Genomic DNA, 72,089 nt, shown 5'->3' with positions numbered 1-72,089 from the left:
TTCATTTAGAAAGTACTCTGCAGTCCCTTTCTGAAGGACTGTGCTGTTTGAAGATAAGGCTTCTGTCTCTTACTGAGGATAGGTGCTAAAATGCATAATCAGCTTTTGTTGTTTAATGTTTATACTGCCATAGAAGCCAGAAGCTTTTATTAACTTGTCATGACATGTGTACTAGGCCTTCACAAACACGTGTGGACAGAAGAGTTTGCTAACTTTCTACATGGAAAGTCACCATATAAAAGTCCGGTGAGAAAACTTGAATACAGGGTCTTATAGTGACATTTCCATTAATACATGCCTTGCTAGTACTGAAAACCCTTTGTACACTTTTGTACAGGTCATTGCAGAGGTGCACGTTTAGGGAAGGGCCCGTAAGGGGATAATGCAGTTGTCTAAACTTGTAATATTAGTCACTGACATTGATTTTTCTGGTTACTATTATAAAAAAATAAAAAATAAAAAAAAAAATCAAAACCTGTTTGCAAGTAGAAAAGGCAGTGTGTGAGATTAAGATAAAATGTTTGCAGAATTTGGTACATAGGAAACTTTACATCAATCTTTGACAGTGCCAATACTTTTAGCACTAAATATGGACAGCATAAGTCAAATGGAAGTATCTAACACCTTTCTAAATCCAAACAGAGTAAAGGACTTCTAAGGAATGCTTACTTGAAAGAAATTGAGAACAAGACAGCAACTTATCAAATATTTGTATGTAATAGCTTCACAGCTGTAATTACTTTAATGTCCAGGAAGACTGATATATATGACTAATTTGCTTTTGAGAAACAGAAATCAAATGTTGTTTACTGTTCCAATAAAATGTGTAAAACACTGTGACGCTTTTTCTTTCAATTTTTCATAACTTGTTTCAAATAATATGAAATAAAGAAATAGACAGGTCAGCTTTCCCCCACTTTGGATTTTTTTCAAGAACAGGACTACTACTTAGGAACTACTAGCCACAGCTCGGGCACACAATTTTACTTTTCCCAGTGTTATTCTGAATATGTGGTTCTCTTCTAATTTCTCATCAATATATGCTCCATTTGCACTTAAAGCCTTTCTCTGTATTTCCGCATTTAGATTCTTACAGATGTCTGAAAATCATTACTGGCAAATGCAAGTAGAAGTTTATTCACCTAATCCCCTGGGAAGTAATGGGTTTTGAAGCCTTTTTGAAAATTTGGGTTAAGATGCTCTTGAAAATGTTATTTGTCTTATTTATGTTAAAGTGCAGTTTAATACTGTGTTTCATGAATATCAATTGTATTTAATTAAATAGTAAAAGAAAATAGTTATAATAAGCAGTGACATGTGGCTGAGGAAAAATATTGTAAGCATTAAATCCTGCAAAAAAATGCAAATAATAATTAGCAATAGCAAAAGGAAGTAAATAACTGCACAATGCTTAAATGAATCTTCTCTAAAGAGTACTCAGTAAAAATGCTGGATAAATATAAAGCTTATTAAATTTTAGTGAAAAGTGGAACTACAATATGATGCTTGATATAACACAATATTAAGCTTATTATATTTATACATTCATGTTTTCTTTCTTGTGCATTCTGTGCTTTTTAAAAAATAAAAAATAAAAAAGAATATCTTTTAAATTCGTAGTTCTGATTCACAGTGTTTGCTTCATCTGGATTTATACCATCTGAGAAAGCAATCTAGAATTTCCTCAGCAATCAGTGATTTCCTTGTTCAGCCATGTCCAAACATTTCTACTTGCAGTCACAGAGACACATTATTTCTCTTATAATTTATTCCTCATGTAATTTAAGGCAGGTTTGCCTTAAATTCATTAAATTGCATGTGCTTGCTATTTGTCTTTTCTATTAGGGCTGTAGATGCCTCTAGCTTACACGAAATGTATGAAGCCTGATGAATTATGGATATTAAAACTAATGCAGATTCTTGTTTAACTGGTCTTAAATACTGATATATTTTACTAAAAAGCAAGACTATGTTCTTTACAATTTGCAGAGTTATCTGAGAAGACTTTTTTTTTTTTTTTTTTTTGAGAAGCTCTATATTTCTCTGTAAATAGTTTTTTTCTCTTGAAATTCACTGTGGTGCCTCTGGAATCTCTACCCTGATACTGCCAATTTTATACATTCCATCTCATGTTGCCATCAGCCAGTTGTATTTCCTCACTTACTTTGCTCCTGTGTTGACACACATCATTCTACCACAATTAACTTACAAATGTCCTTTGTAGAAATGAGAAAGCATAATTTCTTCACTTATTGAACTCCACTAAAGAAAAAAGATAATTGGTCTTTTTTTTTTTTTTTTTTTTTTTCTGACAACATTAAGACACACTGTGTCAGTGAAAGCTGTATTTTCCATTAAGTGAAATGAAATGCCTTTAGCTTTGGCACGTGCTGATTTTCCCCGTTGTTTTGCTTACTCCCTAAGTGAATGCCTGAAACATTTTAGTAAAATTCTCATGTTTCAAAAAACCAGTCATGTTCCAATAGATCTGCCTATCTTACGTCAAGGCAAGAGGCAGTCATAAGCTGTATTCTCCAGGTGTGTCACCTGTGTTGCAGCAGTCCATGATCTACTCCTAGATGAAGCAAATGTTTCATCAGATGGGCACCATTTCCTGTAGTTTTATTGAAAATCAATAGTCATTAATATAAATCCATTGTATAATGAAATTTTGAAAGTTATTAGTATAAAACAAGGTGTCAAGTAACCTTGCTTTAGCGTTGCTAATAATAACAGGGTTCCAGCAATGAGTGAAAATTATGGGCCTCATTTTCCTGCAAATGTGGCCAAGAAAAGAAGAAAGCTTGCAGAATCCATTTTTCTATGGCATGGTGTAATATATGTTTAGATGTGGCAATACAGTCTGGGAGGGGTGTTTCAGTCTCTCTGTGCTCCTGAATTATTGTTCTGATTGTATAATTGCAGCTAAAGAAAAGATGTACAGTCTGGGGGGCTTTTTTTTTTTTCATAGAAACAGGTGTAAAACCTTCTTTAGCTTGTAGAAAAGAGGAAAGAGATGTCTTGTCAGAAAGTAATTTCTCAGAAGGTAGCTGAAACAGTGAGTGGTGCAAATAGAAAGGAACGGTTTACATAACATATTTGAAGCAACATGTATTCAGTCTAATTGCTGGTTGTAATATTGCAGTATGAGATACCTGATATTTGTTTATTGTGTTTTACCACAACACTGGAATGCTTCAGTGAGACCTTCCTACTTCTCCTGAACTAAAACACTATGAGAGATGACTCTTCAGTATGGGGATTTACACTCAAAAATTCCCTTCAGAGTGAAGCACTTAAGCCATACCTTAAAATGCACACTGATGGCTCACTTCTCTTAAAAAGTCAGTAATGATATAAGAAGAAATCCCCCCTTTTTGCGTAGTAGCTCAGTGCTTAGTTGTGACTACATGATTCATATTAGTCATACTAACATTCATTCTTCAAAAAAATTTATGAACTCCTGCTGTCACTAAAAATGGTGATTTTATTTTTTCTTGTGGAAAATATGTTTTTCTGGATTCTGAGAATGTAGCCATGTAAATAGTGGTCAGATTTGATATTTCTGATATTTATTAGATGTAGCTGTCTTTCTATCTCCTTAATCTTTCACACACACTTGCACAGTTGTGTTTTTTCCCTTCCCACATCTCCAGAGCACCAACTGTCTCTGACAGCTGTCACAATTGCCTGTGACAAGTTCAATCAAGGCACTTGAATGAGAAGGCTATCAACTTCTAATCTTAAAAACTTTTTATCTATTAAGCAGATCCAATATTTTAGCTCTCAGTCAATCCATATTTTATTCACTATTCACTACTTAATCTCTCTACAAATAAATGCTTGCTACTAAACCCTAGATTTTAGAAACATATTTTGTGTTTTCCTCTACAGGACCATTGCAAACTTGCCAATACTCTTCATTGGCAAAGTACTGGCAACAGGAGCTAGCAAATTATTCCAACTCATTTAGTTCCATAGTCTTGTGGTCACTAAATATTCACCATGATCCCTGACATGTATAGGATTTCTAGCTTCCAAAGCTTAGTGAGACTAATGATTACTTATTTTCCAAGATGAATTATGCATTAATTATGGTAGAATCAAGCTGCTCAGAACAAAAGAAGTTATCAGGCCCAAGAACTCTTCCCTGATTAATAAGGCACAGCAAGTGATAGCTCATATTTTAACAAACAGGTGTAATGTGATTTAAATAACATGAACTCGGAAGCATTTACTGAAGTTTAACAGGCAAAAACAAAACAGCAAAAAAAAAAAAAAAACAACCAAACAAACAAAAAAAAATACACCCTGTAGTTTTGATAGTGCATGGAAATATTTCACAGCAATTCTTTCGGGCAAGTTCTACACCAAATGCTTCACAACTTGCTTTTCTGTGACTTACGTGAATAAAATTGGAGATGAAGAATTAAAATCCTTTGAAGGGCAAAAAGGATTTGTTTTCATGTGAGATTTGAAAAGAATGAGAGAGAAGGAGAAGTTCACAAACATATGCTAATAAAATGGGAGGGGTTAAACTGTTTTCTATGAGGTCACCTGGTCATAAATTTCTAGGAATTCCTGGCATTTTCTGTATTGCAGACCATTCTGTGAAAGTTGATGCACAAAGGGAAACATCATGAGTTCCCTGAAAGGAAAGTATTAATCATTGAACAATGTGGGTTAAAAGGATGAGATAACTCAGGCCAATAACAGTGATTACAATGAGGGACAAGTCTGGAGCCGCCAACAGAGCTGTTTGAGTGCCAAGACACCAGACGCTGCTGCTAAAAAATACGTATGAAAAATTGTTATCCAAAATTGATATCTGAGCTTCTTTTCTGCATTCCACAGAAGAGAAAAGAAAAACAACAGAGTAAGGTATTATCTTCACTATCAAGAGCTTAACAGATCTATTTTTTGTAATACTGACTGTTGGGGTAAATGGGAAGAAACACCTCATCCTATGCAATTCTGAGACTTGAGAGATTCAATAGCAAATAATTTTACTTGATACTAAAAAACCTTTCCTTCTCCGAGTTCTTTCTATTCCTGTTAAAAAAAAAATAAATTAAAAAAAAAAAAAAAAAGGCTTTTCTCAGTTTCCGGAAGAAAATGCTGTTTCTATCTGTACATCTAGTTAACATGGAATTAGAGACTTTTTTTCTTTTGAGTCTTCAGAGTTTTGCAAGTGTGTGTAACACATGACACAGAATTTCTATAATATAAGCACTTGGCTTTGTTTTCTCACATCTGAATGTTCAGGGCAGAAAGCTGAAATTTTCCTGCTATTATCCACAAAAGGGTTTTTACTAACATAGTTCTCACAGCTTGGTGTGGTGTTTTGCTGTGAAACAATGAGATTGCTAGACCTGATTACACTGATGCCTACTTAGGAAAGACATAAACCAGGCACAAATTTAAAAAGGTTCAAGCACATCCTCGGGTCCTGATTCAAGTCCACTGAATGCAGTGCGAATATTTATTCTGGGCTCTGCTCCATGTCATCAGACTAAGGGTTCTCATCTGTTAGCCTTGAACATTTGGATGGAAAGAAATGAGGTGAACAACGCAATTGCCGTGCCTCAAGAGAGCTAAAAGCAGAGAGTAAGAGTTAGGATTCCTACTGTGTTGGTGGACAGCTACCTGGCTGCTTGCACTGCTCCAAGCTAGAGGTCAGGGGTCCCTGAAATGAACACAGGAAAAGGGGCAATTCTATATAGAATCATAGAATAGTTAGGGTTGGAAAGGACCTCAAGATCATCTAGTTCCAACCCCCCTGCCATGCGCAGGGACACCTCACACTAAACCATGCCACCCAAGGCTTTGTCCAACCTGGCCTTGAATGTGATACAATGCAGCACTGTGTGAGAAGTCTCCATAATAGCAGTAATTCAGCAGAGAGAGTGAAAGTCTGCTGTGATCCCAGACTTTTACTTTCAGACAGCCAGAATAAACTGTCACACTTAGCTCTCCTTAAAGCCCAGGAAGCTCCCTTATGCCAGGCAGAAGGGAGCAGAATGCATGGTGGGTGTTAATGTACAGAGCACAAACCAGTGTACAGGGCCTGAAGAGGCATTTAGATATCCACAGTCTCTTTGTGACTGCAGCTCAACATTCTTTTGTTCTGAATCCCAGCTAAGAAAACAGAACACCCCCCTAAGCACTGGATGTGTTTCCCTTTTAATCATTTTTTAATGCAACATAAAACCACATATTCTCAATCTACATTTCTATTGTTTGAGACATACATTAGTCCCTTTATCAGCATTTGCAAACAAAAAGCATGAAAAAGGTAGAAAACGCATTTGGCTTCTGTCTGTGTTTCAAGCTGCAGATGATGCAGTGATTGGGAGGAAAGCATGCATAAATACCTTCTGAATATATGTCAGGATAAAGAATGTTATCACATATTTAGAGGTTACATTTCTTATGTAGATTTGGATAACTTTAATGAAGGCATCTGCCTTTCTTGCCTGCTTTGCAGCCCAGTCACCAGCCAGTGCATTAACAAAACTATTAGCAGTGTCAATGTAAGTATGATACAGAAGCAAACCTATTTCATGACACTTCAGCAATACACAATACAACCAAATGAAAATAAAAGAAAAAAAAGAAATCTAGTTAGGACACATTGCAATCAAAACACCTATCCTCATTTAGCATGCAAGAGTTAGGGAAGCAAAATACTACTTGATTGTATTGGTGTCTGTCTCTGTAAAAACTGGAGCAAAACTATAGCACTCACTCCCTCCCATCCAAATTTCAACTAATTGCTTATAATTCACATTTCAGCTATTTCCAGGAAAGATGACTTTTTCAGAAAAAAAAAAAAAAAAGCTCTGGTGTTTTGAAACAGAATGAACAGATTAAGAACTTGACATTTTATGCAAAATACTGAGCCTTCACCAATTGACACAAACACAGCTTTAAAGTGCAAACTACAACTAGTTCTTTTGACTTTTGCCCAGGTGGAGGCAAACAAGAAAGGTGCATGTGGTTCTAAGGCGACTGATTTTTAAATACATGTATAAAATTTTAAATTGGATTAATCCCTGTTATGCAAGGTAGTAGAAACACTTCAATTTTCTACCACAGGGAGAATTCAACCATCCAGCTGTGGGGATCTTGGGAGAATTACAGTGAAACATTTTCATGAAAATATATGCAAAATTTGTCTTCTTCAAATCCTTCCACAACTGTTTTGGCTGCTTTTAAATGCATGAGCAGTACCAAGGAAATGCATGAAACTTAAAACTAAAGAAATATTTGTGCCAGGTAATCACCTCAGTATGATCACTTACATACTTACTAGCAAATCTTTTGCAGGAATGTTTCCAATGAGCTTTCTTTGAAACTGCTTTCAATCATTTCCTTGGCAAATCCCTGTGTTATTGTATGAAAATGCTTATCAGACAAGCATCACATATAATAATTTATGGTGGCCTTCAAAACTAGATTACAGTTCTGTCCTGGGTTCAGCAGTAGCAGTCATTTTTCTCCTTCTTAGTAGCTAGTGCAGTGCTGTGTTTTGATTTTTTGGCCTGAGAACAGCGCTGATAACGCCAATGTTTTCAGTTGCTGCTCAAATATTTGGTCTGGCCAAGGACTTTCTGAGCCTCATGCTCTGCCAGGGAGGAGGGGAGGCTGGGAGGAAGCAGAGACAGGACACCTGACCCAAACTAGTCAAAGAGGTATTCCATACCACAGCACATCATGCCCAGGATGTAGCTGGGAATTACCCGGAAGGGCTGGGGGACTACAGGGTTGGATGAGGTATCAGTCGGTGCTCGGCTCGGGGGAGTGGGGTGAGTTATTGGTTGGCTTGTGTTGAGGTGTTGTATTCTTTCCTCTTGTTACTTCCTTTATCGTTATTATTATTGGTGGTAGCAGTAGTGATTTGTGTTACACCTTAGTTACTAAACTGTTCTTATCTCAACCTGTGGGAGTTGCATTATTTTCAATTCTCCTCTCCATCCCTCCAGGTGTAGGGGGAGGGCAAGAAGGAGGGGAACGAGTGGACAAGCTTTGTGGTTGGGTTTAAACCATGACAAGTTCCAAACTTTGATCATTTAGACAGCACTTTCGCCCACTGAGTCTGTTTCATCACTGCATTACTGTCATACATCATTGTGTGTTTTATTTTTGTTTTAATTTTCTAAACAAAGAATCATAGAATCACAGTTTGGGTTGGGGTGGACCTTAAAGCTTACCCAGTTCCAATCCCTTGCCATGAGCAGGGACACCTTCCACCAGACCATGTTGCTCTAGATATTTAAACATTGTTTAAACATGTTGTTTTGAGATATTTAAACACAATTACTTCAAATGTAATGACTGATTAGAAATTACTTCTTCTAGGTTTATTAGCCATTTTCCTAGTTAAATTATATATTGGGCAAAACAGAACAAAACCCAACAAAAAGCGATTCTGAAATTAAAAATGAAATTAAAAAGGAACAGTGCAATACCTGAATAGACTTTACAACCACTATGGCCTGCAGTCTGAAACGTGCTGTGCAATTCAAAACAACCTAAATGTTGTTGTCTCTCTGATAATTGTGGTCTTTGTGATTACACAAAATAGCATGCATATCAAACAGACACTGTATTTTCAGTAGCACAAATAAGAAGATACAAGGCCAATGGCAATAGTAAACAAATTTTTTTAATTACAGCACTAAATCTATATTAATACCACTTAAAACCTTGACATGCACTGAAGTGTTGCATAGGTCCTGTGCTGATCCTCTGCAAACAGGTGATCTTTTTATTCAGACCTCTGCTTACTACCCACTGAAACTTTTTCAAACAAATAAACAACTAAATAATTTATTTCTTTTTTTGCCTTCTATGGTAGGAGTGAGCTATAATCTAATCCTAGTTCTTTATATGAATACACACATTTCTGCTTGCTATTCCTGACAATAAGCATTAAAAAAACACAGAGCAAAACAGCCCCCAGGTATGGTGTGAACCAACAGCTCAGCCTCTCTGTTCCTGGGCTCTGGGTTTTATGTACATCTTTGCAGGGCTGATTTGCACAATATGGTGTGAGAGTTTTCAATTCTTTCCAATATCTATAAGTAATATACAACACTAGCAATAATATTTTTAGACCTCCAATCTAACCAACAAATTCATAGCCTAAGATTTTTTTTCCCATTATGACTGGTTTAGCATCTCTAAAGCAGGTCTTGCAGGTTTATTTTGGATAGCTGCCATTTCCACAAAGTCTGTGAAGTTTTTACAACACAAAGCATCACACTGTGTATATAGCATGGTTATCTGAGCACTCTGAATGTACGATTTCACAAATACAGGGAAAATGTTTGAAACCTTAATTTGGAAAAAAAAAAAAAAAGGTTTACTTGAAGAATTTAATTGTCTTGATATTGATACCCACAGCAGGACACAGCAGATAAAAGGTTTCTCTTAGAAAAATAGCTAGTCCAGGTTTCACACTGTAGGGGAATGAAGCTTTAGAGACTGGCACATGATGACACCTGACAGATGCTTATGTTTTTGTTTCCATTTCACATTTCTCCTCAGTTCATTGAGCAAAGGTATTGTAAGTCTTTTAAGCAGACAGCTGAGGAACTAGTAACAGCAGCTTGTTATCAACCTAGAAGAGCTATTGACAACTTGGCCACCTGGAAGGACTACTATAATTTTAGTACCCAGAAAGGTGTATTTTTTTGGCGGTGATGGAAGAGAGAAGGAAGAGAAAATAAAGCGTTTTCAAAATCCACAGCAAGAGTTACCAGATGGGTAAAGATAAAAGAAATTAAAACCTCTTGTCAAGAAGCCTGTTCTATAAGAGACATTCGCTTGCTCTATCTAGGACACTAGGACACTTTAATGCTGAAACATATTAGACGTACTTATGTTAGAGGGTGTGTTTCTGCGAAACCATCCATGTCATCAAACTACATGGTCATACAAAACATTGCACCTGCCAGGCTTTTTGAGTTTCAGTCTTGTTTTTAATAGGATAAAGTTGATTTGTGACACTTTATTCAATGAAACTTCAAAAAATTACATATTTTGCTAGATAATTAAGCATCATTGAGAATCTCTAAAAGAATGGTCATCCAAGATCATGCAAAACTGAGAAGATACAATTCCATTTTAAATGTGGTAGATCTTCAAGATAGTATTATAAATAGTGATAGTCACACAGTTTAATTAATCATGTTATTGTTACTCAGTAATTGAGAAGGCACTATCAAATTTACAATCAGACATTCAAAATAGCTGGTCCAAAGGATTAAAACTATTGCACTATGCTATAAATTAACAATGCACAGTACTGGTATCATGAATGTGACTAGTAGCAGCAGAAAGCGCCAGTGATGGACAGGCAGGTACCTACTAAGCAATCTCTGTTCTTCTGCATAAGTAGGAAATGCACTCTGATCACAAAAATATCTAAGGTTTTAATATGTCATGCAGTCTAAATTCTTACTGGACATTCAGCTAACAAAAATAGACCAGAAGAGTACTAGAATAATGGCTTGCATTTCTTTAGGCATATGCCCTATTAGACTTCTAATGTTGTAGATCAAGCTGATGAACGTAAAGTGGTGAATAGTACTCAAGGATATATGACTCCCTGGAAAGGATTCATTACTTGACTAGCTCATTTATCTGGAAAGTTTTGGGGACATCAAAACATGAAAATACATGGGCTTCGGATAACTGGTAACATTACTGGGTTAGTGACTCATGGCAGGAGACTTAGACCAGATTAAAACTGAAACAGGGAAAAAAAAAAAGTATTGCACAGACTTTTTATGTATTTAGTTAGTAGATCAATCCTCTGTGTGCTCCAATTCAGATACCTTTTATGTTTAGGATGCTCTGTTGTCAGAAATATCACATCGGAGCCCGCATACAGGCCCTATCTGTGCATGTGAAGGTATAGTCATAGAATCATGGAACGGGTTGTGTTGAAAGAGACCTTTAAAGATCATCTTGTCCTATCCCACCTGCCATGGGCAAGGACATATTTCATTAGATCAGACTGCTCTCTCTGAACCTGATCTTGAACACTTTCAGGGATAGGGCAGCTACAACTTCTAAGGGTAACCTGTTCCAGTGTCTCACCACCCTCATTGTAAAAAATATATTCATTCTATAGAATCATAGAATAGTTAGGGTTGGAAAAGACCTCAAGATCATCTAGTTCCAACCCCCCTGCCATGGCCAGGGATACCCCACACTAAACCATCTCACCCAAGGCTTTGTCCAACCTGGCCTTGAACACTGCCAGGGAAGGAGCATTCACAGCCTCCCTGGGCAACCTATTCCAGTGCCTCACCACCCTAACAGGAAAAAACTTCCTCCTTATATCCAGTCTAAACTTCCCCTGTTTAAGTTTGAACTCATTACCTCTTGTCCTGTCACTATAGTCCCTGATGAAGAGTTCCTCCCCAGCATCCCTATAAGCCCCCTTCAGATACTGGAAGGCTGCTATGAGGTCTCCACGCAGCCTTCTCTTCTCCAGGTTCAACAGCCCCAACTTCCTCAGCCTGTCTTCATACGGGAGGTGCTCCAGTCCCCTGATCATCCTTGTGGCCCTCCTCTGGACTTGTTCCAGCAGTTCCATGTCCTTTTTATGTTGAGGACACCAGAACCCTACACCATACGCCAGGTGAGGTCTCCTGAGAGCAGAGTAATGGGGCAGGATCACCTCCTTCGACCTGCTGGTCACGCTCCGTTTGATGCAGCCCAGGATACATCCAATCTAAATTCAATTTCTTTTAGTCATAAAACCATTGATCCATGTCTTCTCACTACAGGAACTGCAAAAAGTCTCTCTCTCTCCATCTTTCTTATAAATCTCCTTTATATATTAAAAGGCTGCAATAAGGTCTCCCCAGAGCCTTCTCTTCTCCAGGCTGAGCACTCAAACCTCTCTCAGCCTTTCTTCATAGGAGAGGTGTTCCAGACCTCTGACCATTTCCAAGGCCCTCCTCTAGGCCCACTCCAACAGTTCCATGTCTTTCTTGTACTGGGAACCCCAGAGCTGGATGCAGTACACCAGGTGGTATCTCCTGATTGCAGAGCAAAGGAGAAGAATCACCTCCCTTGACCTGCTAGTCATGCTTATGCAGCCCAGTATAGAGGTGGCTTTCTGTGCTGTGAGTGTACATTGCTAGCTGATGTCCAGTTTTTCATCCACAAGCATTCCCAAGTTCTTCTCTGCAGGGAACTTCTTGATCAATTCGTTCCCCAGCCTATATTGATATTGGGGATTGCCCTGACACAGGTGCAGGACCTTGCAGTTGGCCTTCATGAGGTTCACATGGGCCTACTTCTCAAGACTGTCAAGGTCCTTCTGGATGGTATCCCTTCGTTAAAAGTAAATCAACTACACCACTCAGCTTGGAGTCATCTGCAAACTTGCTGAGGGCGAACTCAATCTCACTATGTTGTTGATGAAAACACTAAATAGCATTCTCCCCAGTACAGACCCCTGAGGAACACCACTTGCTGCTGGCTTCCACTTGGACATTGAACTTTTTGTACATTGTACCTTTTTGGACACGGCTATCCAGCCAGTTCCTTATCCAGCTAACAGTCCCTCCATCAAACCCATAAACAATATAGAAGTAAGAGTGTTGTGAGTGACTGTATATTAAAGACCTTAGAGAAATTTATGTAGATGACATTCATAGGTCCACTGATGTAGTCACTTAATCATAGAAGGCCAGTAGATTAGTCAGGAAACATAAATGTCTCAGGTGATCCACAACAGCCAACAGCAGGAAATGCAGAGTTAATTTGGTCAAAAAAAAAAATCAACACTGGGGAGCAAGATCTGACTGCCTATGTACAAATCAGCACCGTGTTTACCTCAGGAAGTGTTTAGAACTTAATTCCCTTCTGAAGTCAAATGTTTATGTCTGGCTTTTATCCAGAAACACTTCTGGCAGCAACAGGCACACTAACCAATGCTTAACAGCTGCACCATTTCATCTTTGCCATTTCTTCTTTTGCAGAAGAGAATCTGAAGCCGCAGCTTTGTCTCTACATCCCACTCCACTCTCCCTTTGCTTTCTGCATCAGAGTATGACAGAGACTCTTACTGTGTGATGGGTAGGACAACAACCTTGGTGACCTGCATTGGAATCTGGAGTCACACCAAGCTGCCCTTTTGCATGGGGCATTGAGCAAGTGTCCTAGTTTCAGCTGGAAGAGAACTATTTTTCTTCCTAGCAGCTGGCACAGTGCTGTGGTTTAGCTTTACTTTGAGAACAATGCTGATACTACACTGATGTTTTAGATGTTCCTAAGTAGCACTTACCCTGACCAAGGACTTTTCAGTCTCTCAATGGTCTGTCAGTGAGGAAGGGCACAAGAAGTCAGGAGGGAGCAGAGTCAGGACACCTGGCTCAAACTAGCCACAGGGGTATTCCATACCACAGCACATCATGCCCAGGATGCAAACTGAGGGTACCTGGACAGAAAGGACCAACTGCTGCTCAGGGATGGGCTGTGTATCAGTCAGTGTGTGATGAGCAATTGTATTCTTTATCACTACTGTTTTCTGAGCTTTCATTGCTCCTTTTTTTGTTGTTCCTTATTATTATTATCAATATTGTTGTTATTATTTGTATTATATTTTAGTTAATTTCTATTATTAAACTGTTCTTATCTCAACCCACAGGTTTTGCATGCTTCCAGTTCTCCTCCCCATCCCACTGCTGGGACCAGGGTGGGGAATGAGAGAGCAGCTGCATTGTACTTAGTTGTTGGCTGGGTTTAAACCATGAGAGAAAACCATGGAGAAAGAGACCTCCTGGATCTTTTTTTAGACATTTTCTGCATAAGGGAAGAGATACCTGAGTTTCACTGCCTGATAAAACAAGGATTGAGTCACTGAGCATTATATGGGCAGGAAAACAAACCACTGTCACTCTTGACAATAGCAATGAGTAAAACATTTCTAGGTCCTCTTTCACTGTCAAGAAACTTCACTCTAGGTGTTATGCATTGACACTGGAAACAGCTGAAATAACAAACCTGAAACTCTCTCCCTCCTGTTCCTTCAGGTGTTTATTTTGAGCCTTCTACTTCCATTTTTTCACCCCCTAGCTGAACTGATAGAACAAACTACACGGATTGTGAGTCTAAGTGGTGTGGGAAGACTGAAATCTCACATGAGAGCTTTATCTGGGGGAACACCCCTCCAGTGGGTGGCATTTCTAAATAACTGTTAGTAAATAGGGTCTTAAATCCCTTTATGCATATCTGCAACCATGTCTGCAATGTATCATTCACTCTCTAATTCTGTTTTTTACTCTGTTTTAATATTCAGGCACCTTAATGTTCTTCTTATTTAATTTCCTGTTATCTGTCAGTGAAGAGGACACTCTAAGAATGAGCATGGCTGTGAAAAGTCTTGGGGAAAAGCACAAGAAGTGAATAATTCTTTTAAAGCACAAAAAAAAAAAAAAAAAAAGGCTGCTCTTCTGTGTCCAGACTGAAGGAAATGTATTTGATGCACTTTGTGAGTTCTGTGCAGGAACAAAGGTTAGCATAACTAAAGATTATGCACATCATTCAATTCAACTTAATTGACTTCTCACATGGCTCACATTCTGTTAAGTTAGTAAATTAACAAAGTTTTCAAATAACTGCTGCACTCTGTTTTCCAGAGCAAAGCATTGGCACACAACCCATAAAAGGCAGGAAAGATGCCTCCTGCATAGATTTGTCTGTTTCAGAAATGAGATACTATTCAGTATCTAACTGAGATAGTATAGCTATTCTATTACTGCTGTAATATTTTTCCCCCAAGGAGATGGCCTGCTTAATCCTTGAGTTTAGATTGATGCTGCTATGTTTCTGTACATGAGGAAAGCCTAATACATACATACTTTTCAGCGTATCTGTAAGACTATATCCAAGTATATCCAAGATATATATATATATATATATATCCAAGTATATATATATCCAAGATATATATATATATCCACAGCTTGCAATGCATGGTGCTGTTGAAAGATTTCAATGTAGTCCTATAGGGTTATGCTCACTTAAGCAAACAGGAGTGCATTTGCAGAGAAAAAAGAAAAAAAAAGAAAAAAAAAAGGACAAAAAAAAAAAAAAAAAAGGACACTGAGACACCACTGTCCATACTACATGTATCTCAAGGATTTACCTCAGACTAGCTCCACTCTGGTCTCAAGGACTGAATGGCCATCAGTGGTTGGAGCCCAACAGCTGCATTCCTGAATGCATCTTCTGTTTTGTTTTCACCTTTAGTAAACGAAAGCATGCTTAACAGGGACAGGTAGGAGTTCTTTAAAAAGTGAGCTCCTGCTAAGAGCAAGATTGTACAGAGAAATGAAAGGCTCTAAAACAAACCATTAAGAGTTTGTTGTCATCCCCTTCTAATCATTTGATCTGCTTCAAAAGCTTGTCTAAGCCTTGTTATTCTTTATTTACGTGACAGGACTGAGGCATGTCATATAAATATACACTCTCTTGCTAGTCCAAATTAAAAACCACTAAAATTGAAACGAACAAAAAAGTCTTTGCACCTTAAGGAAAATAATTTTTGTCCTGTCATAAAAGTATCTAAGAAATACTATTGGGGCTTAAATTTTAATTTTTAAATCTTTTAAATTTCTATATATGTAAGATAGTTCTAATAGGTAAAAATAGTTTCCATAGAAAGCACCTTTGTGGTAAGTACTTTACTACCAGTAAAATGCATGAATACACTTCTATTTCTTGTTGTTGTTGTTCTTAGAGGAAGTAATATGTCAAATTGTATGCACTGACTGTGTAAAATGCTGCACAAAACCCAGCTGGCAGTATTCCTTTGCTCTTACTTCTGTCATAGGGAACTGATCCCTGATTTGCTTCTTTCAGGCAGTTTCTAGCTGCAGTTTCTATGAGTGTTCTTTAAATGAATGACAAATATTCAATTCTCTGTAGAATAAGGTTCAAAACAGGACAATTTTGGAAAGCAGCAGACCTTACCCAGAAAATATTTTTTTTTATCAAAACAATCCAAACCGTGATCCTACAGTTTTATCCAAGGTAGGTGTCTCAGAGAGCCAGCTTGCACCTCTGATGCATCAGACCATGGGATCAGAAATGCAGAATCTAAGACTGGATCTAAGATTGGAGAAAGAGATATACATGGTGCATGGCTGCAGTACCAGTAATATGATAAGCCCCACTGGTACTGCTCAGGTATTTCACAATTTTGACACTGCTGATACTACTTGTAGAGCTGATAAGAAAAATCAACACAAGTGAATCACTGTGTTTGTAGGTGTTTCTGTATCACAAGATATAGATCTTAATTTTGGTTTGGGCCCAGGAAGATATCATTTCAGCAAATAATTCAGTGTCCACATGTATTAAAGAAAAAAAATAAAAAGCTCCCCCCCCTCCCGTTTTTCTTTGAATGCTGCTTAAAATCCATTAGCCTTTGCTCTTGTTTAGACTTTCCCTTTAATGAATTTTCAGTCTATACATTCTTTATAGTTACCTCAAGCAAGACAAAATGAGAATGTTTAACACACTCGTTTGTGCAATGAAACGAATAATCTGTGGAAGGTGCCATATGATTAAGTTAGGTTTGTTGCAGATGTAGGATTTTCCATTTGATTGCTGTTCACATATTGCTATGTGTATAGGGTCCTACTGTATTTTGGGGATATATCTTCTCGATGTACTATAAATGCCCTCAGAGATTGAAAAAGAAAACCAGCCAGAATGATTTTTGAGAAAACTGTTCCTTTCGAAGCACAGAAGTCAACACTTTTTGGTTGTTTGGTTTTTTGTTTGTTTTTGGTTTTTTTTTTTTTTTTGGGGGGGGGTAGGGTAGTGTGTTCAATAATTTGTCATTTTAATATGGTTTTTCAGGTATAAGAAACCTCTTCTTTCGGTCATGTACATGTACTGGATCCTAACATGTTATATACTATTCATTGTTCTTGATGTGAGGAGCATAAAGGTTACTGAAATAAATTATCTTTTAATGAAGCATATAATCACAAGAAGAAATGCTGTAATAGCCTTTATACTAATAATTTTCTTCACAATCTTCGTAAAAGGTTGCAAATAAAACACTGATAATAATCTAAACATTAATTTTGTAATTTTTAATAGTGTTTAATTCTTCATTTTCCTTATCATATAGAATAAATGAAAATACATTTTTCAGATGTAAAGTTGTTTTTACTGTTTCAATTCAGTCACCGAAACTGAGCCTATTTATTTGAAACAAATAAAGGAAAACCCAAACAATAAATTGAAGCAATATTTTTAGCAAATGTAGCATCTCTATATGTGAAGGATGATCCACCTGATAATTTATATTATGGTAGTCTTCATGCTTAAGTAACATAAATGAAGCACATTATGACTTTTAAACAATTTAATTATAAAACTTAAATAGGGGTAGTTTAGATTGGAGATAATGGAGATAAGGAGGAAATTCTTTCCTGTTAGGGTGGTGAGGCACTGGAATGGGTTGCCCAGGGAGGTTGTGAGTGCTCCATCCCTGGCGGTGTTCAAGGCCAGGTTGGATGAAGCCTTGTGTGGGATGGTTTAGTGTGAGGTGTCCCTGGTCATGGCAGTGGGGTTGGAACTAGATGATCTTGAGGTCCTTTCCAACCCTAACTGTTCTATGATTTTATGATATTCTCCTTCTAATGCAGTACATGCAAGTGCAGGTCTAGAATTACACAAAGTGGATTAACACCTGACAAGTTAGTGTCTTTGAAAGTTTAGCCCATAATTGGAAACACGCATTTTACATTCCCAGGAAAAAGTAAGGCCCTTATTTCATAATAATGATTTTTTGATATTATTATTTCACTAATTATTCTATTCTTTAGTTCCTTACTAGAAGGTAAAGAAATTGATTTCAACCTGAACTGAAGTTTACGCATCATGAAAACTGGATTTTCTTGTTATGTTTGCTTCCAGCCTTTAACAAGACATTCAAGCATGTGCTTTAAACACAGGCATAGTTGCATTAAATAGTTCTGAAAAGCTGAGCAGTAAGAAGAGATCTCAGTTCTAAGATTTCTTTATGCTTTTACAAGAATAAGTAGATGTTCTTGTAACAAAATCTGAGTTCCAGGTTTCTTGCTGTTTCCAGCAAATGTTCTTCCTATTCACAGATAATCTGTTTGCAGATGGCACCAAGCTGTGTGGTGCAGTCAACACACTGGGGGGAAGAGATGCCATCCAGGGGGAACTTCACAGGCTGGAGAGGTGGACCCATTCAAACCTCATGAAGTTCAATAAAGCCAAGGCCACTAACCCAAGGTCCTGCACCTGGGTCAGTGCAATCGCAAACAAAAATACAGGTTGGGTAGAGAATGGATTGGGAGTAGGCCTTAGGAAGACTTGGAGGTGTTGGTTGACAAAAAGCTCAGCATGAGCCATCAGTGTGTGCATTTAGCCCAGAAACTAACTATATACTGGACTGAATCAAAAGGCGTGTGATCAGAAGGTCGAGCGAGCAGGTTCTGCTCCTCTGCTCTCCTCTGTGAGACCCCTCCTGCAAACTTGTGTCCAGCTCTGGAGCAACAACACAAGAGGGACATGAAGCTGTTGGAGCAAGTCCAGAGGAGGCTGTGGAGATGACCAGAGGGCTGGAGCAGCTCTGCTCTGGAGACAGGCTGAGAGAGCTGGGCTGGTTCAGCCTGGGGAAGAGAAGGCTCCTTAAGGGGAGACCTTAGAGCAGCTCCAGTACTTAAAGGGGCTACAGGAAACCTGGAGAGGGCTTTGGACAAGGGCGTGTTCAGACAGGACAAGGTGAATGGCTTTAGCCTGACAGAGGGGGGACTGAGATGAGCTCTTAGGCAGAAGTTCTTCCCTGTGAGGGCGGTGAGGCCCTGGCACAGGCTGCCCAGAGAAACTGTGGCTGTCCCACTCCTGGCAGTGCTCAAGGCCAGGCTGGACTGGGCTTGGAGCAACCTGGTCTAGTGAAAGGTGTCCTTAGCCATGGCTTGGAACTAGATGATCTTGAAGGTCCCTTCCAACCCAAACCAGTCTGTGATTCTATGATTTTCAGTAAGTTTCGTTTATATGAATAAATGATGCTTCCTAAGACCAGTAAAATAACATGTAGTACTTTACCTAAAATGAAATGACCAGACTAATATGTTGAACTTCTGATAGAGTAGCATAAACCATAAAGCTAAACAAAACACACAAAAGTGACTGGGAAAGAACGTGTTTCTCAGCAATGTCTTGTGTATATGGAATGGATGACGGTTTAGACAGCTTTTTGGACTGCCTTATAAAGTATATCTGAGATGATGGGAACTGACTCCAACAGTTTATTTTAGAAACTTTTCTGTGTAATCTTGCTCTTAGAAGGAGAAAATTTTCTAGTTCTCTTAGGGAAAAGATTCTTCTACCACCATATTACTTAATTATATTGATTATATCAATAACATTTTATAGAGATTACGCTGTGCACGAGCAAACAGCATAAGTCTTTTGCCAAGTTACTACATCCATTAAAAACAGACTTTTTGTTCCGCTCTGTAAAAATAAATCTAGGTTAAAAAAAACCCAAGTGTTAATAAACTAAAATGTAAAAGTTATAAAAAATAATATTTAAAATAAAATGCAAAAAATAATTGTAAAATCTATCTTGTTATGCTGCTTTCCTTTTAAATTCCCTGTGTTAATTTTCTTTTGCCTTTTCGGTCAAGTTCATATTTCTTGTTTCTGTCTAGATATAGCCTATTTCCAAACAGACAGGAAATTCAACCTGCCTTATAATTTGAATTTATCAAAGCAATTCTGCTCTTAAGTTTGGCATTTAGTAAAGAACTCATATTTATGCAAAACAATTCTTACCAGCTTCACTCATTCTGATTCTATGGCTGCCAATTTTTCTGCTATGTTTTGGAGCTTGAATAACTGTCAGTAACAGATTTTATTAAGTTCCTTTTAGTGTTTTTAGCAAACACAAACCAAACCAAACCTCTTTCTCTCAAACTGCTAGAGAAAATATAAATACAACACATCACACATTTTTATAGCAGTTGTGAAGAACAGACTTCAACCATTTTTTTTCTGCTTAGCCACATTAAATTAGCTTCCTTTTCTTCAGTCACTTGTACAGGGGATATGCTGTAACTCAATGTAATGTAATTTAATTTGCTACTTAAACTCTATTTAAACTCCATTTCAGGATATATTAATTTATTTCATGCAAATTGACTTCTGAAGTGCGCTTCTGTCATAAAAAGGTGGATGACTGTGTTGTAGGCTTTGTTTGTCAATTTAAATTGAGCTAGACACTTCAATAAAAACTTTTATTTTCCCATTAAAGACAGGAGTGATGGAAGGTGCAAAGTGATTCTGTCTGGTTTCAGAATTGAGACAAAGAGCTAAGCACAGAGAATAAATCTAGGAAATTAATATTTAATCATTTATATCATTAATCAATAAGTATGTATTGGGTTTTAAAACAAAAATCTTGCTCTCAAGAGAAATTGGCTAAATCTTATCTTTTAAAGTTATGGTTCATTTGTACATCCTTGCAGTAAAACTTAGATATTGTAAACCATAATCACATTATATTAGACAACATAAAAAGTTATAAGGGGCAGGTACGTATTGAAACCAAATTAAGTCAAAATCATTGGCTCATAAACATCCATGATTAATTAGATTTATGCAACTATAAAACTAGCAGGAATTATTCAGCAAATTATTAAAGGAAAACATCTGAAGACTAGCTTACAGGAAAAATAAAACCAAAACCAAACACACTCAAGTTCCTTTCTGTTTGCTCATATTCATTATGTAGCAGTAGAAACTGTGTTATGTTCCAGAAGTTCAGCCTAGGGTTTTGAGGTTTTTTTAGTAGCACGTTAATAAAATAAGGCAGAAACAATGAACACATTAATATCAGTATAGTCTAAATTAGCAGAAGCAGAATGAATGTATTGTATTGCTGTAAACAAACTGGGGATTAAAGAGCCAGAGGAGACGTGTTTTTAGACCTAAGCACTGCTGCAGAAGCTTTATCGTACTTTCACACCTGCAGCCATGGTGCCTTATGCTGTAAGCCCCCCAAAAAAGACCTATACTGAGCTTTAGGAACAAAATTGGCACTGGATCACCAGACAGATCGTTCAGGCTGAAAGAGGCCTCAAGACACCTCTAGCAAAGTCCCTGACGCCAGCAGGGTCAGCTTCGCATGCAGTGTTGGACCAGAGGAGTAACTACAAATTCTTGCTTCCTCCAAGCAGGGCCAGTTCCTCTCAAACCGGTGCTCTGTGAGGATGTTAGTTCATGGCAGCAATAGCCAATGTCAGCCAATGTTTGCAGAAAATGTCCAAAGAGCAGAGCTCTACCACTTGCCTTGCTGGGATGGTGTTAGGACTTTCAATGGTACTTAGTCTATGCTGTAAATTAAGCAGTGCCAAGTAGTACTCAGGTACTAAAATTCAACAAGCTATTCTGTCACAACATTAAAAAGATCACAGGCAATTTTAGGGGACCAGAAACTCTTCCCTAGAAAATTCTCAGACCCAGTTTAGGAGTTAGAAAGGACTTTAAGCTGATTCCAACAGATAACTCGCTGTCCTGTTTAGTAGGTAAAATATGTTTAGGTGTAAGGATGCAGGCTGTGCAATGCTAAAGTGCCAGCAAGCAAGCAAGGTTGTGCTCATTAGCCATGTTTGCAAAAGAAAATTAGTCTTCTGAATCATTGCCATTAATATGAAAAATCAAAGTGTAAGTGAAGGCTTGTATCTTTACCAGAACTTGGTTTTCCCCTTCTGTTCTTCAGTGTACCTGCTAGGTCTGACTACTTTTCTTTTACTTTCTGCCATTTGCTGTATAAACTGGTCCCATGAGAATGAAGATGAAAGTCATTATCATTTTCCAGTAATCAATTATAAATACTTTTAACTAGAATTTCATCTACTAACAATTCCTTCAACACTGTTTGGTTGTTTTTCCACAAAAACATATAAACAGAGAGTGAAATAGAAGATACTAAAAGCATTTTAAGAAAAAGCATCACCAACTACAGTAGCAAAACTGCATTAAAAGCATCACCAACTACAGTAGCGAAACTGCATTACTGTTGTTAATAACAATATTGTTATAATGTTCTAAATGGTCAAACTATTAAGCATTGGTTAAATGGTCCAAGACATACTAAATGGATTTAATACAACTAAAGTTAGTATAACTAGAGCCCATATAAAAGACCATTTAAATAAGATGAGAGATTTCTTTGGAAACCAGTGAGCTCTCAATATAAATAAGAAAACAGAGAAAAGTACCTTTACCTATGTGAACACTTCTGGCATCTGCATCTCCTCATGAAGTATAAATACCAAGAAAGTTAGAAAAAAGAAAAAAAAAAGAATTTCAAATTAAGAAAATTGTATTTAAAAAAATGTGGGGGACAATAAATTCAGTCTACTCAGTTTCTCTAAAAAAGAGGAGTATAGGGGTGCTGGGGATGGACTATTCAGTAGGGACTGTAGTGACAGGACAAGGGGTAACGGGTTAAAACTTAAACAGGGGAAGTTTAGATTGGATATAAGGAAGAAATTCTTTCCTGTTAGGGTGGTGAGGCACTGGAATGGGTTGCCCAGGGAGCTTGTGAGTGCTCCATCCCTGGCAGTGTTCAAGGCCAGGTTGGACAAAACCTTGGGTGAGATGGTTTAGTGTGAGGTATCCCTGCCCATGGCAGGGGGGTTGGAACCTGATGATCTTAAGGTCTTTTCCAACCCTAACTATTCTGTGATTCTATGATTCTATAAGTATGTCAGACATGGAAAAGACCATTGATTCAGTGGAGCTTTTCAGTCTTTCAGAGATAATCATAGTAAGATGAAGTGGTTGAAAGTAAAATTAGGCAAAATGAACCATGAAATCGGCTGCCATTTAGATGTACCAGCTAACACTGGAAAAATGCTAAAATTTGTTCCTGCTTCTGAAGAACCTGTTTACTAAATATTAATTACATTGGAAGTAGAGATCAGGAAAAAAAAGTCACATTTACATAAAGTTATAATGTAAAAGAATTTTGGAAATGGAAAGCTTTTGATATTTTTATCATGCACAAAGCCTAAAATGCTGGGATCAGGTAGTCTAGCAATTTCAGAGGAATAAAATTTCCTTCAGTGTCTGAATACCTGCTGTGCTCATAAAAGTTGTTATGACTGTTGCGTACAATGTTTTCCCGATTTCTGCAGGAGAAGCTTCATACATAATGACAGCTCAGCAGTTTTATAGGAACTTGCACTGTTTGGCCAAAGGAAAAAGGCAATTCCATATTCAGTGGAACTAATACATTCCCGTTTTGAATTTATCACTCCCGCACACATTGTATTTAGTTTCATAGGCTAAGTTTGTAGTTTTCCTTCTTCTCTAGGGTCTCTCCGCTCTATTTGACTATATCACTCTTTTTTTTTTTTTTTTTTTTTCCTTAATGTATACAGGATGATGTCTTTGAGAACTCTGTCTGGCATATCTAGATGAAATGGGTCAGCATCTTTCATCATTAAGAGAGGCTAGCAGAAGGACTTCTGTACTCATGCAGGTAATGTGGTCCTGAAGCTTGTTTCCTTATAAAGCCAAGCTAAAAGCAGGAACTTACCTACAATAACTTTTCCTTTACAATACTGTGCAATCAAACTGAGAGCCAAAGAAAAACAGAGATGTTATTTCTGCAGTTTAAAATACTTCATTCAAATGGGAATGATTTCTTGCACTAAGAAATTGCATGACAGACATTATGCAGCTTTACAGTAATTATTATTAAAAAAAAAGATGACTGAAAAAGTACAATTTACACACACCATTAAGAACACTTAGGAACGGGATTCTATCAAGCATAATAAATATAAAGCATAATAAAAATAATAAAAAAATATAAAAAAATAAAAATCCACCCAAAGTCAGAAAATGTTTGCAATGTGTATTTATTATTTTGTATGCATTGTATTATTTCTGTAACATATTTTGAACTACCACTTTTCTTGGCAATGTAGCTCTAAAGGCGTAATGCTTTCCAACATGATGAGACATTAGTACTTCAGATTTTCGTTAAATCCCTTATTTAGAACTTTACACAATAGAAGCTTACACTCAGAAACCAAAATCTAATTTCAGGTATTTGATGAAGTCTAAAATATATAATGTAACAACAACAAAAAAAAAAAAAAAAAAAAAGAAGGAAAAGAAATATTCTTCAAAGAAGACAAGAATGACTATTATGTGCAAAGATAAAATTTATGGAAGGGCTTATCCTTTCATTGAATTCTTCTTATTCTATCTTGCTGAATCTTCCTCATATAAAATGTTCTGTCAGGAACAGAAAGTAACGTTAATTTGGCAAATTATAGGTATTTTTCAATTTTTGATAATCACCAAAGAAATAGATAAAGCCTTTATTGAATTTGGAGCACAGGGGCAAAATGTGTCCTGAATACTATTACAGAAATAGTGACATTAGGACATTGGGCAGGATATGAGAGAGCTCTTTGTGGCCTACTGTATATGAAATTAAATGCCAATTTATTTGCTTGAAGAGAAACAGAAAACATTAAAAATGTAGTGGAAAGTATAGCTCACTGAAATATGCATGCTGCTCATGTAGTCTTGATTCCTGTTGCATATTCATACAGAAAGTTACTGAGTTGATGTCTGTCCTGGGTTTACCAGTAGCCGTTTTGCTCCTTCTTAGTAACTGGTGCAGCGCTGTGTTTTGACTTCCAGCCTGGGCAGAGAGCTGATAACACCGATTTTTTTTTAATTGTTGCTGAGTAATGTTTATTCTGGCCAAGGACTCTGTGAGTCTCATGCTCTGCTGGGGACGAGGGGAGGCCGGGAGGAAGCAGAGACAGGACACCTGACCCAAACTAGACAAAGAGGTATTCCACACCACAGCACGTCATGCCCAGGGAGGTAACTGAGAGTTACCCGGAAGGGCAGACTCTCTCTCTTCAGGGGGGTCAAACTCATTCGACGGTGGTATCGTATTCTCTTGTTATTTTCTCTTATCAACATTATCATTGGCGGTAGCAGCAGTGATTTGTGTTATACCTTAGTTACTGGGTTGTTCTTATCTCAACCTGTGGGAGTTACATTCTCCTGATTCTCCTCCCCATCCCTCCGGGAGTGGGGAGGGTCGGGGTGGGGGGGGGGGGGGGGTGAGTGGACGACCTGTGTGGATTGGTTTAAACCACGACAATGTCATAGTGTGCATGTATGTGTGTGTATAATATAAGCATGAAGGAGAAAAGGGGGAACGGTAACGTTTGGATAAGTTCATTGCCTGGAAGACCATGAATTTCTACCTGTTCTCTCACTTGCTTATAGGAGGGTTCTCATTCAATTGCACTTTCAGTGCACGTGGACTTTCGATAAATACCACAGTTCTGCTTACCTCAGACTGCTCACAGAACTGCCTTTTCCCAAGGCAGACAATCTAAAAAAGTACTTGTTCCATTTTTAAAAGCAGATACAGGCAGAAAAGAATGCCGGGATGGTTATTATTTTTATTAATACTGTCCAATTTCAAACATGTACATAAATATAGAAGCATCTTTTGCCTTTCTAATGTAACTAACCACGCAAAAGGCTCTTGGGCCAATATTAGCTCTCTAACACGTAGCAGGTTATTAAACATGTGCACTGAAGTAATCAAAGTGTGACATGCAGCTCCATTAGATGTGTGTAATAAACAGAAGATATTACAAAAAGGGATTTTCAGAATCTATTACTGTTCCTGCTGGGGTGAAATATAAAATGAAGTCCTAAAGGGGATATATGATAAGCCATAGAATACTAAAAAAGATTGTTTATGCAGCACTTTCTTCCCTAGGGGTCAAGTTCAAGGCATGCCAAGCAGAGGACAAAGAAAAGCAGATATAAAAAGTGCTTAAACCTTGGGGAAGCATGAAAGGCCATTGCACGGATGGATAATTTATAATCTGAGCATCTGCTTTACAAAAATCAACAAGGAAAAAGAAAGAACTAGAAAATAATAAAAAATTAAAGACATTAGTTTAGTCATCATGAAAACATCAGCAAAAAGGGCATTGCTTAGTGAAACAAAGGTAATTCAACAAAAGTATGTGATTTATCTTTGCCAAACTGGTTGCAGCAACTGACAAAAATCTGTCCATTTATCTTACACTATAAGCTTGCTTCAGGCATTGCCAATAAGTCCTTGTCATTGCTTTTAACATTACAAATATCTGCCTATGGAAATGACCAACCTGGTGATCAAAGTGTAAATACAATGTATTGCATAAAAAATTAGCCATCTGCATCTCACCTACACTATCAGCAATGTTCATTTCTGAGAACAAAAAACTTTTGAGGGAGGTTATACAGGTGTCTGAGCACATGAATCAGAAAATAAAAGCTGAAGGAATATATCCAGAAGGCAAATATTCCTGTCTTACCTCTTTGTTTTGATCAGATGTTTCAGATTTATAAAGAGCACTGACAATAACTCAAACTCTTGTGAGGTAGAAGTATACCATGAATGAGTATTTCATGTCTGACCTCCATCACTAGATCATATTTTACAGATTTTGTATCTGAACCTGCTAGCTGCGCGGCAGACTCAGTGTCTCTTCTACTGGTATTCCATGCAAGCACTAAAATCTGCCTGCAAACCCAGGTATAACTGACCTGGTGAAACTGGGCTGCCACACAGATCATAGAATCACAGAAAGGTTTGTGTTAGAAGGGTCCTTAAGGCTCATCCATTTCCAACCCCCTGCCATGGACAGGGACACCTACCACCTACCAGGTCACTTCAAGGCCTGTCCAACCCAGCCTTGAGCACTGCCAGGGATGGGGCAGCCACAGCTTCTCTGGGCAACCTGTGCCAGGGCCTCATCACCCTCACAGGGAAGAACTTCTGCCTGAACTTCTATGGGATGGGAAGAATCATCAGAAAATAAAAAAGTAAGGCCCACAGGTTGAGATAAGAACAGTTTAATAATTACGTACAATATAATACAAATCATAATAATGAAAAGGGAAATAACAATAAGAGAGATAAATCAAAAATCTAACAGACATCAGTGCTGCACAGTACAATTGCTCACCACCCACCAGCTGGTACCAAGCACGACCTAAGCAGCAACCGGTCCCTTCTGGACAGCTGCCCTCAGTTTATATACTGGGCATGACGTGCTGTGGTATGGAATACCCCTTTGGCTAGTTTGGGTCAGGTCTCCTGCCTCTGCCTCCTCCTGGCTTCTTGTGCCCCTTCTCACTGGCAGAGCACAAGAAACTGAACAGTCCTCGATCAGGATAAGTGCTACTGAGTAACACTATAATAACTGTGTTATCAACATTTTTCTCAGACTGAAGCCAAACCACAGCACTGCACTAGCCACTAGGAATGAGAAAAAAAACTCTGTCCCAGCTGAAAACAGGACAATTTAATTTTTGTTTGCTTGTGCCTCCAGTTTTGTTGTCTTGACTCTTCTCAGCTTGGTGAAGAGAAGATAGCGGAATGACCTCATGGCAGTCTACAGCTTCCTCAAGAAGGGCAGCAGAGGAAGAGGTGCTGATCTCCTTTCTCTGGTGACCAGTGACAAGACATGAGGAAATGGAATGAAGCTGCATCAGGGGAAGTTCAGGTTGGACATCAGGAAAAGGTTCTTCAATGAGAGGGTGGTTGGTCACTGGCACAGGCTCCCCAGGGAAGTGCCCACAGCACCAGGCCTGTCAGAGTTCAAGTTGTGCCTGGACAACACTTTTAGGTTACTTTAGGTATATGTAGTCCTGCAAGGACCAGGGAGTTTGACTCAATGACCCTTATGGGTCCCTTCTAAACTAAGATATTCTAAGATTCTTTGATTCTTACCTTTTTCTGTTGGTTTAGTTGTATTTCTCTTTCTAGCTTCTTAATACGCAAACAAATCAAAGTTAGGTCATTTGCAGACTACTACAGAAGTAGTTATCACCCGCATATCATAATGGTATGTCTAGGTGTGAAATATAATAAAGCTCATTAAAATAAATGCTAACTTCCTTCAGTTCACCAACAGCGTATGTTAACTTGCTAGTGTAGGCTAGTTGTATAAAACACTAGATGTATTCAAGTTATGATTTCATATATTTATCATGCTCAGTGAAATCCTGCCACTGTCTTGGGTTGCACAGCCACAAGTACACTCAGCATACTTTTACAAAAGCAATGGTACTGCTCTTATAAAAGCAGTTCACACAAGAAGAGGAAAAATGGGAGATTAAGTATACAAACAAATTGTTAGCAACTGCAGAAGAAATTGAAGGTATTCAATCTGACAGAAGAAAGGTACATGTTTATAAAGTAGCAGCCAGTGAAAAATATCTAACTTCAAGGCCATTTTCTGACACACGTATTCTGTTGATTTTTACATGTTTCTTTTTAGTTTCACAAGCGTGATGATTACCTGGTTGGCTGTCCCATTTCTCAGATGAAATTTGGGTGAATAAATAGGTTGATTAACAATACACAGTTGCCACACAAAGAAAAGTTTAACAGCCTGAAAATGAACAGCTAAACCAGAGCCAGACCTTGCAGTACTTACAGTCACTTGTTACTCTATTATAGCAAGATTCAACCATCTCTATCCATCAGTGGGCATCACAAAATGTTTGATTTTAGTGCCAAAAAAACCCTTACAACTAAGCCCACTACTGATCATTACCTACCCATTTCTGTAGGGATTCTGTGTCAAACACCACCTTATATTATTTTGTGCAAATCCACAGATCTAAATCCACATCTTCATTTTTAATTCACCCTAAATTTTCCATTTTGAAGGTGTAAACCGAGCTATGGAAATTTCCATCTGAAACTACCACAAAACTGAAAAATTAATAACATGGAAAATAAATGCATTTTTATACTAGCACAACTTCCTGAAATAATCGTACATTGAATTTTTTACCTGCAAAACAAATATTTGAACATGCCCATGCCCACTCCATTAAGCTGTTACATGTATGACACACTCTACTTTGGCCTAAGTTTCTATCTCAAAATCCACAAGAGATATGCAGTATATTGCCTATTCTCATTTTTCATATGTCACAAAACCAGAATTAGATTGTCCACCCATTGAAAAAATCTCCAAAATAGGTTTCTTCAGAGATAACTGTCTACTGAACCAACCTCAAACAAGGGATCAGTTTGTTGTACCTGTGCCAGAGGAGTTCATTCACTTTCTTTGCACCTTCTTTACCTATCTTCTTCAGTGGTCAATTTATTAATGTGATTATATAGAGATATGCCTTAGTGTTTTCAGGGAAACACCTTTGCATACTGTACTTTCTCTCTGTACTTTCTCCCACAGTATACTCAACCATTTTTTCTTGGTGTAACACTTACTGTAGAGGAGGGTGCTTGCTTTAAAGAAATAATATTAACACAGAAATACAAGTAATGCATCAAATTAAAAACATTACATTCATAGATGGACAAAGGATAAAACTGCCATTCCCATGTTCAGGGGTACATTAATTCAGGAGAACATGAGTACCAGACCAGTTTATCTTGCTATAAAAGTCAGGATAATAGTGTTTAAGTAGTTTAGGAGAAATCATAGTCACTCTACAAGTTGTGAAACTGCCATTTACAATCATAATGACCAAAAGCCATTGATATTCTGTGAGAATAGCTTGATTTCTGAAAAGAATTACATTCTTCAAAATTTATAGCTGAGAGAATTTGATTGAGTCTGCTTAAATGAAGGTATATGGGATAATGTAATACACAGGATATGGCTCTATACATACTACACATAGTTGCAGAGTTGTGGCTTTTTGGTGCTTCTGTTTAGATGCATTAGTCTTTTCCTTTATAAGTCAGCTATAAATCACTCCTGCCAGCAGGTACACTAAATAACATAGGATTCAAGTGAATATTTACAGGGCATTTAAGGAGATCTTTAACTTGTTTACACCAGGATTCCAAATCGTTAGATACTAATAAAACTCAGGATGTAATTCTTGGTAGGATTTTAAAAGAACAGAAGAATCATAATAAATGTAAGCAAAATGCACTAGTTTCATCAATATTTAAATTTTCAATAAATGTGGCTTGCCATACTTTAGTTGTCCAAATGCAAGCCTAAAAAAATACCAACCTCAGCTTGTTTGAGGAAAGAAGAAAAAAAGAGCCATTAAAAATTTTCCATTAATTGATAAATGAGTCATTTCATAGAACAATATTGGTCATATTTTAGAATAAATACTTTATTTACAATATGAAAGCATTTCTACAGAGGAAGAAAAGTACAGTCATACTTTATATCTTGTGAACGCCAAAGTTCTTCAAAATTCACATATATTGTGCATTTGAAGTTTTGTAGTATATTTTGTAAGGCATGGACTAGTTCTGTCACATTTTCAATCATAATGCTAAAATCACTGTATTTGAAAGACATTATTTTAACACATCACTCAATAAAATTAGCATTATCTCTTAGAGAAAAGTAACTTCAGCCACTCTCAACTGAGAACATTAAGATAATTTTGTAAGTATAATGTATCTTATCTAAATGTGATGAAAATTAGTTTTTCTCCTTATGCTTCATACCTGAAGTACAGCTGAAAGACTTTGTCCTGATATTCACTTGTCACTGTTCCTTACGAAATTCTGGAGCACATTTGCAAAATTAATCCTCTTAGTCTACTGGTTGCTGCATGCTATTTTATTTCCTCCTTGACAGCTTAAAAAAAAGCCCTTTCTTTCACTTGAATAATTCCTGCCACTTTCAGCGAAAGTAAACACTGTCATTGTTTTGGTTCACTGATGTCAAGTTGTAGCAAGTCAGAGACTCCATTTGCTAACAAACCTGAAATCAGAATGTACACTCTGCTTAAGAAATGAGACTCCAAACAAAAAGAAAAAAAAAGGAGATATTGAGAGCCCTGCAGTTGCATCTGGGACTTATAGGAGTGTTTCATAGTGTTCCTCATTTCTCCCTCCAGGACCCGGGGAAACACTTGAGATAAGACAGCCACTGGCTTGACGCCTAGTGCTGCCATCCTGTGCCCAAGAAAACAACTGAGGATGATCCCTAAAATTTGTAAAGTATTACATGTCAGATTAACAGGAAAAAGGGATGATGTTTTTTTGTTTGTTTGTTTTTTTTTTTTTTAATGAAGGAAAAAAAAAAAGTGTTTGTTCCCATAGAGAATTAAACTTTATTTAGTTAAAGAAAAGGAAGGAAAGGACTTAGGCAAGGAAACCCTGAATACCAAGTAACAAACATAAACAAACACTGAAGTGACTCAAACTAAGTATTAAACATGCAATGTATTTCCCACAAATTCTGGTTGATCTGCAAATTGGAGCTGTGTTTGCATGTATCTTTTTAGTGATTCAACTTCTTTCAGAAGGATTAACTCACCAGTGACATTAATTCCTGGCTATCCATTGCTTCCTGATTTCACTGCGGCCTAAAAGAGAGAAGCAGTGCTGAAATTCTTTGAAATTGGTTGCCCTTTGTGTGGCTGAGGGATCCAAAAAATTTCCATGACCTCTGCCTGTCAAAATGCTGCCTCTCTGTTTGCTGTAAGCACTTTTACCTGCAGCTGCTCTAAGCCACCCTAAGTGTCATGTCTCTCTACAGTCAACCCAGTATGACCAGGCAGCACCACACGCAAATGGGAATCTGGTGCAGTAATTTCTCCTCCTCTTTGTCCCAAACATTTGTAGTTTTGTCTAGGACTGACATGTTGTAGCAATTTCTCCCTGGCCACCAGCTTTTCCCCTGACTTTTTTAGTCCAGCCTGAGGTTTGCACAGATTGTGGGTAGGTTTTGCAGTGTCCTCTGGAAACCACTATCTCCAGACTTCCTATTAGTTAGGTGTTTAGACATTACTGGTAAATAGCTCCTCACACAGAATAAAAATGATGCTTTCTCATTCTCATCTTTCATTATTTATTCAATTACATTAGATAAACATTCAACTGAATCCACTTCTGTATAGGAAGACCAAACCCAACCATAGAATTTGTATTACATGGTAAGATGGGACATATGTTTCCCTAGTTTAGAAAAGACACCTTAAAAACTGACCCGTAAATAAAGTTGTTACTTTTTTAAAAAAATTATTCCTTCATAAGAAAAATAATAGAAAAGCCTCTGTTCTCACTCTGCTTGAGTGAAGTATCAGAATTGGTCAGACTAGAAATGAGTTTATGATTTGCCCTACATGATGCAAAGTTTGTTTGTCAGTAGCGGACACTAAATTTTGTAGTTGAAATATGAAGACACTGCTGCTTCTTATCTATTATCCCTGGTCTGCTTTACCTGCTTAGTTTCTAAGCTTTTGCCTGTTGTGATATTTATGTTGAACCATACACTGTCAGTCCTTGATTCTACCTGAGGCACCTTTGTCTTTCTTGTTCAAAACATTTGGTAGGTAAAGAATAAAACAAATACAAGTGGTTTGCAAGGAAACGCACTAGGTATCCACAAAACAGAGCATGTAGCTGTATTCAGCAAGCCAGTTTGCTCACATGCATATATTACAAACTAAAGTAAAGCATATCCTCAGACAGATTATAAAATTTACTCCTGACAGATAAATGGTTCCTTCAACCTTTTGGTTTGCCAAGCACTAAATTCCTGCCCAGTTAACCTTGAGCGATAGCTATTGAATGCTATATAATTCATGCATTTCACAGATCCAGCTTTGCAACAGGTTATTCCAAGCAAATTAATTCAAAATTAGTTTCTCTTAGAGAATAAAGGAAATTGAAACCTGCAGAAAGCATAGTCGGAAGACTGGCCTTTCTTCTCAACACATCATCTCATATCCCCTGTCCTCAGAGATCCCCTTTCCTTCAGAATAATCTTTAATCAAACATTCCTTTCCAAAATAATCACAAATTTAACATTTCCCAAATTCATCCTCATTTTTTAATCCTGATTACTAGCCCAGCTCTCCAAAGAAAAACTTTTCTGTAATCATAGCAGAAGAAAGTTGCCCCCTTGTGCTGCAATACAGTCCTTAACTACATTATCAGAAAGCATTTTTCCCAAAGAACTCTGCTTCTTCCAGCATGCCAGATTGTGTACACTTGAGGAATGAACTAGGGATACATGGTGATTAAAGATCTATGTGCTTTACTACAAGCATATAATGGAACTAAAGAAAAAAAAAAAAAAGAAGAAAAACAAACCTGAAGAATACTCTGCAGGAATGAACAGATTCTACTCCAGGCTCTGACACTGAGTTTCCAGATGATGCTAAACGAGTTTTTTAACTCAAAATTTTCCCAGTTTCACATTCGCCATGTATTTCTCATTCTCTTATTGGTCAAATTAAGATTCTGGCTCTGATATGTAAAAGTTTTTACAACACAACGAGTAAAACATTACACATACAGAACATGTGGAACATTTCAACACCCTGAAAAAACATATGTAGCTATTCTAACTGAAGCAAACTCGCTAAAGTCACTAACGTTTACTCTCTCTCACAGACTCAGTACCCTATCTGTAAAATGGGAACAAGAACTTCTGGTGTTTCTGTGAAAATTTATTTGGTTTTATTAATTTGAAAGTTTAAGCCACTATTGGCATGTCTGTCTTGGAAGAAAGCAAAAAAGAAAGTAGCTATTGTTCATGTAGAGACACATTTGAATTCAGGAATGTGCCTAAATCATGCAGATGTGTGAGGAAAACTGTACACTCGAAATATGTTTATTAACTGAGTTTCTTTCACCTGCAGTAAACAAGGAAAGTCCTGTGGAAAACCTGTTATATATTCATGAATAATTACAAGATGGTTATGTTTATACACAATAATTAAATTAAGGGTGAACAGAAAAGCAGTACGATACTTTCCAATATTTATGCGCTTGATCTTTTATTGTAACTAGAGGTATTTTTAACTTCTTTATATGCAACATGTATTCTTATAACTTGTGTATGCACACATAGAATCATAGAATCATAGAATAATTAGGGTTGGAAAGGACCTCAAGATCATCTAGTTCCAAGCCCCCTGCCATGGACAGGGACACCTCACACTAAACCATCCCACACAAGGCTTCATCCAACCTGGCCTTGAACACTGCCAGGGATGGAGCACTCACAACCTCCCTGGGCAACCGATTCCCATGCCTCACCACCCTAACAGGAAAGAATTTCATCCTTATACCCAATTTAAACTTCCCCTGTTTAAGTTTTAACCCATTACCCCTTGTCCTGTCACTATAGTCCCTGACGAAGAGTCCATCCCCAGCATCCCTATAGGCCCCCTTCAGGTACTGGAAGGCTGTTTGAGGTCTCCATGCAGCCTTCTCTTCTTCAGGCTCAACAGCCCCAACTTCCTCAGCCTGTCTTCATACAGGAGGTGCTCCAGTCCCCTGATCATCCTCGTGGCCCTCCTCTGGACTTGTTCCAGCAGTTCCATGTCCTTTTTATGTTGAGGACACCAGAACTGCACACAATACTGCAGGTGAGGTCTCACAAGAGCAGAGTAGAGGGGCAGGATCACCTCCTTCGACCTGCTGGTCATGCTCCTTTTGATACAGTTGGCTTTCTGGGCTGCAAGTGCACGCTGCCGGCTCATGCTCATTTTCTCATTGACCAGCACCTCTAAGTCCTTCCCCTCAGGGCCACTCTGAATCTCTTCTTTGCCCAATGAATCTCTTCTCTGCCCAATAACACATATACACATATGCACACATACACAAGTAGTAAGAAAAGCTAACAATCAGAGCAGTTCGCTTTGAAATGTTGCTGATATAAATTTTGACAATCAGTTCTCAACTAAGAGATCAACTATGCTGCCAAAAAGATCTTATGATTTTAAAAAAACAGGTGCCGTGTAAAACTAGATTGTTACTCTGCGCAAATGGAAAATAGAAAAAAATGGAAAACCAAACTTCTGAAAACATGAAGAAGGCCAAAATATTCCCTTATAGTTAGTAACATGAAAGATTACTTGGAACAGACACTACTGAATGCATGTAAAGGTATAAGCCTGTCTTAAACACAGACTTGTATTGAACAAAAACCTTCAAACAAATAAATTTATTTTTAAAAATATAAAGGAATTTGCCTAGTGGAACTTGTTTGAATTTTTACTTAAATACAAAACGAAGAATAATGTTTAACACAGCATGTATTTGAATTTTCAATATTGCATACTGACATTAGATATGCAACTGTCATCTTTTAAGTTAAATGAGAGCTCCTCTTCTTGCTACCACTGAAGCACCTAACCTGCTGAGTATGTGCTGTTGAACACATGTAACGAAAGTGGTTTGCAAGGTCTTTGTATGTTGCAAGTGATCATTCAAATACATCTAGTTCAGGATGAGCCAAAACTCTACCGTCTGTCAGGTTTCGCTTTGTACTACTAACTAATGTATTATTTATTGATATGAACACTGTATTGTGTCTGCCAGCATACTTCCATAGAGAATGGCTTTCCAGCAGCCTGGTACAGTTACCTAATTCTTCCTGAATTACATTACTATAATTTACAATGCTAAATCTTAGCTGAGCGGAGATGTTAGAAACAGGTTAAATCCAGTTGACCTCTGTGGGAATTAAGCATATGATTAAGTGCTCTGACAAGCTTGTGTCTTGGTTTAACACTAGCTGGCATTAAGTGATACAAAGCTGCTTGCTCATTACCTCCCCACCACAGGTGAATATGGAAAAAAAGGAAAAATCAGGTGGTTTGAGATAAGAACAGTTTAATTATTGAAATTGAGTAAAATATAATAATGATAACAATAAAAGGAAATCAAGAGAGAGGAATAAAACAAAGAAATTAACAAAAAACAGCAGTTTGCTCGCCACCCACTGACTGACACCCAGCCCGACCCGAGCAGCGATCTGGGCCTTCCAGCTGACTCCCCCAGTTTATATACTAGGCATGACGTGCTGTGGTATGGAATATCCCTTTAGCTAGTTCGGGTCAGGTATCCTGTCTCTGCTTCCTCCCAGCTTCTTCTGTCCCTCCCCACTGGCAGAGCATGAGAGACTGAACAGTCCTTGATCAGGGTAAGTGCTACTGAGCAACACTATAATGTCAGTGTGTTATCAGCATTGTTCTCAGACTAAAGCCAAACCACAGCACTGCGCCAGCTGCTAGGAAGAAAATTAACTCTGTCCCAGTCAAAACCAGGACAGGTTGTTTATTTGCTTGTTTCAAGTGTCAGCATTATTGCATAGTAAAAATACTGCAAGACAGAGTTGTGGGTAGTGCAGTTATTCGAGAGTTAAATGTGTATGGTGCATGTAAATCGTTTCTCCTCTTAGTACACTGTGTTGAGAATCTGTAAGAATCTATCTCAATTAGAGCTCCTTAAGAGGTAATCAAATACACTGTAATGAGATATAACCATTATGCCTAGATTGCTCCTTCACATCAAATATAGATTTGAAATGAAAAAAGTTATTATCTGCTGCCTGTTTGAGCTAATGTCTGTGTAAAATGAGCTTGGTTGCCTGGATGCATTCTCCTTAGAAAAATATCTGTCGCAAACATAAGACAATGACTTATACAACTGCCCTGTTTGAAAATGCCTGAGTGATTACATCAAGGTCAGTCTGCCACATTATTCCTAAGTATTTAGGCTACACAGCTGCACCTACATGCACATAACATTGCCACATGGCAAGATACCAATGTATCTCCACTCATACCTATGCTAATAAAGCACAGAGGAACTGCTAAACCAAGATGTAACACAAAAAGAAGGCATGATCCAAGGCAATACTCACAAAATTTTGTCTAAGTTCAGAAAGTCTGGTGCGGGTCTCTCTTCACTACTAATTCATCACAACTTTCTCATGTATTATGTAGATTCATCTCTGTCTGCCATTTACCTTCAATGTTCACACAAACTTCATCGGCCAGTATGGTGCGCCAACCTATAATCTATAAGGTGGAAATGGAGGAGGTAGAGATCTACTTTACCAAGTAGAACTTCAAGAGACATCTTGAAGCACAAGAGAGGCAGCTTCTCAATCTGCAGTAAGTTGGTCATAAAAATAAGCTGTTGTCCAAGTAGTTTGAGTTGTTAGCAGTTTTTGAGCCTATATGCACCACTGTTAGAAACCCCCCAAAATTATAGGTCTAATGTCCTCAACTTCTGTTTCCATAAATTTCTGGTTGCAGGAGGTTACATTCCTGAGCCACTTGCTGGAGCTGGTGCTATGTTCAGCTCAGCAACCTGCTTTTTCTGGGCTTCTGTTGTAATCCAAAAGCAGTCAACACTAACCTTCAAGTGACCAGAACAGCAGTTCAGTACTGCAATTAACATAACTATAATAAAGGTCTGGTGCACCACCTGGAATATTTAATGTAAGAGACACAGAATTCAGGACACATATCAGCCCGAACACTGCCAGTCCATACATGAGAAATCCAGCGACTAACATAGGGAGCCTGCTGTCACCATCAAAAGAATAGAGAGAAATGACAGCAGTGTCTCAGCAGAAGTGATTCATGCATGTTTACATCAAGCCTACTGTCTGTAAACAATACTGATGTGTATCAAATCAGAACTCTAGTAGCTGTTTCCGGTGATAATCAAGCTCCTGTTTCAAACATGGAGCAACTACAACATTGTCAGCAGCAATGCCGACAATGCTGTTGCTCTGGTTCCTAACATTGTACTGTACAATCATCAAAGCTATTGAAAATACTGGGTCCTTAACTTGTGCCAGGTGACCATGAACTATGCTGTTGGGCATCTCCACACACATCAGCTTTGCCTTCTGCACTGCCAGAGTAATTATGATCTGCCGCACACTTTGCAATTCACATAAGAAATGGAAACCCATCCAACCTGGTGGCTTGCAGGTTCATACAGTTTCTGGACAGTGATCGGGAGGGCATCTCTTAGGAAGGATATGTCTCCCTGCCAGCACATATCTAACCTGCTGAATATCTGTCGTTGAACACATGCAATGAAAGTGGTTTGCAAGTTCTTTGCATGTTGTAAGTGATCATCCAAATACACCTACATCACGATGAATCAAAACCCTATATAGTCTGTCAGCTCAGAAATAGAATAAAAAAGCCTGGATTTGTTGAAATATGGAGGAAGGGAGGGAGGGTGATGGCAAGTCATGGAACTGTTCATAGTCCAGTACAATGTAATCGACTGCTTCCTACATCCAGTATGTCCCAACACCATCTACGAACGACACCTATGCAAGGAGGTTCACATTACCGTTCTTTTCATGGCTTCCCAAAAGCAGGCGCCTCCATTTCCCTTCATATTCCCCCAGTTAGTGGACAAGTCACATAAAAGGTAGCATTTAATGTCACAGAAAAGGAGAAATTCGGGGTTTTTCCAAGACAGAAAATCCATATGTCATGATCTGCTACTATGTTGTGGCTTCAAAAAGTCTCAAAAATGTAAACAAATTTGCAATAAAAGGTGAAGAAATATGTTGGTGGTACTGCAACAGTGTTACATTGATAGCTGTTTATCCAGTGAAGGGTACTTCCCTCTTAAGGATACTAGGATCAGCTCACAAAGCTTGTCTGCTGTAAAAAGCAAGCTGTTCTTCACAGCAGTTTCACTCGGTGACTGGAGGCATCTACTTTTGGATTACACTGGCTATGTGACTTGGAAAGAAAAGCCCCAGAGAATTCCAAGCTAAACATGTTTCTTGAGTGCCTGGCTGATTAGAGATCAGTTTAGGAGCTGCTGCTGAAGTCTGTTCTGGTTGACAGTACTTAGGCAACTAGCCAGTTCAGCCAAAGAGCTGGCAGTAGAATTTTAGAGAGTATATTCTGGAAGGAACACTACACTACTATTTGGGAGCACCCCCAACAAAGTGGCACTTGGCTTTGGCTGGTAACATCTGTGGACAAATGATCTGTCAGTCTTGACAGGATACCTGCAGCCACACAACTATGCCAGATATATCAGGGACATTATCCAGAAGTATCATTGGGACCAAAGCTTGTGAGCCCTTCTATTTTCATCATTCTTGATAACAGCATACCACTTCACCTATTAAGAACACATAGGCTGATTCTGCATTTAGGCAAGTGCTATCTTTTCACAACCACCAGCTCTTCTGATCTTGCTCTGGTCAGTAGCTCAGTCTATAAACTTCAAGCTGGTACACGTAATTAGAAAATACGACTTTGTCACGTCAGTAAAGTTCTAGCAGCATACATATTTCATTCTTATGACCTCTTACTGAGATAAATAACACCTGAGGTACTAGATTCCTGATTGCTAGGTAGGAAGAAGAGATACATATATACACCTTGGAGGCCCTGTTGCAGATTTTTTAAGGGGATGTGGCATTTCACTGCATGGTCACAAAGTCCCTGACAAGTCTGACATGCAGATTTCTGGGATACACGCCAACAAGATACAATTTCGAAGGGTGCAAATGATATTGCTGGCAACAATGCAAGCAACAGTAGTCAAAATACGTCAGTCTATTATGAACCCAAATGGTCTCGTTGGTCAAGGACTAAGTATGTGCTCTCTTCCTTCCACTCTTAAGAGCTGCAACTTCACTCTAGATCAGAGACAAATTTATCTTGCTTTCTCTACACACAACTGTGGTCGTCTGTCAGTCTGATACCTTAAATCAAAAATATTCTCCAAACGAAATATTCAGATTGAATCCTGAGAATACCAATTATCACCTTGCCATTTGACTAGGAAGATTTCAAGAAGCTGCAGATTTAACGTTGCTAAGTAAAATACACTGATGGTAGCCTTGTCTTGCTTATGCTCACTGGAGAATGGTATATGCTACCCAAAACAGACCTTGTGTGTGCTGTGAGAAAAGAAATAAAATGACAATGTTTCAACAGGATTTTGCTGTAAAATTTAATATTCAAGACGAGTCTCACACTTTGGCTAAGGAGTGTTGAACACGGTTACTTTGTTAGTGACCACTGACACCCTTTGCACTTAAAAGCATAACTGAGGTGACAGAACGACGACAACTGCAGCTTAACACAGCTAGACGGCATGAATCTTTAAAGTTTCCTTTCTTTGGAAGAATTGTTTGGTTAAAATCCTAGATTAAGAACCAGAAGGGAAAAAAATACCCTAAACCTAACCTCTGTGACTTGCATTTTTAAAACAGAATTTTGCCCTTTTATTATTTTAAAAAGAAGACAAAATTAAATCCAACATGGGTTTTTTTTTAATTCTCATTTAAAATTTGAAACATTACAAACAATTTTGTGATTTGAGTTATGGTAACTAACAACACAAATGGGCAGAATGGTACCTTCAGTGTTATAAATTGAGGAAAATATTTCAGTTTTATGGGTAGTGAAGACAGATGTATCTGCACCAAGCATAGCACAGTTTATATTCAAACAGCAAAATAAAGAACACATTTTACAATTAATAACTTTTTCACATATTCTACTTTAGCTTTCTTTTTCTTGGAACTCACATCAACACAAGTGAGGTGAGTTTTCCTTAAGGACAGCTAGAGTTGCCAAGGTAATAAATTAAAATCTAAATCACTCTCTGATACGTATATCCAGAATACTACAAACACACACATAAGCACACTGTTGACTCATATTCAAATTGCCACCAACCCAGACCCCCAGATCTCTTTCTGCAGGACTGCTCTCCAGCCTCTCATCACCTACTTCGTATGTATAATCAGGATTAGTCCATCCCAGGTGGAGAATTCTGCACTTGTTAAATTTCATCAGTTTGGTAACTGCCCAGCTCTCCGGTCTATCCAGATTTCTCTGTAAGACCTCTCTACTCTCAAGGGAGTACACAGCTCTTCACAGCCTACTGTCATCAATGAACTTACTTATGTATATTTGATTCTTGCACCCAGATCATTTATAAAAACATATTTATTATATAATGTGCAATGTATATTGGCATAAGCATTCAAAAGGCTTATGCCAAAAGTCTTTTGGCTCATACTCTTCCAGTGGAAGAAAGCAAAAATCACAATAAAAAGACTTCATGATTTAAGGACTTTATTTGTATCTTTTAATAAAATTTTTAACTTATCCATGCATCCTGATAGTATCTTTATTAAGAAATCTTCCCATTTTACTGTGTCTTAAAATGAGAATGCTTCAAGATGTAAGCTAAACAGAGTGCAAGCCACTTGGAACAGATGAGCAACTATGAACAGAGGAAAATCATGAAAAAGTGTCAGCAGAAGACAGCATCCCAGAGAGATATGGGTCAGTTCTTCAGGTGTTTAGCAGTTAACAGCTTGGAATATCACCAGCAGTACCATGAGACAAGAAGTCCGTAGCAAACAGCATCTATTCTAAAACTATGAAGCAGTCCAGCTTTTTTTAAGACCTGTGTCTTTCAGTTGCTTTTTAGATTTGAGTCCTTCCCCAGCTCTTACTGGTCAAAAGAAAAAATAAAAACAGTCACAAAAAATATATAAAAAAACACCAACAAAAACCCAAAACTAAGTAATAGCTATACCATGATAAATTTCATACTGCAAAAACTGTAAAGTATCTTTAGAAACCTTTTTCCTTTGAGTCTTCCAACCTTTTTCTCCATATTCCATTTCTGTCCCCAGAAATTCAAATTATTGAAGAAATCTAGCCTCTCCCCCAGGTATTTCCCATTAAACTTAGGGTATCTCACATCTTGAACGAGTTTATTTCAGCATATCAGCTCCCATTCTTTACTGGCCTATTAACATCTTGACTCTAATTGTTACTAGGGCAAGTAAGCACGCTTCAGTACACCAAAATCAGCTGGGAAAGGGTTAAGAAAGTATATAGCAGACCTCCTCCTTGCCCCACCACTATAGAAATAACCTTAAAAATAAATAACGTGTTCCAATTTTGTTCAAACACCAAAAAGGGACTGAAGAATAAGGAAATATAATGCTTCTTTCCCTGCAGCCAGTAACACATAAACTTTGAGGAAACATAACCAGCCTGACCAATACTGCTATATTTATACCTTGATAATTAGATACATACAGAATTCACAATACATTTTCAGTCATTTTAATTAACTAGAATTTGAACATTCTGTCTGCATTATTGAGATTCCTGTGGAAACTACAACACATTTTTTAAAAAATTAGGTTTCTAGGTCATAATGCTTGTTCTATTCGTTTTTATAGCAGTAGCTAAAAAATAAATGTAACTGATAGATGCCAACTACATTCACAGGACTACTACCACACCTTTCATAGTAGCAGCTGCTTCTGATGTCACTTTTTCATTTTAGAGTTACAGTAAATTTTGTATTTGACCTAGTTTAAAGGGTATAAAAGTATGCAAGATGACCTAAAGGTGCTGTTTCACTATAGGTCTGAATGCTGACACCATGTGGACTACAAAAGCAGCACCCTAAGGTCAGCGAGCAACATCTGTTCACGCAAGTTGAAAATGGATGTCCCAGATTGACTCAACAGTTATAACTGGCAGTCTTAACAGAAAGAAGATGTTTGCAGTACTGTGTTTTATAAGATTATATTAATATCCTTAAAATCTATGATGTTGAAGTACCACACTGAAGACTAGGAACACTGGAAACAATTTTTATTTGTTCACTGAGGTTTACATAAAACATATTAATTCAGTTAAAAAAAAAGTCTCAATGCAAAAGGCAGTAGTTTGGCTTTTTATTTGTGAAGGATAAAGCGTCTCCTCAAGTAAAATCAAGTTCTAACAATTCTGATGAGTCCACAGATGCTATGTTCACTTACAATTTAATATCAGCAAAAAAAATATGTCAACATTCCAGGTAACTGTAGGAAAAGTGTATACCACACTTATGGCATACAAGATTTGTAACAAGCAAAAAAATACCCTGTTTTAAAAGTAATCTTCCTTCCAAATAGGTTTTCATTTTAGTGCACTCTCTCTCCGTAGGCTTTACATTTAGAATCCTTTATATACAAAAACGTACAACAAATTGGTACAGTATTTATTGCAACAAATTAAGGATGCCATAATATACACAAATTAAATTAGTCCCCTCAATTTGCATACCCTCTTGCTTCTTATTCCTTGCATGAAGCAGTCTCCTTCTCTGGTTCTAAGATTAAGTTCTCTCACTGAAAGGCACGTACTTCTCTACAACAGAAGGAACAGATGCATTAATCTGAAATACCCTGTTTCAAGAGGAACTTTAGCCTACATTTTTGAAGATCAAACATTACAAAAATCCCATTGAGATATAACATTGTATTATTAAATTTGCATGTAAAAACTCAGAGTTACCCTATGACTTTGAACTGAAGTGCCATAAAACTCTATTGATTTAAACTTCCCAAACAGACAGCTCACTTGCAAAAAAACTGTGGTTTTACCTTACTGGATATATTTTTAAGCTTCCAAGGCTCCCCTGTTCCTGTTCAAACTTTGGTAACTTTTGATAGCAACCCGTGAGTGGAAGGCTATCAAAAACTGAGTAAGTGCTTTTCCTTGTGCCTTGCAGTGCAGCAAGTAGTTTGCGTGTTAACGTGATTTAATGAGAATTGCAACTTATATTAGTGTGATATGCCTTTGAAAAATAATACTGTACTTCAGTTGACATGTAGGTAAAGCTACATGGTGAGAAACCAAAGGTTAGAATTTAAAACTTTGATATTTAATAGCATGCTATTAAACAAAATGGCTAAAACATCCCATTCAGGTAAGCTGCCCCAAACTGAAGAGGCACGCAGACTAGCTACATGGATGATGACAACAGTGAGAGCACACTTAAATGGCACCTATGCTACAACCAAGGGCACAGGCCTTTTTTTCATATAGCTCTGGAAAAAAACAGCAACAGTGGAAGTAATCATTATATCAGGACACCAGGATAGTAACACCGCTATGCTGATTTCAGGAAAGAAGCCAGTTTCTCTGCCTAGCCTTGGAAAGGTCAAACAGACTTACAAGTTAAAAACAAGCCTGTAGGGATTTCTAACATGCACATACTGTGCTGTAGAGCATTACTTTAAAAACAACTTGATTAGTTTAGTCAAGAAAAAATGAAAGCAGAGTGATACTATTGCAGTTTATTAACAGGTCACAAAGAAAGAAGAAAAAAACACATCTATTTTCTATAGAACAATACTTAACGTAATTTTTTGTCCATAACGAATGTATATGAACCTACCAAAACATGTAGATTCCTGTAAATGCGTTTAGTTTTTTATTTCCTTCCATTATGAGTTATGAGGGTAAAAAACTTAAACTGAATAAGCTGCTGTTGACTGTACTTAAGCAAAACTGCAACTTTGATTTACTTAACAAAGGACTAAAATGAAAAACCATTAAAGGTCACTCTTGTTTCCTAATTAGTAGCTCCAAGTATGACTGCATATTTATGCTACCTTAAGAAAAACAACCAACCAACCATACCTCTAAATTACTGCAAATATCATGACAAATGTAATGATATCTCCTGAGAGTATATGAATATCATTATCATCAAGTGTCGCCAGTGACTCTTGGATTACTTATGCATTTTGTACTCCTTTTGGTCATTCTTGGTTAAGAAGTGACATGAAGACTGATTACTAAGCTTCAGTCCAGATGCAAAAGACTTAGTTGAAACAAGGAGAAAAAAAATTAACAGAAATACATTCCTAATTAAGGATTTAAAAAGGAAAAAAAAAAAAGAAAAAAGTACTCTACATTAATTTCCGAACTCCCCCCCCCAGCAATGATGTTTTGTGTTTTGCAAAGTTTGGACAGTATTTTATAAAGCTGCTCTGTAGAGATTTGTGGAGTACATTCACATTGTTAGCACTGTCTTCCTCCTATACATAGTGTTTCAAGATAAAAAGTAACTTAAAAAAATTTGAGAGCTTCTCCCCATAAAGGACACAGCAAGCTCTCAATACATATAAACAGAATATATTCACGCTACTGACTAAACATAACTGAAGTCTTTGTTTTCTGAAGCTTCTAACATAATATGATGACTTTGATAATTTAACAACTTACTATACTTTCTGAGCTATCTTGAAACAACAATAACATATTCTTCCTTTATTATCAATAGTTATTCTCTTCTAAAGGTATTCCTTCTTATCTGCTTAGTCAGTTCTCTTCAGCAAATTAATACAAACATGTTGAAATTAAGTTTGGTTAGATCACTCAGTTACACCAATACAATTACTTTTCTTGCAGTCTGACTGAGAGGTTGACATTATCATCTCTTCTGTGAAACACATAAAATTTTAGGTCATCTTGGAGCCCTATAAATAAAGGTCTGCCTACACCACAAGTTACATCACTCTATGTATTTACTCCAGACTATGTCATCTTCAAGCACTACATGTCACATCACTCTCCAGTTTTTCTGGGCTATGTGGACTTGGATCAAAACATCAGGTATTGCTTTTTCATCCAAATCTGATCTTCTTAAAATAAAATACTACTCATCTAGCAGTTCTTTCATCAACAAGATACCACAGTGAGTGAAGAACTGTATTAAATAAATACTTGATGTATTTTACAATACCCATGCCATCAGCTAAATAAAAAACTAATACTGTATTCAAACTGTTGGTATTATATATCATTCAAAAGACTATTTCCAAAACAGCCTGGATCAATAATCTACCTTCAAGCTGCCTGGTGTAGCTGAACTAAATGATAATTTATCATAGCACTTCAATTTGAAGAGGAGATGAGTATTTGGAATTTAGGACAGGGTAGAGGGTTTTTCTGTGGGGTTTTTTGTTCTGTTTTGTTGGTTGGATTTTTTTCCAAATACAGCACTAGCAATGTGATGGTTTTTTTTTGGTAGTCATCACAGTTAAGGGCAAGCACTTCTGTCTATGGTTATGAAGAGTTTGCTTTAATGCAAGTTAATTTCTTAATCATAGTAATTTCTACCACATAACCATAGAAAGTGCAGTGGCAAAAAGATTACCTTTGGACATAATCTGAAAAAAATATATACTGGGAGCAGAGATAGGGCAATCCATTAAGCAACCATTTCAATGAATTTCCAAGATAAACTTTGAAAGGGAATGAATAGAATATGCTTTACCTGATTGAATAACCACAATAGAAATATATAGGGTCCTTGGTACAGCCCTATTTAGACTTTAGGAGTTCTCAGGCTCATCTCTTAAGCTAGGCAATCAACAGGCATATATACACCGCATCATCACTCTAGCATGTTTGTGCGGAAAAAAAACCAAACAAAACCAAAACACCTCATCTTACAAATACTTCCTTTTCTTACTGTTTTCACTTTTGTTTCACCCTTCTACATTCTCTCAGGGACAAGAATTAAATATCCAAGAATGAAATAACTGAAATATGTAAAGCAGGTAAGAAAGTTATGGAGTACTTTGGAAACTCCACTACTAAGACTCCAACTGCAAAGTGGATTTATAACAGTTTAAAAGTCCTATGCATATTAGAATGTTCTACAATAAGATACCTGGATTTATTTTTTTCTTCAGTTAAACTGTTTAGAAATGCACAGAAAAAACCCACCAAAACATCAGAAATCCATTCTCTGAAAACCTCTGATACTATTTTAGTGAACTTTCCCTCTAGGGTTTTCAGTGCTTCTATTTTAAGGTATGCAAATAAAAAAAAAAAAAAAAGGTAACAGGTAGTTGCTGACTTCAACACAAGCTTCAGTCATGACACCGTATTTGTAACAAAAATATCATACCTTCCTCTCCATTTCTCTGGAACTCACATGCTGAAGACAAATGGTGTTTATCTTCTTGCCCACTAAATTCTTGCCCATTTAAAATTCAAGTGATCTTGACATCCCTTCTCCAACTACATGCATATGAAACACAGTAGTGAGCTTTCTCAGTGAAACAGCTTATCATCCATACTCCACTGCTGTTGCTAGAAGTAACTTTGACTTCTATATACAAACCTTCGTGGATGATTGGCATCAAATAGTGTTGTATCATCATCGTCATCATCTTGCTCTAATGGGGTGAGCTCCATGTTTTCTATGTTTGTATCCAAAACGCCGTACCTTCGGGTTTTTCTGCTTCGCCTTCTGAGCCTGAAATGTATTTTAAAACACTTAAATTCTACAAATTATTCTCTACTTTCTATTCCCACAATGCATGAAAACTATCCCTTAAAATATAACTATATTGATACTTGTCGTAAATTTCTAAAAAAACATAGTATATGTAAAGCGTACACACTCAGGTGTAAGAAATTTAGAGAACAATTCTAAGTGCCAAGAGCTAATGAAATATTTAAGGCTAGTAAGTATGTTATTTGTAGTTTTGAGTAGAAATACTGTAGCAGATACAAAAAGCCTAAACAAGCACTTTATAGCTAAATGCAAGAGCCGGTGAAAAATGGCCAGTTAAAAGTATGCAAAGGCATACTTTTAGCAGATTCTACAATAAGCAACTGGCTCTAGGACAAAAGCACTCCCAGATATTCTAGACCAGAAATTAATTTGAACACAAAATAGGAAATGAAGGCAAGCAAGTTCATGCTATTTATATATGCAAAATTCCTGTTATCTCACTATATACTTTACTTTTTTACTTAATGGTGTAAAAAGGAAAGTGAGTCCCTACTTTGAGTTGAGAATAACCTAAGACAGTCACAGCAAATATCCAGATTGCTGGAAATGAAAAAAAACAAACAAAACAAATCTTATCAGAAGGCTGGCAGAAATTTCTAGATTCAAATGAATGCTGCTCAAAAAGGGATAAAAGAAATTGTAATGTGAAAACTTTCTCTATATACAGATTAGTCAAAAGACTAAGGCTAAAAGGATAATGGAGATGCTTACACAACATACATGGACATGGAGAGTGGGATCGAGTGAGCCCTCAGCAAATTTGCTGATAACACTGAGCTGTGTGATGCAGTTGGCACACTTGAAGGAAGGGATGGGATGAGATGGGATGATATCCAGAGGGACTACATGTGAGAAGTAGGCCAATGCCAAACTTATGAAATTCAACAAGGCCAAGGGCAAAGTCCTACAGCTGGGCCCAGGGCAATCCCAGGCAAAGCTACAGGTTGAGTGGAGAAGAGATTCAGTGAAGCCCTGTGGAGAAGACCTCGGGGGTGCTGGGTGACAAGAAACTGAACATGAGACAGCTTCAGTGTGCAGTTGCAGACATATACCACCCATGTCCTGGCCTGCATCAAAAGGTGTGTGACCAGCAGGTCGAAGGAGGTGATCCTGCCCCTCCACTTTGCTCTCATGAGACCCCACTTGGAGTATTGTTTGCAATTCTGGTGTCCTGTCATGGTTTAAGCCCAGCCGGTAACTTGGCACTACGCAGCCACTCACTCACTCCTCTTTCTTCCCTCCCTGCTCCTGGAGGGATGCAGAAAAGAACCCCTCCTCACTTGGCAGAGCATGAGACTGAAAAAGTCTTGATCAGAGTAAGCATTACTTAGCAACAACTAAAAACATCAGTGTGTTATCAGCATTGTTCCCAGGCTAAAGTCAAAAACACAGCAATGCACCAGCTACTAAGAAGGAGAAAAATAACTGTTACAGCTGAACCCAGGACATGTCCTCAACATACGCAGGACATGGAGCTGTGGCAGCAAGTCCAGAGGAGGGCCACAGGAATGATAAGGGGCTGGAGCACCTCCTGTATGAAGACAGGCTGAGAAAGTTGGGGCTATTCAGCCAGCAGAAGAGAAGCTGAGTGGAGACCTCTTAGAAGCCTTCCAGTATCTGAAGGAGCCCTGTAACGAAGCTGGAGAGTCCTTTCATCAGGGACTGTTACAACAGGACAAGGGGTAATGGGTTTAAACCTAAACAGGGGAAATTCAGGTTAGATATAAGGAAGAAGTTCTATACTGTGAGGGTACTGAGGCACCGGAACAGGTTGCCCAAAGAAGTGGTGAATGCTCCATCCTTGGCAGTGTTCAAGGCCAGGCTGGACAGAGCCTTGGGCAACACCTGGAATAGTGAGAGGTGTCCCTGCCTGTGGCAGGGAGGTTGGAACTAGATGATCTTAAGCTCCTTTTCAACCCTATCCATTCTGTAATTCTATGAATGGACATAGCTCATAGGTCAGGAACGTGCACACAGCACTCAAAGTGAGGCCAGAGCATCACCGAATATAGTGGGATAATCACCTCCTTTGATTGTTTGACCATGCTGTGTTTTATGCACCCCAAGATGCAGTTCACACTCTTGGCTGCCAGGGCATACTGCTGATTCATGCTGAGACTGCTGCTGACCAACACACCAGATCCCTTTCTGCACAGGTGCTCCAGCCACTCCTCTCCCAGTTTTCACTTGTGTCCAGCATTATTCTGTACCAGGTACAGATTCAAGCCCCACTCACTACAACCCTTCGAACCCTGCCATTCAGCCACTTCCATCACCCAGCACACCATAAACCTGCTCATCCCACATTTGGGCAATTCGTCCAGAAGGCAACTATGAGGGACAATCTCATAAGCCTTACCAAAATGCAGAAAAACTACACCCACTGCCTTCCCTTCATCCACTAGGTGGGTGACCTAGCTGAAAGTCTGTAAAAAACCCCAAAACTTTTATGGCTGACAACAACATGCATGGTTTTATTCCAATAAAATCTTTAAAAATGAAACTGGGAAGTTTGTACTTCATCCCTAAATTTCTTATACAACTATTGCCAAAAATATTTCAGCCTCAATTCAAATTCTAAGCATATGCTTCATCTCCCAATTTCAGAAGCTAGATGCAACAGAAAGATGCAGCAGAATTACAGAATAACAGGACAACCACAACCTACTTTACAAAACCTTCCCGTTTACAGTAGCGTCTCCAGGCAATGCTCCAGTTTCAAATGCTGAAGAGCAACCTTCTTATTGCCAAAACCAGAATATCCAACAACTGCAACTTAACCAGAAAATAACACTAGTAGATGAGAATTTCCTTCTCTAGTTCCTGCAATTAACTTTCCATAGTATTACTCAGAACTCCAACTCTTAGGAGGTACAGGAACACTGAGAAGTGCTCTTGTCCACTTCCACTTGCTTATGTTTTTTTTTTCCTTTAAGATATAGTATCATCAAGATATGGATTCTAAGAAAAATAAAGATCTAAGCCTGCTCAAGAGCTATGGAGCAATTGGGATAGCCTAGCTCACTTGGACTGCATGTCTTAATAACTGCCCCCACAGACCACTGTCTCTCAACTATCTTTCTGGAATACACGACAAAGGTACTGAACATACACCAGTGTATCTAACTACAGTAAAAAATACAGAGAGAACTTGCTGCATACTGAATGTGCTTTATGCATAATCACAAATTCGGGCTTACCTAGAGGAGTTCACAGTTTGAGCATGACAGCAAGTAAAACTCCAAGAACAACAAAACACCGTGAAAGACACTGCAATTAACTGAAAAATCATGTTGAGTTACACAGCCAGTATTTCTATGAGAAATATAAAGGCAGATGACTGATAGCCCATGCTTTTTAAGGGACCTTTCCTAAAGACAGTGTGAAATAGAGAAGTTTATCAAAAAACAGTAAGCAGAAAAGAAATATGTCTACTGACAAAGAGGAGATGGAACAAATCCTGTAGCTCAGTGAGACAGAACTATGCAAACGGGACAATAACCCAGAGAATGTACAAAACTAAGTTCAGGATGTCAGTGGTGACATGCCCCCTTGAAGGGAGCAGGGGGCAGCCAGACGAGGCCCGACAATGATGAGCGGTAACCCCTGCGACAGCAGAACCAGACTGAGCGCCTTTCCGCCGGCATTACCCAGACGCCTCACCCGGCGGCGCTGCCCGCAGCAGCGGCGCCAGGCCCAGCTCGCCGGCCCCCATGCGGGAGCCGAGGCGACCCTGACAGCCAATACCGCTGGCCAGGCCCGGCCCGGCCCCTCAGCGGCCTGGAGGGGACAGCAGCGTCTGCCCCGCCGGCCCGCCCGCCCGCTCCCCGCAGCACCGATGGAGCCAGCGCGGCCCCCTCCCTCACCGCACTGTCCGGATAACGAAGTAGACGATGAGGGCGGCGCTGGCCAGCACAAGCACGGACAGAGCGCGCTGGGTCATGGGCTGGCCTTGCTCGGGCGGCGCCGACACCTCGGCCAGGCGACTGCTGCTGCTGCTTCGTGTGGCGGCCCCGCCGGCCACCTCGGTGGGGAGCGGGGAGGCGATGTTGGCACTCCGGAGGTGAAGGGCCGCCGCCGCAGCCTCCCCGCAACGGGCAGCTAGCAGAAGCCCCGCCAGCAGCCAGGGCAGCGGCGGCGGCCACATGTCGGCCTCTGCTCCTTCCCGGCGCACACCTCCACCAGCGCACCCCTCCGCCCGCCGCGGCCTAAGCGCGGCCGGGCCCTGCCGCCGTCTGGCCGCCGGAAGCGGAAGCGCTGCTCGCCGGGCGCCGGCCGCTGCCATGGGAGCGCGTTGAGGCCTGCAGTGTCGCGCGCTCCCCGTAGCCCGCAGCGGCTGGGGCTGCTGGCGGTGCTGCTGGCGGTGCTGGTTCGGGACAGATAAGCAGAAGGAGGGCTTGGAAAATATTAGTGCCTGAAGGCTGAGACTACAGCTGTTGTTTCAGTTGAGGCCAAATGGTGGAAAGACCAAAGAGTCAGTAGGGTTGGAAGGGACCTCTGGAGATCATCCAGTCCAACCCCCCCTGCCAGTTCAGAGCGATCTGGAGCAGGTCACACAGGAACATGTCCAGAGAGGGAGATTCCACACACACCCCGGGGCAGCCTGTTCCCTCACACACCCCGGGGCAGCTCTGCCACCCTCAACGTAAAGAAGTTCTTCGTCTCTGAGTATAATTTGTTGAGGTAAACTTCTTGTGTTTTAGTTTATGGCCATTGCTCCTCGTCCTGTTGCTAGGCACCACTGGAAAGAGCCTGGCCCCATACTCCTGGCACCAGCCTTTGAGGTATGTATATGCTTTAGATACGTTCCCTCTCAGTCTCTCTTCTCTAGACTAAACAGGCCCAGCTCCCAAAATCACTTTTCATAAGAGAGATAGTCCAGGCCCCTGATCATACTTGTGGCCTTCACTGGACACTCTCCCGTAGCTGTCTTGTACTGAGGAGCCCAGAACTGGACACCGTTCTCCAGATGTGGCCTCACCAGGGTCTAGCAGAGGGGAAGGATTACCTCCCTCGACCTGCTGGCTGTGCCTCTCCTGAGGCACCCCAGGTCAGTCTTGTGTCTCCTGGTCACGAGGGCAAACTGCAGGCTCATGGTCAACTTGTCACCAATACTCCCAGGTCCTTCTCAGCTGAACTGCTCTCTAGGTGTCAGCCCCAGCCTGTACTGCACTTGGGGAAAATGGTTGTGTCTCAGCCCACCACAGCCAAAGGTCATGGAACAGTCAATGCATTTTGAAGCTGGTGGCCATTCATGGACAGGTAAGACAGGTTAACACTTTGTACAAAGTCTGACATAGTGATTATCATGTTGGTGTCACACACGTTCCTTAAATAAAATGCTGTTCTGGTAGGATAGCCCTTTAACCATTAAAGTCAATTGTTAATTTTCTTTGGCTTCTATTTTACGAACAGTAAACTACAGTGAGGCTCACAGGGGTCAGTTGTGCATACAGAACATCTATGCACACTGGCAGTCAGTTCTTTTTCATTTGTCATGGTGTAAAAAGAAATGGATAAAAAGCCAAGGTAGCAAAGAAGCCTTGTACAATAATATTTCTGCAGTTGAAGTAATGGGTAACAACCAGATTTTGTGTATGAGCAGACCTGTTTTGATACCACAGAGCCCTTAAATTTTTCAGTTTATCAATCATACTGGATCATGTAAAATCACGTATGGATAATTTCAACAGTTAAAATGCACTATTAACAAGTTAATTGTTAGTTAACTTGGAAAACAAGGTCTTGAGTCACACAAACGGGACAGAATTTGGAAAGGGTGAAACTGTTTTGTATAACATCTGCCCTTTTAACTATCATCTATATGTCTTCCCCTTGAAAAAACATTGTCCTTCTACTTTGAACAGCAGTTTTTGCAGAAAGTGCTATAGGAAGCATGTGAATAAGCTTTCTTGATAGCTTTTTCCATCATTAATAACATCTATAGAACTTGACTGATTGAGGTCTTCACCCCCGCACTTTCTATCAGGTTTCTTCCCCATGAATTCCCTTGGGGTGTGTTTCTTCCTGACAAGTTCAAGTGTTTGGCTTCCAGCGCAGTGGCTTATGACTGAAGAACACATTACATACAAAAGTCAAGGTGGAATGCTTTTAAAACATCAGTCACTGATGTTAAACTAACCTAAAGAATTGTCAGTGGTGGATGGGTTGTGTAAGATGTAACAGTGCTGGAATACTCAGGGGAATGTGGTGATTTGTCTCTTGGCAAACTGTATGTCAGATGCAAAACTTGAAGGGAAAATTGTCTTGGTCAGTGTAGATGGCTTACTGTTCAAACTTTTTAAATGTCCCTATTTACAATACTATCCTTCTTAAAACTGAGGGTTCCAGTTCTGTATGGGCAGGGAAAGTTGCCTTTTGAAGTTTTTTTCTACAATGAAAAGCTAGTGCTTTTATTTCAGCAAGGTAAAATAATCTCTGAATTTTCAGAAAAAAAAAAATAGTACAGCATTTATGTTCTTTATTTTAAAAGAAATAATTATTGATGTGTTTATAGACTTTTTTGGGGGTTTTAATATTTGAAATGCATAGATTTTTTTTTTTTTTTTTAGTATTTAGCCCAACTATAAATAATCTTCAAGTTTGTATGCAAAAATTTTCTTTGAGAGTGCTATAAAATACTTCTTAAATGAAACGTGACATAACTTTGAACCTGTATGTGGAAATTTATTTGACAATTATAGTTAAGTTTTTTAAGTTTAGTTGCCTGTTAGCAATTGTTGTGTAATTTATTGCTTGGAGCCAAAGACAGGAAAGAGAATAAAGAACAAATGGTAACATTCTGTGATCATCCTGGTGTACAGTAGCTTTTAAAAGAGGTGTCCTAGGTTTATTTTCCTCTATTCTGTGTGTAAACTTAGAACTTTTCTTACTTACGAAAGAAATAAAGAACTTTCATATCTTTTCACCCAGAATGTGAAAAAACTTGAGTGCCAGTGAAAAACATTGAGACTCCTAAATTGCCCATTCACATTAATGGAGCTTACTTGACTTTGTACCTTTCAGAAAAACAAAATTGGACAATTTTTTTATTATTTTTTTTTTAAGTTCCCTCAAATAGGCCTTGTGGATGAATTGAAAGAGCAGAGAAATTACTTTGCAAGATTATGTGAGTGTCAAGGATGTCTGGAAGGAGGCCTTTTCATCAGGAAATGAAATGGTAATTCAGAGAAAGATACTTAGGAGCTCTGTATATTCTTTCTATTTTCTTCTCTTGGTAGTTCAAGTAAAATGTCATTATGAGTTTCCTGATAACTTGTGGTGACAATGGGCACATCTATTTCAGCTCTCAGTCCTATCAGCCTGTTGATGTCATCCTTTGTGAAGCCCTTGTGGGATGACTTTCAGGTGATCTTGAGACAAGAAGACACCAGAAGTGACTGTGCTTCTCTGCTCAGATAGAGTGCTACAGCTAGGTCCTCTGCCACTGTAAGCTGTATTAAGTTCTTAAGCCTGAATAGCACTATCTGATTCAATAGGTGTCCAAACCACATTCTAATCACTATTATTTATGCTGTCTGAGGACATCATTGTCCAAATATATGTATACTTACCCTTTCATAGATCAGAAATCTTTTCAAGCAATCAATTAAAAAAACCCCAGTGGTTAATCTCTCCCTTTTCTTTTAAAGATTCATTCCCCAGTGATATGCAAACTAAGTAACTACTGACTGTTGCAGAGGATTGCAGAACAATATACTCTGCAAAGACATTACAGATACATTTTCTACAGATACATATATATATATGAAAATAAATAAAAAAAAAAAGAAAAAGAAAGGAAAAGTGGTGCATTTCACTTTTATGTTATGTTAGCTGGAGATTGGTCCCTGACTGCTTTTTAGAATGCAGCTGAGTGCCTCTTTAGGTAAGTGCCTTTAAAAATCTAGCTATTTAGGTCTACACCATTGTTATTTTAAATGTCTTCAGTAGCTCTGGACCAAACTATTTCAGCTATTGCATGTAAAGAAAGCTTTGTGAAAAAGACTATTATTTCCTGTGTGTAAAAATAGTATCTAGAATCTGAAGGTAAGCAATCATTCTAAAGTTTGAGAAAACAGTGTCTAAAACATGTTTTGAATGGTATTCTGGTGGTGTATGCAGACATACCTGAGGAGATATAGGATGGCTCTTCCTCTATGTGTGCAATTACAGGGCCAGAAACTACTGTCTCTGGTAGCACTGAACTGCACAATTCTGTGGTGTTGTTATCATTGTGTTTCTGCAGAAAATGGTTATCATCATTAAAATAATTGATTGTATTTCTGTCTAAGCTTTAGATAAAATGTCTTGAAGGGATGGAGGAATCTCATTGTCTTTAATATTATATTTTCATGTTTGTTTATTACCTATTGTCTTTATAATGTCAAAAGGCTCTGGTAGTGCCAGGATCAATTTCTTGTGTTTAAGAACATGAAGTATGGGTTTTTATTGTAAATCAAACATATGCTTAGGAATATATCACATAAGTTTAAATTCTTTTTTGAATAGAATGGGGTGATACTTGCTAATAAAACCACAGCATTTTATGCACTCTGTATTTTGATTTCTTATTTTAAGCAGGAGAGTAAGAGTTAACAATAAATGTTGCTTTTTAATAGTGCTTTTGTAAAATTGGGTTGCCAGATACTATCTGCTTTTAATATAACAGCAAATTACTGAAGGTAGGCAAGATACTTTAATTTGTTTCAAAGAAGAAATCAGTTTATATATGGCTATAAAAAAAATCAGTTGTTTGTAGCAGCAATAAATTGATATAAGGATTTTAAAATTAGTTTTTATTGCTGATCTGAACAAATGTTTCTGTGGAAGGTTTTCATCTGCATCAGTGTCTTCCAGTGTTCTAGTGAACAGTATTTTTCTTTCATTACTATCAAGTTTATCTTTCGATCCAGCAGCTTCCAGCAAAATCTAAGCTGTTTACCCATATATGGAAGCAAGAAGTTGTCATGGTTTTTATCATGCATTGTTATACGTGATTTATCACAGTCTATCACTACTTATCTTTTCTTGGCTGAATTATCTAAATCTGTGATTCCTACATGTTTTGAGCCTATGGACCATTCCAGCCTCTTCCTCTGTCACAAAGACATAGTGAAATTCCTAGAGGTGCTGTGTATCAGTTGGAGGGTTGGAGGTTTGGGCTTCAAAATAGACAGTACTGCTTACCACTTTAGTTACGTGCTAAAAATATAATGTATCTTTTTTTCACAGATTTATGTTTATGACTGTCTCATTAGACACAAGAATTTTATCCTTGATGTCCACATGCATGAGTACTCTCTTGACTTACATGATTATTTGCATTTTAAAGTAATATGTTTTTTTCTGAAACTTTTGTGTTTTCCTTGCTTGCATTCTTCCTCGCAAAAGCATCAAAAATTCAGTGTGTTCCCTCAGTTGAGAAGTATACTGTTTAGGGCCTTAGTGCACTCCCAAAAGATGGTGTTCATGAACTCGAAAAAGAGAGGCAAAAAAACCTGTAAAATCTCTGCAGTTTTTCATGTGTTGTAAACATTACCATCACTATTTTAGGAACAATAAAAATACAATAGTTAATCAGTTACAAAAATCCATTTTTATTTCCTCTCTGAAATGATACCATAATTCTCTGCTTAGAGCTGCCTGGACCACTCACAAAGTGTGAATTAAATCTCAAAGGTTTAGATCCTCGATGTTATGCACACATCTAGTTTACGTTGACAGTCGTAAGATTAAGTACAATTGTACTTTGAAGATTTGTAGAGTTCATTATTAAATTTTACCATAACCCAGGAACATGTGGTGGTGTTAAGTCAGTTTAATACCTGACTGGTGTTCAACGTAAAAGTGAGTTAGAAATATTTGCAAATACAGCCTACACCCATGAATTAGGGTGTCAAAAAGCAGAGTTTTACAATTGGACTTTAACAAATGTTTTTATCTTTCCTTACTCTGAGTCTTCAAAGACATGCTGAGTGAAAGAGGGAAATGAAAAGCAGACCAGATTGGAGTAACAGCTGCATTTTAATTCAATTTATAGTGAGCACTTGTTTGTTTACATCATTTTTTATGTTATTGTTACATATTTAGAGGTGTTACCTGTGAACAATAAAATACATTACAAAGAGTTTTTAATCAGTAACCTTTTATTGAGAATTAGAAGTTTACCAAAAGAATGTAAGTGTGTCACATCCAAGCAAAAGGACAGCCTGAAAAATAGAGCCCTAAAAAGGGCAGAAAATTTTGTAATAGGGTTTGTCTAGGCTCAAGTGTGCTGTAAGTCAGGATTTTTATGGAAATAAACCAGTAAGAATGTCTTGCACGTTTACATTGTGTTCTTTCAGTATATAATCATGCAGCAGAAAAGAGAACCTATAATTGCCGTAACTAGTACCTAAAGAAAAACCCCCAAAACCAGTCTTAAATTGTGTGATTAAGTGCTGTAATTCTATACTGATTTGTAATGGGAAGTAATTTGTTATAGCAAGTTTCCTTTCATATGTCAGACCCTTTGGGCTGGCTTTGGGCATTTTTATCATCCTGTTATATATACAGGTTCCTTACAGACAAATTTGAGGTGAGGCTGATGACAAATGACATTAGTAAATTCGGTTCTTAAAGGCACAGTACCCATCTTTTTCCCTTAAAGTAGATTATAAGAGTACTTGCAAAAAGGAGAAAAAAAGAGAACACATTCAAAGTTTATTCTCTGACATACAATTTTATTCCCCAAAAAAGTACCTCACAGAAAGGTTGAAAATGCCTTTAAAACTGTAGTGTCTTTGTGATCTTTTAGTCTCAGGGGAAAATGCTGGTCCATGTATTCGAATCTAATACTTTAAGAGAGAAAATAAAGCTTACAACATTAAATTAAGATAATTTAATAATTATCTTCCTCATTTACAAATCTTCCTATGTAAGAGATTCAGGAGGAAAGTGAGAGAACATCTTACTTAAGTTTTCTCTGTGGCTGGAAAGAGTGCGAAAGTATATTGACTGTAAGTCATGCCTGTACTAGAATTGTTTTTCAGACCAGACTTAGAATCATAGAATCATAGAATAGCTAGGGTTGGAAAGGACCTCAAGATCATCTAGTTCCAACCCCCCTGCCATGGGCAGGGGCACCTCACACTAAACCATCCCACCCACGGCTTCATCCAACCTGGCCTTGAACACTGCCAGGGATGGAGCATTCACAACAGAATCACAGAATCACAGAATCCCAAGGGTTGGAAGGGACCTCAAAAGATCATCTAGTCCAACCCCCCTGCAAGAGCAGGGTAACCTACAGTACATCACACAGGAACTTGTCCAGGCGGGCCTTGAATATCTCCAGTGTAGGAGACTCCACAACCCCCCTGGGCAATCTGTTCCAGTGCTCTGTCACTCTTACAGTAAAGAAGTTCTTCCTGATGTTAACGTGGAACTTCCTATGCTCCAGTTTACACCCATTGCCCCTTGTCCTATCACTGGATATCACTGAAAAAAGCCTAGCTCCATCATCCTGACACCCACCCTTTACATATTTGTAAACATTGATGAGGTCACCCCTCAGTCTCCTCTTCTCCAAGCTAAAGAGACCCAGCTCCCTCAGCCTCTCCTCATAAGGGAGATGTTCCACTCCCTTAATCATCTTTGTGGCTCTGCGCTGGACTCCTTCAAGCAATTCCCTGTCCTTCTTGAACAGAGGGGCCCAGAACTGGACGCAATATTCCAGATGCGGCCTCACCAAGGCTGAGTAGAGGGGGAGGAGAACCTCTCTTGACCTACTAACCACTCCCTTTCTAATGCACCCTAAGATGCCATTTGCCTTCTTGGCCGCAAGAGCACATTGCTGGCTCATGGTCATCCTCCTATCCACCAGGACCCCCAGGTCCCTTTCCCCTTCACTACTTTCCAGCAGGTCAACCCCCAACCTGTACTGGTACATGGGGTTGTTCTTCCCCAGATGCAAGACTCTACACTTGCCCTTGTTAAATTTCATCAAGTTTCTCCCCGCCCAACTCTCCAGCCTGTCCAGGTCTCGCTGAATGGCAGCACAGTCCTCTGGTGTGTCAGCCACTCCTCCCAGTTTTGTGTCATCAGCAAACTTGCTGAGGGTGCACTCAGTTCCCTCATCCAGGTCATTGATGAAAATATAAAACAGCACCGGTCCCAGCACCGACCCCTGAGGAACTCCACTAGTCACAGACCTCCAGCTAGATTCTGCGCCATTGACCACAGCTCTCTGCCTTCTTCCTTTCAACCAGTTCTCGATCCACCTCACTACTTGATCGTCAAGCCCACACTTCTTTAGCTTATCTATGAGGATGCTGTGGGAGACAGTATCAAATGCCTTACTGAAATCAAGAAAAACTACATCTACCGCTCTACCATCATCCCTCCACCTAGTCACTTCCTCATAGAAGGCTATAAGGTTGGTCATACATGACTTCCCCCTCATAAAACCATGTTGGCTGTTCTTAATGACCCCCTCGTCCTTGATATGCCTAGTGATGGAGTCAAGAATAAGTTGTTCCATCACCTTTCCAGGGATGGAGGTAAGGCTGACCGGTCTATAATTACCCGGGTCCTCCTTCTTGCCCTTCTTATAGATTGCTGTGACCTTTGCCATCCGCCAATCCTCAGGCACCTCGCCCGTTTCCCACGACTTACCAAAGATGATGGAAAGTGGCCTAGCAATGACCTCCGCCAGCTCCCTCAGCACCCATGGGTGCATTCCATCCGGACCCATCGATTTACAGATGTCCAGATTGCATAGCTGATCCCTAACCCAATCCTCATCTACCAAAGCAAACTCCTCCTTTGTCCTGACTCCTTCTGGGGCTATAGAAATCCGGGGCCCTCGGGGAGAGTCTGCAGGAGTAAAGACAGAGGCAAAGAAGGCATTCAGCACCTCTGCCTTCTTTATATCCTCTGTCTCCAGGGCACCCACTTCGTTCAGCAGTGGGCCTATATTGCCTCTTGTGTTAGTTTTATTTGCTATGTATTTGAAGAAGCCCTTTCTATTGTCTTTAACCCGACTAGCAAGATTGAGTTCCAAGGAGGCCTTAGCTGTCCTAATTGCCTCCCTACATCCTCTAACAACTGTCCTATATTCCTCCCAAGCGGCCAGCCCCTCCTTACATAATCCATAGATTCTCCTTTTCCACTTGAGTTTGCCCAGCAGCTCCTTGTTTAACCACGCTGGTCTCCTAGATCCCTTACTTGATTTCCTACTCATTGGGACGCTCCAATCCTGAGCTTGGAAGAAGTGGTCCTTGAATGCTAACCAACTATCTTGAGCCCCTTTACCACCTAGTACACTTTCCCATGAGACTTCCCTTAGCAGTTGACTGAAGAGGCCAAAGTTGGCCCTTCGGAAATCCAGAACTGTGGCTTTGCTAGGTATTCTATTCCTCCCACACAGGATCCTAAACTCCACCATCTCATGGTCACTGCAGCCAAGGCTGCCATTGACCGTCACCACTTCGACCAAACCCTCCTTGTTGGCGAGTACTAAATCTAGCAGCGCTGCTCCCCTAGTTGGTACGTCCACCATTTGCATTAAGAAATTATCATCAATGCACTCGAGGAACCTCCTAGACTGTGAATGACTGGCTGTGTGAGTCTTCCAGCAAATATCGGGGTAGTTAAAATCCCCCACGACGACTAAGGCATGTAGTCGCAAGGCTACTTCCAGTTGCCTGTAGAAAGCCCCATCAACTCCTTCTTCCTGATCAGGAGGTCTGTAATAGACCCCCACAACTGTATCACCCGTGCCAGTCTGCCCCTTGATTCGTACCCACAGACATTCCACTTGCTCCTCATCCGACCCCGGACAGAACTCAATACATTCTAGTTGCTCTCTCACGTAAAGAGCAACTCCACCACCTCGCTTCGCTGACCTATCTTTCCTAAAAAGGACATAGCCATCCATGACCACATTCCAGTCATGTGAACTGTCCCACCATGTCTCTGTAATTGCCACTAGATCATAACCTTTAGCCCGCACACAGACTTCTAACTCTTCCTGTTTATTCCCCATGCTGCGTGCATTGGTGTACAGGCATTTCAGGGAGCCAGTCCTAGTACCCTTTTTCCCCTGCGGGACAGGGTCTAAAAAGCTATCCTTTCCCACAAGTGAAACAAGAGATTGATAGTCCTCCTTAGCCCGCCATCCTTCAATCCCTAGCATGTTCCTCTTGGGCTTGTCCCCAACAGGCCCAGTTAAATCCTCCCTGGGCAACCCATTCCAGTGCCTCACCACCCTAACAGGAAAGAATTTCCTCCTTAGATCCAATCTAAACTTCCCCTGTTTAAGTTTGAACCCATTACCCCTTGTCCTGTCACTACAGTCGCTGATGAAGAGTCCCTCCCCAGCATCCCTATAGGTCCCCTTCAGATACTGGAAGGCTGCTATGAGGTCTCCACGCAGCCTTCTCTTCTCCAGGCTCAACAGCCCCAACTTCCTCAGCCTGTCTTCATACGGGAGGTGCTCCAGTCCCCCAGTCATCCTCGTGGACCTCCTCTGGACTTGTTCCAACAGTTCCATGTCCTTTTTATGTTGAGGACGCCAGAACTGCACACAATACTCCAGGTGAGGTCTCACAAGAGCAGAGTAGAGGGGCAGGATCACCTCCTTCGACCTGCTGGTCACGCTCCTTTTGATGCAGCCCAGGATACGGTTGACTTTCTGATCTGCGAGCGCACACTGAAGCCGGCTCATGTTCATTTTCTCATCAACCAAAACCCCCAAGTCCTTCTCTGCAGGGCCACTCTGAATCAAATTGATATCTCTCCAATTCAGAGACAAGGATGTTGTGTGGGACAGTGTCAAATGCTTTGCACAAGTCCAGGTAGATGACATCAACTGCTTTACCCCTGTCCATCAGTTCTGTAGCCCCATCATAGAAGGCCACCAAATTTGTAAGGCAGGATTTCCCCTTAGTGAAGCCATGCTGGCTGTTACCAAGAACCTTGTAGTTTTTCATGTGCCTTAGCATGCCATCCAGGAGAATGTGCTCCAAGATTTTGCCAGGCACAGAGGTGAGACTGACTGGTCTGTAATTCCCCAGGTCTTCCATTTTCCTTCACACTTTAGTCAGAATTTACATTTTACATCCCTATTTTATCAGATGAATGTCTGCCGTTTGTGAAAACTTGTAATGATTTAAATAATTATATATATATATAATTCATGATACAATTTTCAAAATATAATTTTAAAACAGAATTTGAAGTTTGTATTTCTTAATGAAAGCTTTGACTAACAACAAAAAAAAAGGGAAAAATAGCTTTCTAAAAAATTAATTTAGTTATGTAGTAAGGAGGAACCTACTAGAAGCCAATAGAATGTACCATCAATATTTGCTAACATACAGACTTGAAAAGTCTCTTTTTGGTTGGTATGAGAGGTACATCTCCGCTGCTGTGCCTCTTTTGCCTGCAGGAAAGCTGAGTAGATGCTGTGGTGCTTATTCTTTCCTCCTTCTTCTTCTTCATGCATCATTCACACTCTCATCATGGTGTGCATTTTGTGTACTTCATTTATGAGCTCTGTCTTTTCCCTTCTCTGATTTCATCAGAGCTGGGAGCAGGATTTTGTGCCTATCTCTTGCAGAGAAGCCACAGAGGTGAATAAACAGCAACCTGCGCCTGAACTGTGAGAGGCTCTGAAGAGGAAGACACTTCCTGTACTTGGCCGTATAGGTAGTATCAGTAAAGAAGAGACCTCCAAAGAGAAGAGCTGCCCCGTGTGTGTCCATATCCCTGGTGCCTGCCTGCCTGACATCCTGGGTCTGTGGAGCCAAGTCATGAGTGAGGGGCAAAACTGTGTAGAAGGGAGAGTGTTGAGAGTACAGACTTGCTTGGGTGCTGTAGTGCATGTTGCAACATGGTTTATATTAGTTGTGTTTCCTCCTCACAAGCCTGGTGGCCTGGTGACTGCTGATATGCAGTGATGGCCTGCCACCTTTATGGTCCAGCTTATTTAGAAAAGTGGAGCAGAGCCTTAGAGGAAAAGCAGCTAAAACTAGCCCACAATCAACTCTAGAAAAATCTAGATTTACATTTATTTTAAGGTATAAAGGTAACACTTGCCTTTTTGAAACGCTTTAATATCATTATTACTGTTTTTTCCCAAAATAATTTTTTTTCTTTTTTGCTGGACCAGATCTTCGTAACTTAAGAAGTGAAATTCAGGCTGGATGAAAAAAGGGCCCCTTCTGGGTAGCTCATCTCAGTGCCCAGTATTATCCAGTGAGACATTTCTCTTTGCTTTTCTGGTGAAGGACTGTTGATGTTGTTCCTGAATACATAATGTCTCTCAAAAGTACCATGAAGCTTATCTTCTATGAAAGCATGAGGCAATGACTGTAATGGAAGATAAAGTGAAAAATAGCTATGCAAATATACAGCTATCAGTCTGCATTTCTTCTGGCTTGATGCCTTTTTCCTGATGGCAGTCACAGAATTTTATGCCTATAGGGAGCACCAGTGGGCACTAACACATTTATCCAGTAAAAAAAAAAAAAAATCCCTAAGGAAATCCCATCAAACCTGCCTTCTGTTTCCTCCCTTCCTCTGTGTTCACCCTCTTTCCTACCCTTAAAACCTGTCCCTTCTGTTGTTGAACAGAGAGTGCAAGTTTGGAAAGTTTCAAGGGAAAAGGGTACAGGGACTGTGAATTGTGCCAGGCAATGGCTCACTTAATTTCTAGTTGCACAGATCTGATTTTTATACTCAAGTCAAGCAGGATCATAGGACGTACTGTGATAACCAGACTGAAACCACATGTAGGGGAAAGCTTCATCTTCATAGAGCAGGTTAAGGGCTGCCAGTTTGAGCAAGGCATAGATATGGGGGTTCAGGAAAGGCATCCTCTTCTGGAGGGAGTTTTAGCAGATTGAGAGTACAGGCAATTAACAAAAGATGAAAGAATGGAAGGGGTTTTTTGAGAGCACTGTGTCTATAAGTCAGTATGCACATGTATGGCAGGACTGGAGGTCTAGCATTTAGGGAAAATACTTAGGCAAGCAGGAGGATGGCTTTTCTAGATCTTATGGTGCAAGGGTAGTGGAAGCTAAAGACGTAGGGCTGCAGTGTATTGACTTAGAGTAGGTCACTAAATGACTTCTATGTATATAGGAAAGGAAGGTAATTTTGAAGTGTACATGTGATCTCAAAAGTTTCGCACTTTCTGTGTTGGACTGTTCTCCATTTAAATTTAGAACAATGTCAGATTGCCAGGAGATAAGTTAAATGCAAAGTTTTTTGTAGTTTTCTTGCAGATTAGTTTTTCTAAACACATAAATTACTATTTTGTAATCAAAGTTCCTTGTTTGCTATTTTCTGCTTTCTCAGAAGCATTCAATAAATATGCAAGAAAAGTCAAAAGCCTTAGCGGTTCCCTTCATGCTTTTAAAACAGGTCCCATCTTTTCTGGCAGTCTGTCCGAGTAATTTACTATGTTGAATGTGTGGCCTTTTTTTCTTGTACAATTAGAAAAAGATTTTTGTACGAATTATCATGAGCCAGAATTTTTAAGGCAATTTCTTTAGACTGAAAACGTGCTGTTTCTAGCTTTTAACACACAGCTATTGCACCATAAAGTTAAATCTAAACAAATTACTAGTTCCTGCACAGTTTCAGCTTCCCAGAATTTTAGCTTGAATTCCAGAAAACAAGATGGGTATAGGATATGGTATCTTAATTGACATTTACAAATTCGTGCTGCACCTAACCACTGGCTGGTGCTGGCATTTCCAACCTGCGCCCTAAGAGTTTCTCCAAGTGCTACAGTGACACATTCACAGCTTTTGTAGCAAGTAACAGTTCGCAGTTTAGAAAGGACAGGGAGGGAAGATGACAAAAGAGTATTATGCTGTATGTAAAGGAGCTCTGTGTCTTCACATTACCAAACTGCCACCACTTGTCAGATGTGATGGATAATGGTTTGGACACCTCATCCTCCAGTTCTCTCAGGAACAGATGCATCTTGTCAGTTTCCATGGACTTGTTCACCTTCAAGTTCTTCAGATGATCACAAGCCTGATCTCCTACCATGGGCAGTTCTTCAATCTCCCAGTCCCTGCCTTTGCCTCCTGTGTCTTGGGTAGTGTGGCTGGAGTTTTTGCTGGTGAAGAGTGAGGAAAAAAATGTCGTTGAGTACCTCAGTCTCTCTATGTCCTGGCTGTCCAGATCTCCTGTTTTCTTTCAGAGAAGACCCACATATTCCCTTGTTTTCCTTTATCACTGACATTCCTCTAGAAGCTTGTTCACTGTCTGATCCTGTCATCTCTACTTTCAGTAATAAAATATAGGTTTGGCTGCTACCTGTATTTTTCAAAAATGGGTGTTTGTTGACATAGCACCATTCTAACGGTAGTCAGACTAAACCCCACCATTCCTGCAATTAACAACAGGCACTGAAGTTGGGGTTCAAAGGCAGCCACTTTTAGAATTTATTGCTTTGGTTGCAGTGATCTCCATTTCATAGGGTATGGTTAGAGTTGAGAGGGACCTCAAAGACCACCAGTTTTAAGCCCAACACCATGCCCTGACTGCTGAACCATGTCCTGTTTGCTGCAGTATAGCATCCAAATTTGTAACATGCTTTGAATAGAATAATTATTTCTGCATGAAATTCTGATGCTTCTGAAAATTAATCCAGTGTTTTGTGTTGTCTACACAATAGCTATAAGGTTGTTTGATGAGTTTTTCTTAAGTCAGGACTTGAATTTTCCCTTATAGCAAGGAGTAACTTGCCGCATTATCTTAAAGAATTGCACATACCAAGCAAAGAGCCCTTTAGATCTCAGTCAAATACAGCAGCATTATTAATAGCATCCTTTTCAAAAACTGCATTTAAATGGAGAAAAGAAAAACCAAACCTAAAATGAAAGCAAACCAAAACATGAAGGCATAAAACCAAATTCTCTTAGTGTTTTCTTAAACAAGTAGCAAATAATCAGGCAACTACGATAGTATCTGGCTGCAATGCTGCCAGGTGTTCTGTGTTCTCTCTGGCTTTTGGCAGAGTTATTTTATCTAAAGATTAGTGGCTTTTTATGGGGACCCAAATACTTTTTATCTCCATAGCTGCTAGCCTGCTGAAAGGCAGGCATATTTCACAATGTGAACCTGCAAGTAGAACGGCATACCTGTACCAGCAAAGTGTAAGAATCTTACAGGGAAATTCTACTGGCACCAGGTCATCTGCAATACAGAGCTTCATATTCTGTGTGATTACAGTTTCTTTGTATGGTAAGTGCTTTAAGAAGGAAATAATGAAAAAAACCCTAGAGATATAAATGAGACAACACAGGGAAATAGGAGGGGTTGTTCATCATGAAGTAAGTGTTCATAGATTAATCTGTTTAATAAGTAAGCAGTGAAGAAATAATAAAAATACTGCCATTTGTTGTTGATGCCCATGGCAGTTTGAGGGAGGTAGAAAGAGGGTGCTTTTACTGCCCTTTCTCATAGCACATCACTATGTTTCTTTGCTAGCATGATCTGTGGGAGTTTCTGCTCGAAGCCAGTACTATTCACAGAGGAGCAGTGAAGGACAACTTTCTAAAATTGTAGCATCTTTGCATATCAATCAAAGGCCAGGAAAGGACTTCCAGTGAAAACTCTCCCTGTCATGGCTATTGTGTCTAGCTCTCTGCAACATAAAGGGTCTTAAAAGTTTTGCTTTTCCCCTCAAAATTATTCTTTGTAGCAGTCAGATGAGTGAATACAAACCACTGTACCTATTTTTTCAAAATGTTTTTGTTTTACTGTTTACTATTGAACTTTCTTCAAAAAGAAGCTCTAAGCTAACTGATCCAAGCCAAGGAAACACTTAGATTAATTACTTAGAAATTCTTCTACCTGTATTTTACAAAGGTCCTCTAATAAGACAAGTTTTTATTTAGTTTTCAATTTATGATATCCTAAAGCCTGTAGTTTTAACAGGAAATTAAAAGTGTCACATAAGTGGCAGTAGGGAAGTGTATAATATCAATTATCTGTTAAGCTTTGCAGCTATCATCACTAAAACGTTTGCTGAGTTATAGATCGTGTGATATCCTTGTATTCAAAGTTAAAAAAAAAAAAAAAAAATTGTCAATGTAGCCAGTTTTTCAGTCACATTTATACAGGTTTTTTTTTTTTTCTAAAATCTGGGTACGTTCTGGTACTTAAAAATATCAAAAAAAGCCTAGATTATGTGATCCAAAAAAGCATGTTTTGTTTCCATGTAACGCCATCATATTAAAATACACTCTTTAAAATGTTCTGACATGGGGTCCTAGCAATTGCAAACACTTTATAATTGTCACATTCTGTGTTGCTAAGTGTCATTAGAAAGCACTGTCTTCTGCATCCATATGTATTTTCATGCTTATGCTGATCATAAAATGTTCATTAGCAAAGACTGCAAATAACATAGTTTTCTCTTGCACTGTAGTTTGATAGACATGATCTACTTTTTTATAAAAACAGAATTACAATAATTAATATCACTCAGCAGAGAAAAGAAGGAAAGCTTGTTTTTATTCACCAGAGGGGATAGCCAATCCTAACCAAAACTACCGCACAAATAAAGAATACTGTCCTTTCAAATCTTAATGCTTGTCATCTCTAAGTTTAAACAAAGGGATACATGCTGAAGAAATCAATTATTACTGTAATAAACATTACTTAAATGACACCTAGAATTATAATTATCTGAAATTTCAAAAAATGATGATTTGATACAGTAATACAGTTTGCTTTACAGTACTTTAAATTGAGATATTTCTCCGTGGTCTCTTATACTGAGTATGATACCAGATGTAAAGTGTCACTGATGACTACTTTAGCCTCTTATTATCGGAGTTTACTCTTATGCATTATTCTTCTATTAAATCACTAAGATACAGACACAGATTCTGTGGTGCCTGGAGGCCACTTTAACAAATCAATCCTTAAAGCAAGTTTACTTCATAATTTAATCCATAAAAGTTCAGAAATATCTACATTTTATCACAACTGTGAAAATTCAGTAGTCACTACAACACAGAAAAAAAAATAAAAAAAAGTTCAGAGCTGTTTAGAAGTACTAAACTATCCTATATTGCATATGACTACTTGCCTGGTTGCTAGAGGCAGCAAAGTCATATTGGTTTTTTCCCAAATATTATGTTATTTGATCATTTCTCCTCCTGCCAGTATTCAGGTGTCTGTAAGCTGGTTCTTCCTCCATTCTTTTGGACCATCCATGATTGTGTGACTTTGCATGAGGGAGTATTGAAAGGGTTTCAATATTTGACTTTTCTCTCACTCATCATTCAGTTATAAGCAGTATTCAGATCTGGTTTTCTCCTTCAGAATACCTAGAAATAGATTTGTTCTGCATAATGAATTTGTAGAGCTCATTGCTGCCATATATTCAAAACACACAAACCATTAATATGTTCAGAAAAAAAATTAGAAAAATTCATGGATGATTTGGCTCTCAGTCACTATTAAGCATGGTCATAAAAGTGCATTCTCTAGTGTGTGGGTCAGGAGCTCCTAATATGTGATGAGAACAGGGAAGATATACATATAAAATTAATATTATTCTGTCTCAAGCAGTTTTTCCTAAGCTGTTGACCACTGTTAGGGACAGTATACTTTACTGGGACCATTAGGCTGATTTAAAATCTGGCAAAGAAATTAAAAAATACTAGAGAAAAAGTGTCTGTCTTCCTGAGAACTGTTTTAGGTATCATGCCATGCCACACTATGCTATGCAGTTCTGCAGCTCCATTCAGATCTCTCTCTTCACTCTATCAGAAATACCTAATGAAGGCTTTTGTTATTTCTCCTTTCCACTAGCTCAAGAATTCAAAAAGTGTTTCCTTACACCAGTTATTCTTTTGTGGTTTTTTTCATTATTCCTTTTCAATTCTTCCATAGTAATTTGGAAAGGAATAGATACAGCCATGAAGCACACCTCTCTCACAAGCTAGGTGTCATTTAAGTCATGTCCTAATATGCAGCCTGACTGCAGCAAGACCTGGAAAGTTAAGTGCAGCAGAGACATGGCTATACCCACCTGCACTGTCATTTAAATCCCTTGACTAGAAATGCCTTCTTCCTTAGATATGCTAAATCTTCTGATTGCCTTCAAATTTTTTTATGCCTGTGCCCACTCCCTACTTGCTGTTTTTTCTCATTATCATTTTTCCCTCTTAATATAATAACCGCTTTGCTGTCCTGCAAGAGGCTAATGAGGAAATGCACTTGCGCCACAAACAGCCGGATGACGACGCACAGGTAAAGATCTCTACTGACGCTACCAAGAAAAAGCGACAGGTCATAGTAATAGGGGACTCTACTTTGAAAGGGACAGAAGCACTTGTCTGTCGGCCTGACCCTGTCTCGAGGGAGGTGTGCTGCCTACCAGGAGCACATATCAGGGATGTTACAGAGAGGCTGCCTGCTCTAGTAAGTTCCACGGACTATTACCCACTCCTGGTGATCCATGTGGGTGCTAGGGATATAGGTAGTAGTAGACTGGGGACCATAAAAAAAGACTACAGAGCCCTGGGAGAGGTGGTTAGGGGCTCTGGAGCTCAGATAGTCTTTTTGTCAATTCTCCAGGACACAGGGGAGGACCTCAAAAAAGCTAGGAGGATTGGCCGGGTTAATAAATGGTTAAAAGGGTGGTGTCATAGTCAGGGGCTTGGGTGTCTTGAACACGGGACTGAAGTTTGTAGGCCAGGTCTACTGGGGGCTGGTGGAGCTGGTCTGATAAAGAAGGGGAAGAGCAGTTTTGGTAGGAGGCTAGCCAGACTGGTCAAGGAGGCTTTAAACAAGGTGTGTTGGGGGAAGGGGACATCATTCCATCCCAACACACCCAGTCAGTTGCCAACACCTATAATAAATGCTCGGAACAATGTAGGTGTATTCCAGCTGCTCCAGCCAACGGGCCGGCTTCATTTGGAGCTCGGCTCAGATGCCTCTATGCAAACGCCCGTAGCATGGGGAACAAACAAGAGGAATTAGAGATGTGTGCACATCTATGGGGTATGATATAATAGGCATCACAGAAACATGGTGGGATGTCTCCTATGACTGAAGTGTTGGAATGGAAGGTTACAGGCTCTTTAGAAAAGACAGGCCCGGCAGACAGGGAGGAGGAGTTGCCCTTTATGTTAGGGATAGGCTGGAGAGTATGGAGCTCTGCCTGGGGGCAGGTGAGCAGTTTACAGAGAGTTTGTGGGTCAGGGTTAAAGGCAAAACAGCTGTGGGAGACATTACTGCGGGAATCTGTTACAGGCTGCCTGATCAAGGAGAACCTGTGGATGAAGCACTCTACAGACAGATAAAAGCCTCACACTTGCAGGCCCTTGTTCTCATGGGGGACTTCAACCATCCTGACATCTGTTGGAACAACGGTCCTGCACGGCACAAGCAATCCAGGAGGTTCCTCGATTGTGTGGAAGACAACTTCCTTCTGCAAGTAATAGAGGAGCCGACAGGGAAAGGTGCCATGATTGACCTTGTGCTCCCCAACAGGGAAGGGCTCGTTGAGAATATGGTACTCCAGGGCAGCCTTGGATGCAGCAATCACGAGATGGTAAAGTTTGAGATCCCCAGGACAGTGAGAAGAACGTGTAGCAAGCTCACTGCCTTGGACTTCAAAAGAGCAGACTTTGGCCTCTTCAGGAACCTGCTTAGTCAGGTTCCATGAGATATAGCCCTGGAGGGCAGGGGGGCCCAAGACTCTTGGTTGATATTCAAGTATCACCTGCTACAAGCTCAGGAGTGCTGCATCCCAACTAGAAGGAAGTGCAGCAGGAGGGCCAGGAGACCTCCTTGGATGGATAAGGAGCTGCTGAGCAAAATTCAAAGGAAAAAAGAGGCTTACAAAAAGTGGAAGCAAGGACAGGCAGCCTGGGAAGAGTACAGGGATGTTGCCCAGGAAGCTAGGGACCAGCTAAGGCCCAGTTAGAATTAAACTTGGCTAGGGATGTTAAGGATAACGGGAAGGGATTCTACAGGTACGTAGCAAACAAAAAACAGACTAGGGACAACATAGGCCCCCTGAGGAAGCTTTTGGGAGAACTGGCTACACAGGATTTGGAGAAGGCTGATGTTCTGAATGACTTCTTTGCCTCGGTCTTCACTGGCAAAGGCTCTGAGTGCACCACCCAGGTCTTAGAGGGTAGATGCAGGGACTATGAGAATGAAGACCCTAGGCCCACTGTAGGAGAGGATCTGGTTCGAGACCATCTTAAAAATCTGAATGCGCACAAGTCCTTGGGACCTGATGAAATCCATCATTTCCATTTCCAGCATGGCTTCGCTAAGGGGAAATCCTGCCTGACCAATATGGTGGCCTCTATGATGGGGCTACAGAACTGATGGACAAGGGTAAAGCAGTTGATGTCATCTACCTGGACTTGTGCAAAGCGTTTGACACTGTCCCACACAACATCCTTGCCTCTGAATTGGAGAGATATCAATTTGATGGATGGACCACTCGGTGGATAAAGGACCGGCTGGATGGCTGCACACAAACAGTTGTGGTCAATGGCTCAATGTCCAGCTGGAGACCAGTAATGAGTGGTGTCCCTCAGGGATCGGTGTTGGGACTGATCTTGTTTAACATGTTCATCACTGACATGGACAGTGAGATTGGGCACACCCTCAGCAACTTTGCCAATGACACCAAGCTGTGTGGTCCGGTTGATATGCTGGAGGGAAGGGATGCCATGCAGAGGGAGCTTGACACGCTTCTGAGGTGGGCTGATGCCAACCTTATGAATTTTAACCATGACAAGTGCAAGGTCCTACACCTGGGTCGGAGCAATCCCAGGCACAGCTACAGGTTGGGCAAAGAAGATTCAGAGCGGCCCTGTGGAGAAGGACTTGGGTTGTTGGTCGATGAGAAAATGAACATGAGCCAAACATATCCTGGGTTGCATCAAAAGGAGCGTGACCAGCAGGTCGAAGGAGGTGATCCTGCCCCTCTACTCTGCTCTTGTGAGACCTCACCTGCAGTATTGTGTGCAGTTCTGGTGTCCTCAACATAAAAAGGACAGGGAACTGTTGGAACAAGTCCAGAGGAGGGCCACGA

The 72,089-nt window shown here is 39.3% G+C and overlaps 1 protein-coding gene and 1 long non-coding RNA gene across 5 annotated transcripts; one reads left to right on the top strand and one right to left on the bottom strand.

Annotated features, from left to right (window-relative positions):
- Positions 1-40,439: 40,439 nt before the first annotated feature.
- Positions 40,440-51,329, bottom strand: FAM174A (family with sequence similarity 174 member A). Of its 3 annotated transcripts, none has more exons than XR_010608766.1 (4): positions 50,875-51,329; positions 46,832-46,966; positions 42,973-43,056; positions 40,440-41,356 (listed from the first exon to the last, which is right to left on the bottom strand). XR_010608766.1 is itself a non-coding variant. In XM_065662818.1 (3 exons), the coding sequence occupies exons 1-3, from the start codon at positions 51,291-51,293 to the stop codon at positions 43,035-43,037; spliced, it is 576 nt and encodes a 191-aa protein (XP_065518890.1). In that variant the 5' UTR covers positions 51,294-51,329; the 3' UTR covers positions 42,590-43,034. The 3 variants fall into 3 exon arrangements, 1 of the variants encoding a protein (XP_065518890.1); XR_010608765.1 differs by lacking the exon at positions 40,440-41,356 and adding an exon at positions 46,616-46,728 and having other exon boundaries at positions 42,590-43,056; XM_065662818.1 differs by lacking the exon at positions 40,440-41,356 and having other exon boundaries at positions 42,590-43,056.
- LOC136005392 (uncharacterized) lies at positions 51,289-56,231 on the top strand. Of its 2 annotated transcripts, none has more exons than XR_010608767.1 (3): positions 51,289-51,792; positions 52,130-52,270; positions 54,077-56,231. It is a non-coding gene; the product is annotated as an uncharacterized LOC136005392 (long non-coding RNA). The 2 variants fall into 2 exon arrangements; XR_010608768.1 differs by having other exon boundaries at positions 51,289-52,270; positions 54,077-54,188; positions 54,315-56,231.
- Positions 56,232-72,089: the final 15,858 nt, after the last annotated feature.

The sequence above is a fragment of the Lathamus discolor genome, chromosome Z (genome assembly GCF_037157495.1).
Source record: "Lathamus discolor isolate bLatDis1 chromosome Z, bLatDis1.hap1, whole genome shotgun sequence".
Lineage (NCBI taxonomy): Eukaryota > Metazoa > Chordata > Aves > Psittaciformes > Psittacidae > Lathamus > Lathamus discolor.
The sequence above is the reverse complement of the archived record's forward strand: the minus strand, read 5'-3'. Positions and strand labels throughout refer to the sequence as shown.

Coding starts and splice junctions, on each gene's coding strand:
- FAM174A (XM_065662818.1), bottom strand. CDS start 51,293: ATGGCAGCGGCCGGCGCCCGGCGAGCAGCGCTTCCGCTTCCGGCGGCC. Junction 46,967..50,874: donor TTCGTTATCCGGACAGTGCG/GTGAGGGAGGGG, acceptor AATACATTTCAG/GCTCAGAAGGCGAAGCAGAA. Junction 43,057..46,831: donor GATGCCAATCATCCACGAAG/GTTTGTATATAG, acceptor CTTCTGTTGTAG/AGAAGTACGTGCCTTTCAGT.